The 72,089-nt window shown below is 38.6% G+C and overlaps 1 protein-coding gene across 1 annotated transcript; it reads right to left on the bottom strand.

The window, feature by feature from the left end:
- Positions 1-33,092: 33,092 nt before the first annotated feature.
- Positions 33,093-46,558, bottom strand: DLX3 (distal-less homeobox 3). The gene is made up of 3 exons (XM_039333121.1): positions 46,060-46,558; positions 43,438-43,628; positions 33,093-33,621 (listed from the first exon to the last, which is right to left on the bottom strand). Exons 1-3 carry the CDS (start codon positions 46,388-46,390, stop codon positions 33,274-33,276), a joined length of 870 nt encoding a protein of 289 aa, XP_039189055.1. The 5' UTR covers positions 46,391-46,558; the 3' UTR covers positions 33,093-33,273.
- Between the last annotated feature and the right edge of the window lie 25,531 nt (positions 46,559-72,089).

Genomic DNA, 72,089 nt, shown 5'->3' on the forward strand with positions numbered 1-72,089 from the left:
GGAACCATAGTCAAAAATATATACCTCCCTGTACACTGTCCATGTTTTGACATTATTTGGAGGAAGATATTATTTGGAGCCCACAATTCAAACTGAGCTTATCAGTATCATAATCAGATAATGACAAATGTTCCCACTTACTGGAGAAAATAACCATTTACGATGGTCCAATAGCATAATGTCAAGGAATTAACACATCTAGCACACATCTACCCATTTTTACAGATGGAACCTCCTGAAACTAATGGCCATCCTGCACCTCCACCTAGCAGAGCCTAGTGGATGGTGGGGTGATAACTAAATAGAGTACAAACATATTCTCTCAATATCTTTTTTTAAAAGTGTCCCCATGATGCCATTCCCTCCTTTGAAGGAAAGTTAATTAATTCTAGTGACTAGGAATAGAGGCAACTGAGACATTATAGGCATCAAATCAGTTCAAATATTTATTTTAGTCACTGAATGGCATAAGAGTAGAGAATCTACAACAGGGGACTACAATTTCATGCCAATTCAAGGGTATACGGATTGGTATATGAACTCAACAATGGGGGAAGAAGAGTCATGAGCAAGTGTGGTTTTTGACTCTGCTGCTGAGTAGGGAAAATCTGTGATTTGCCTCCAGAAATGCAAGCAAGCCCCAGACATCTCTACATGCCAAATCTTGCATGTGCACATTATGACCAGGAAATAAAGTTCATGGGAAACAGTGCTCTAACATATCAAATTCAGACTTACAAAAATCAAAATGGGATAACCAGATGAAAAACAAGAGAACTAGATTACATACAGAAACAGTGGACCCACCCCAGCCTGCAGTGGTTGTTCCAGGCTCAGCAGAAGTCTCAGTGTTGCACAAGCGGTTCTTTTACCTGGGCATGTACCTCAAACCGTGTGCTTGGTAAACGTGGGCTGAGAGGCCTGGCCAGGAAGAAAACTCTGGAAATACTTGCTGCCCCAAAGTGCAGGAGCTGCTCCGCCTTGACAATACCTTTGTTTTCTGGAAGCAACAGCACATCTTTTGTCAATGTTATTGTTCTCCTTCCTTCTCCTCTTCTGCAAAGGCAACTTCTTGTAGCTGCTATAAACAATGGTGACAGCCCACATGTGCAGTGGAGGAAGGGAAGAGAGGGAGGGAGGGATGGAGAGACCTACTTACCTGATACCAAGAGTTGAGAGCAGCTATTTAAGTTTTTTTATAATGCCTGGAGCAGAAGAGGCACAGTGGGAAATTAAAATGACAACTTGCAGTCTCAGGCAATGAACTTTGCCTAAGAGCCAGGTGATAATGCTAGAGCTGTATGAAAAATAATGGTAACACCATTCTAATGAAAGAAACAGAATGATATTGATTGAACCACTCAGGGAACTTTCTGGACATGTTATATTCTTTCTATTTAGTTATATTCTCATTTATTTAAGAATATATTACTACATCTTCCTCTGCAAGCTTCCTCAGTAAGGCCCAACTATTGGCCTGCTTAGAAGGATAACAAGAAAAAAAAACAAACAGTTGACTATTGTTTGTGCCAACTACAAGCCAAAAAAAAGAAGTATTGACTGGCAGTTGATTTTTTATTCTTTAGACCTATAAGCACATCACACCTCATTGCTCACAGGGCTTGATGTCCAAATAGTTTGCAAATAGGATTCTTCCTGCCCTCTCTAATAAATGCGTGTTACATTTCAAATTGCGTTGAGAAAGATTCAACTGAGCTGGGAAGGATAAGTCTGATCATTAAAAAACTGTCTGACAAAATCTGAAAATATCTCAGGGTGCAAACAGAGCTTCTTTGCCTCACTCTTAAAGGTGGGAATGATGGTGAAAGATGGGAAGATTGACTCACTGAGGCATCCCAGTTACACACTTCCGGAATCTCATATGATCACTTACGTCTACCGATTGCCTTATCATCTTGCTTTCTCCAGAACTAAATACCAACTGTGTTCATGTAACATACTAAAGTATAAACTATCCAATCTAAATCCAGCTACAAGATTAATTTACTTTTTGGTCATGTTAATGTGTCTTGCAGACTTAGAAATGTAGCTTAATTAAACAAAAATAATGTGTATTGTACAAACACAGGGATTATAAAAGGGGGAATGCACCAAAGAGGACAGATTTCCCTAATTTGGCAATTTCCAGATGTGCTAGACTGGAACTCCCACCATCTCTACTCAGTGTACTGTCTGAGGATGATGAGAGTCATAGTCCAATCTGGAGACATCAAATCGGAAAAGATACTGATGAAATAGACAAGGTTTCATACATTGACTGCATTTGGAAGGAACTTGTTGGCTTTTTCATAATTCACAGGTCAGAGTCAACAAAATTATCTCTGCCATGTAATTAACCCCCATTGAACTCCACTAGGTCACTGGAGCTATTTTTTTCTCTTTCTTTCTAACTAGCCTTCTGGAATAAGTAAAATCTTTATTTTCCCACATGCATTCAGGTTCTTTCTCTTCACCTCCACCTTGGCCTCTATAATTACTCAAATGGGAATATATATTATGTGCAGGGATTTAAAGCTGGTTAGAAAGAAGGGAGACACTTATTTTAATCTGGCTTTTTATTTCATTTGAGCTCTTTCCTTCTCTTTCTTTGATAGTTCAACATTGAAAAGTTAATTACTTCAAGACTGGAGTTGAAAGCAAGCAGACATTCAGACCTAAATAATAACAATAATTGAGGACCAAAGAAAGATTCAACCTATGCCATCATTTCTCCCCAATTCAACTTCAAAGTCATAGAAAAATATCTTCAGCTTTAAAACAACCATTGTAATTCAAGCATTGTGGAAAATGGTGACTTGTTAAGTTAGGATTTGAGTTAGAGAGGATGGATCTCTATCCTTAACATTGATAAGTGCCATGGCCTTTCCCGACATGGACCTAAAACAACAATTCCTTCTTCATTTATTGCATATAATTATGTCCTTCAGGTATAATTATGTCCTTCAGTGATTTTTTTAGGCCTTCATTCAGGAAAAAGCCTGCAAAGTTTAAAGATATTCATTTGAATTTTTGTTTGGTCTCCCATGACAGTGATAATTTAAGGTAGACTGGATAAAGAGTAAATTTACAATTTACAATTGTAATTGCTTTTTTCTTGTAATTGTGAGTTAACCTACGTTCTGGGTTTTTACAATTCCCTGAACTATAATCCAGTCAATTGGTTCTTTATACAATATGCTAAGCCACAAGCAAACTATGGCTAAAGCTTAGTGAATGAAGAACTTTACTCCCCCAACCCTGATTTGTTCAAATGTTTTTTGTGAGCTCAAACTTTGGGATACTAATTTGGGAAATTATGCCATGAGTGGAGATAGCCCAGAATTTGGGTCATTCCCCAGTCCTAATCCAAGTCTTAATTGCTTTGTAAAATAAATTTCAGAAGAAAATAAAGAATTATTGAAATTATTTGTGCAACTGGGAACTGGACAACTGCCTTGTGAACATTCCTCCCACTATAATGAGATGTAATTTGTAATTTTTAATTATTGGTATCTATACATATGAATTGGCATCTCTAAGGCTTTTAAACTATCCTGTTGAATTACAATGCCCCTCTCAAACCACCTTTGTAGTTTACAAGGAATGCGACTGAATTTACTATGTGGTTGCATTAGGAGGAGAGGAACTCTATTTTTCAAGACTTGTTTATTTGCTTTAAGCCAAACAAACAAAAAAGGTTCTATGTATTCATTTAAAAAGTATACATTATGGCATTTTATAGGCTATTTAAAAACGTTAACAGTTGTTTTCACATACAATGTTAAACTTGATTTCTGTTAATTTTGCTTAGTTTCTTGTAATTTAGTATGTTGCATGAATCCACTTAAGGTAGCTTATAGTTAACTGTATTGTGTTCTAGTAAATGGGATATAGTAATTCAGAAACCAGGATAATTTTGTTAATTCAGCTAGAATGTGCAGGATCTTACAAAGAAAAATGACCAAAGAGGAAATAATGTCTTCATAGGTATCCGCACAAGTTATGAATTATATTATTACTTTTCTTCAACATTAAGAGAGAATAGAATTGCCTTACCAAATATGATTTATTCTTATCAGTCATTTCCAAACAAGAAAGGATTAGGATTTGGATTAATCAGAGGAATTATGGATTAAAAAATAGCCCCATTATTGTAAAAATTAAAAAGTGTCCACTCAAATTTTGGACGCCACATTACTTTACAGAAGCATGTATGTATGTATTTATGTAATTTAGCAGGCTATTCTATTCCAAAGGATTTCTCCTAATTTATTTCACTTCAAGTAATTATGCAAAAAATTCCCCAGACTCTTCTATAACTTACGGGAGACTCAAAATAATATTCTGAAGATTGTAAATGTTGAGTGCTAAGCTTTTGTAAAGAAATTTTGACTTCATTTCCACTGAAGTCAGTGGATGTAGAGCAATGGTGCCATCTATTATTCCAATCTCTTCGTGGTTCAAGAGTGTAAACTGAGGGAAAAAAAATAAGCCTCATTGTGTTGACAAAAATGTTCAAACCATTTCTGTGGCATTCACAAAGCTCATAGTAATAACGTTGAGAAAGAACAGAATGAGATTGAAAATTGGATACAAAACACTAAGTGAAGGAGAGTCAAATCATGAGAATGAAGACAATAAAGTAAGGTTCTACATTTATGCAAGAAAAACCAAATGCACAGGTATAGTTTAGGTGGTACCTTGTTCAATAGTAGTAACTGTGAGAGGGATCTCGGAGTCCTAAAGGACAATCACTTAAATATGAGCCAGCAGTGTGCTGCAGCTGCCCAAAAAGCCAACACAGTGCTAGGCTGCATTAACAGAGGGATAGAATCAAGATCATGTGAAATGTTAATACCACACTTAGTATACTGTATACTTAGTATACTGTAAGGCCACACTTGGTATACTGCATCCAGTTTTGGTCACCATGATGTAAAAAGATGTTGAGACTCTAGAAAGAGTACAGAGAAGAGCAACAAAGATGATCAGGAGACTGGAGGCTAAAACATATAAGGAACGGTTGCTGGAATTGGGTATGTCTACTTTAACGAAGAGAAGGACGAGGGAGGACATGATAGCAGTGTTCCAATATCTCAGGGGCTGTCACAAAAAAGAGGGAGTCAAGCTATTTTCCAAAGTGCCTGAAGGCAGGACAAGAAGCAACGGGTGGAAACTAACCAAAGAGAGGAGCAACCTAGAACTAAGGAGAAACTTCCTGACAGTTAGAACAATTAACCAGTGGAACAACCTTCTTCCAGAAGCTGTGAATGCTCCAACACTGGAAGTTTTTAAGAAGAGACTGGACAGCCATTTGTCTGAAATGGTATAGGGTTTCCTGCCTGAGCAGGGGGTTGGACTAAATGACCTTCAAGATCCCTTCCAACCTTATTATTATTATTACTGTTGTTGTTGTTGTTGTTATTATTAGTTGCAATTGAAATTTGTCTAATCCCCCCCAGTCCTCCCCCCCACACCACTCCTAGAACTACCTAAAAAGAGAATATGGGCAACATTGAAGCAAGACCATCGATTGAAATAAATATCCATCTTTCCCTCTTAACTTTTCACAATTCTCCTTACCCATCTACAAAATCAATGATAGACTTACATCAAGATCCACTTTAATTTAAGGACGGACCCAAGAATTACCAAATCAACAATCCCTTCCCTACCATTGCCTTATAAGTGAGTTCTACTTATTTCCCTTCTCCATTCTTTAGACCAGTGATGGTGAACCTTTTAGACACTGAGTGCCCCAAAACCTCTCTGCCCACCCCCACTCTGCCTCCTGCTGCCCCCTGCCCTGCCTGCCCACAGGGCCACCCATCGCCTCCACGGCCTGCCACAGCAGATCAACCAGGTGGCCCTGCAGCACCATGGTGGCCACATCCTCTGCCCGCACTCCGCAGCATTATCTGCATGCGACGGGGCGTGAGGACGGAATCTTGTCCCTGCTGTCCAGCTGCCATGTCCTTGGCTGCACTGCTCCACGTAGGCCGTGCCCAGGGGCAACTCTCCTCCAGGAGGGGCTGCTGGTGAGGAGGGGGCCACAGGAGGAGGCAGGGCTGGGGCAATGGTGCGCAAGCCCATAGAGAGGACTCTGCGTGCCACTTCTGGCATGCGTGCCATAGGTTCACCACCACTGCTTTAGACTGTGATGACACCCCACCCTTTACTGCACTGTAGAATGGCAAAACTATCATTCAGAGGTTGGGCTTTACAAGGGGGTTTGGAACTGGGGATAAAGCAGGTTAAAAAACATCTGTCCTGCCTCAAGTGAGTTATAAGGATTCCAAACTGCTCTACTACAGCCTGAAGTAAAGCTGTATCATGAAATGGAACATTGGCCTAATAAATGTGGTCCTTCCAATGTTAGGAAGCTGGTTTTTATCATCTCTGGAAGACGCAACTTTTTTTTTAAGTGTTGTTAACCAAAACATATCTTGATAACTACATTGCACATGAAATCTTTGTCAATTTTCTTTGCTGTTATTTAATTTCCTCAGCATTTTTAATGATTCCTAATGGTTAATTCTTCAGCTTCTCCCCTCTCTTAAAGACAGTTCACATCTAAAGGGGATTTAGCTTACTTCGTAGTGTACTTTCAAAGTTCAGAAGAACATCTAAAACTGATGATAAATTTCTGAAAGTTGCCTAGAAGAAAGTAGCGGCTTTGCATATTCTAGTAAACGTGGCTATTGCTGCCACTAATACCTATATCTCCACTCATTTTATTTTCATTTTATATACTAATTGGTCAGTTTTCCTCAAACCGCAGGGGAAATTGTCTACAGGATTCTAAGACTTGGTTCTCATGAAACATGGTTTCATTATTTAGTTTTGAATTAGCACAACATGGTTTGTAAAACATAATTTCTGGTTTGAATTGTGATAGAAATGCCTGGAAACATACTAGTGCTCCTGAGCATCATATGAAGAAACTCAATCATCAGTGTTTTTTGTATACCTTTGTTGAAATCACATGAGGATGACCAAAACAGAGACATGCCACCTCTCTGTACTAAACATTGCATGTTTCAGCAATCCTTCTGTGTGATTAAAGGAACAGCCTTTTGTTTCCTTTGTATGACAAGCTATCAAAATATACTTGCAACATTAAAAAAAACCCTCAACTGTCAGTAGTTTATTGTCATATCAATTTGTCTTTTTGTTGGAGGGAATATTACCTGAGATAGAGATCAGTATTTAGCTGTATGTTCTGATGTATCCTATCTCCGACAGGATTATTTAAAAAAGAAAATTATCCAATTGAGTAATTGGGTATCGAATGTAAATTATAATTATATCAGGTGGTGAACTTGAAAATAATTAGCCAGCAGTTGTAGATGCTAAACAGTTATGGCTTTGCCACAGAGATTAATATAGTCCTGTTGCCTGCAAATGAAGTGCAAAGCAGCTGAAAACAGCTAATTCCTTTCAGTTCAGCTATTGTATTGTTCAAGATTGAGGTGATGATCTATTATTATTATTATTATTATTATTATTATTATTATTTTGGCTTGTCACATAGTCAAATGTTTAGGCTGGCTCTGGTATTTTTATCAACCTATTGAATCCTTCCCAAGGAACTGGGATAGTCAGATATTGTTGTTTGATGTGATTTATTATTATTGGAGGGTGTACAGATGTAACTTGTCAGTATCCAAATGGCTGATATAAGAACATTAACACGAAGCAATGGTCTCACTTCTTCCCACTTTATCTCCTCTCTTAGAGTCTCTAGAAGGTCTGGTCACAAAAGTTAGGATGGCAGCTGCAGTGTCATTGACTTGCAAATAAAAATGGATAGAGAGTTTCAGCATGCTATGGTGTCTGTCATCCTGAATTTTTTTGACATATTCTGCAGACACCCCTGCTCTCTTCCCTGCTCTCCTTCCTCTCTCTAACTAGAGGATCATTCCTCAGAAGATGAAGTGATTGCATTCAAAGGGCTTTTGAAATTACAGTGAAGGTTGCATGTTGTTCTGTTGCTTACCCTGCTCACCCATTTAAAAAAAAATAGTGTATGGAGTAGACAGAGCAATCAAAGACATGAGAAGCCATAAAATTTTTATACTTTGTTTTGTCTCATAAATTGGTTTGAAAATCAGTGATCTTTTTAAATCAGTGGTTCTCAACCTTTTTAATGCCACGACCCCAACCGGTCGCAAGTCAAGGACTACCCAACCGGTCGTAAGTCGAGGACTACCCAACTGGTCGTAAGTCAAGGACTACCCAACCGATTGTAAGTCGAGGACTTTCCCTGCCCGGGAGCACCACGCTTGCGTGGTGCCACCCCCTGCGCCGGCCGAGGCGTAGCTGGCAAGGAGCAGTGATGGCGCAGGGCGACTACTGGCTGGGCCACCAGCTGGCCCAGTCCAAGGCACCCACCTGCGCCTGCTGGCCTCCCACCTCCCACCCCTGGCCCTCTTTTACTTACATTTTTAGTTGCTCAGCAGGGAGGGGTGGAAGCTTCCAGACAGCTCACCTTCGCTGCAGATAACTTGCAGCACCGTTTGCAGACTGGGGCTTTTGGCAGGCTCAGCAGGGCAGAGACAGCCTGGACAATTCCTATTGGCTTTTGAAAGCCAATAGAATTAAACTCTATTCAAGAAAGTCTATTCTATTGGCTTTCAAAAGCCAATAGAATAAAAGGGAGTAGCACAACTAAGGAAAAGGGGAAAAAAATGGCAGACTGTGTTGTTTGGCGACCCCCGTGAAATGGTTGTTCGACCCCAAATGGGGTCGTGACCCATAGGTTGAGAACCGCTGTTTTAAATGATCTTGGGGTAGATGGGAGAAAATAATGTAATAAAAGAATTCTACTTGCATCTTAAATATTATATCTGATATGCACAAGATTACATGCTATAGATGTAGCTTGTGTCAAAAACAATTAGCTCATGAATAATGTATATATATATATGTGTGTGTGTGTCTGTGTAAGTGTGTGTGTGTGTGTGTGTGTATGTGTGAATATATATATGTGTGTGTGTGTGTGTGTGTGTGTGTGTGTGTGTGTCATAGTATAGTATAAATACTATCATTTAATGATGGTGTTGTAATTCATTTTTAAGAAAACGGAATTATTGTATAAACTTCATCTAGGTACAGATATATGAGATTTAGGGGATGTTTATGTATGTCTATCTCTATATGTAAAAGGATATAGAGTTTAGATATACTTGTAGATTGGCTTTGGCTTGGTAGATTGATTTCTACTTCCACAACGTTTCAGAAAAAAATAATGCACACTTTCATATGCATATGCACAGAAGTCATTCAGAATATTCAAATCAATCCAGAAGCATCCAATTCAATCTAACTTATTGAATTAACATGTAAGCAAGGCAGTTTGATCCAGGCCAAATCTTTGAATTGAATATTCACAGCCTTCATCCACAGGACTGAAATTATAGTTTCTCTTTTCCCAGTTCATAATAAACACTTTTTAGTTCTGCCCAGAATATGGGCAAGATTTTAGAAACGTTTGTATTTGATTCTTGTTCTTGTTAAATATAGAAGCATGGGGGTGGGGGGAATGTTAAAAACTGTGTTTTCTTTTATATAACAGCAATTATATGGGCTATTAGTTAACAGTTAAAAAGAAATGCTGGTGACCCTACTGGCATCCTTTGAATTTTGATCCACATTTTATTTGGGACAATTCAAACATTGTAAAATAAATAATTTCCATTTCTTCTCTAGGATTATTTGTGTGATTAGAATAGTTAACATCTGCCATATAAATATCAGTACTTATCACTATTGATAAGTAATAATTTTGAAAGACGGTAGTTGAATGTGCAAATATGTGAACATTCCCCTATCAGCTCATTATTAATGAAATATGGAGTTTTACTAAAATTGCGCATTGGGGAAAAATATAAATAAGAATAAAACCAAGGGAAAATGTCCTCCTTTAAGGTCTTAATCTATGTATTTATGGAATAATAAATGATGGGAAAACAAACATACTGAAATTGCTTCTTCATCTTTCTTGATGCTGTTTTCATTCCTTTATTTATTCATGCCAGTGAACTATTCCAGAATTTTGTGCTTGAAATATTTTGTTTTCACTTGCCCATCATATTATTCTCTATAACAGTGAGTGTTTTTAATGCAACATGCTTATTACCAGCTTGTTAAAAATTTAACAATCATTTAATTTTGCTTGGTGTGATCCAGAGATGACCAACTATTGTGAGGAAGAAGAAGGAAATAAACAAATAAATAAACCAGAGAAAGAAGAGGATGAATAGGAGGGGGGAGAGGGAGAGAAAGTGCCTCTTAGCTGAGAATTTGTGAAATATTAGTTACACATACTTGGAGAATATCAAGTTGGGAAAATTGATGTGGAACTACCAAAAATCAATTTGTTATAACATGTGACAGCTCTTTAGATATTTGGAGATGTCATTCCCCTTCATGCTATATATATAAAAATGACAGCATAAACGGGACCCATTAGTGATTCTGAATTTTTCCCTGATTATACCAGCAGCTCATTATTTTTCTTCCTTTATCCCTGCAAGGTTGAAGGAAAATGCAGAAGATAAAGACCAGAAATCTGATGGATTGATGCAACAACAGCCATGGATGACACACAGAAGCTGCGTGAGTGAAGACCAAACACAGTTTGAAATAACTATCCATGGGGCCACCATGAGTAGATATTGGCTTGAACTAATAACAACAGCAACAGCAACTGTAGAAAAGTGTAGGGATCCACTCTCTCATGTTAAGATTTCTTTTATTATATTCAAATATTGGTGTTCCTCTGAACCTGTTTCTTATATATCACCCATTAGATGAGTTTGTTATTGGGAAATGGAATGGTGAAAACTGAAAGGAAAATGGCAATAAGTATCAACTCTCCAGAATACTTCTGAATTCAATAATGCCAATAGCTTTACAGAGTTGAGACAGCTAGATTATTTACTTTTCTGCAAAGAAAGAAATCATTTATATAAATAGAAGATCTGTCTAATTAAAGTGCATATGGGAACCTCTCAAGTCTAGAGTTTAAACCCTAATCTTTTCCCATTTTTCTGCATCAATAGATGTTTTGCCCACCTGTTCAAGGCCAGAAGAAGCAACTGCAGGGATGTTGTCGTAATGATTGTGCCTAGACTCTGAATAATGGATCTCTGTACTGCCAGTTTCAACCTTTCCACAGAACTAGGAGGGGGCCAGAATATCTAAATGACAATCTGTTATCCAAACTAAGACCAACTGTTTTTGTGGAGAAATTTGAGTAGTCATCAAAATCAGGATTACTCAAAAGTTGACAACTTTAAGATATGTGGACTCCCAGAATTCCCCAGTCATCTACGTTGGCTGGGATATTCTGGGAATTGAAGCCCACGTGTTTTAAGATTGCCAAATCTGAGAAGCATTAATTACAATGCTGAGAAAGCATGTGTGAAAGACACTGGATCGAAGCACCTAACAAGAGATAGTTGTACTGGTGAAATTTTACAATGATATAAGTAATCGTATGCAGTATAGAGCTTGAGGCCTCAAGACTGGTGTATTTTCAAAAGTTTGGAGCACATGGTGTCCCAAAGGCAAATATAACCTTCAACTCTATGCCCCTTTAACATATGAATTAAAGCTAGCTTAAATTATTTGTTTCTTGGCCACTGGACTCTAGATCATTAAAAATGGGAATTTTCAAGGTTTAGAATAATTTTATTTATTCATTAAATTTATATGACTTTACTGATTTATATGTTTAACTTGTTAATCAGTGCCACGATAGAGTTGAAGAGTAGAAGGTAAACACTTCCATGCTGACAAGCATCACTCTCAGAGAGCTGGGCCATCTGGGTAGGGACTGTCCCAAATTTTGCTACCACACCCTGGTTGTCTCACTGTCTCCTTGGGCCACCACCCAATCCGCCCCACTGGTTTGGTAAGAAGTTACTGTTCAGCCTAGTTCAGCAAAACAAGTTCGACAACTTTTGTTTGGCACGTGGCTCCTCTTAAGGTAGGGTGAGCTTCGGCTGTCACCCCTGGGCGGAATGCCTCTCCGAATCATCACAGCTTCCTGTCATGACAGGACATTGGGGACATTGAGAAGGAGGACGAATGGCAAACAGGATTAAAAACCAAAGAGTCCCACATCCGAGTCACTTGCTTCCCAAACTGAAGAAGCCCGTGTTTCCCATTTGTTTGCCATGATCCATGCTTCTTCCCTCAAATTACCTTGTTAGAGAAATTCTCTTTATGTCTAGTGCTCTCTGGATAAAAGTATCAGTGGTATTTTTCTCAGCAGTTATACTTATTATGCTATGTCTTTTCAAAAAGGATTTATTATTTGGCTTATTCCACTAATAATAAATAGTGTTGTAAAATAGCTTCACTTGGTCTACAAAAATTTGCACTGAAAATACATTTAGCTTTGTAATAAACTGTTGGAGAGATATAAAGAGTTTCTGTTGGACTTAAGTTAGTTGTCCAGGGAAAATAGTGCGCTCCCTTCAATAAAAAATTGAAAGCAGTATCAAAACAACAAAAAAGACATCCTCAATTCCCAGTCTGAGGTTGCAGTCCATTTATACTTTTTGCCAGCCAAAGGTTTTGTACATTTATTAATTTGTTATCCCTGTAATTGTTTTGATTTTATGTAAGTGAGCAGCTGGTATGTGGTCAACATTTGATGCTATCTTTTTTTTTTTTAAGGCTAACACTGAAAATAACAACACTGAACTCAGCTGATTTGGGAACTGCTTTGTTTATATATTTCTTTATATATATTTTTTAATTTGGATCACTACTATTATGTTTTGTTTTGTTTTTGTCCAAAGATTGTAAGTCTTATTTATTTTTATTAGTTGCTGCTAAGTGTACTGAACATATGCTGTACAACAATTTTACAAAATGTTGTTTAAGCTACCCAAATACAGCACTTCAAATCTTGTTTTTGCTAGCTAGGCACTATGGAGCGGCATATATTTGAAAAGTAGGTACGGAGAGAAATATGAAACAAATTAGTAGTAAATTAATAATTATTATTAAAATTAAAAGTAATCATTTTATTCTTAAAAATGAAGATGGCGAATAGGGGAAGCTAGCAGAAATAATATTTACAATTTTATTTAAAAAATATCATCTTGCACTGTGATTAAGATCTGTAAGCTAGCTTGTTTCCCCAAAACTATTTTTTTTCCTTTGATGACTTAAAAATGTTGCAACTGATGGTATACTACTGAGTATTTTTTTTTGCAGTTAAAAGCATGTGTACTTATTTCACCTTTTTTTTCACATTGTTTTAAGGAAAACTGAAATACCTTAGGGGAAATTATGGGTTCTCAGCCAGGCCACTAACAAAAGTACCTTTAACTGTTGGATCTGTAAGGGGGAAAAGGATAGTCTACCAATGGCATGTTCTGAAAGCCACGGTCCTAAGCCAGAGTTTTCTTAACCAGTTCAGTAATGCAGGTCTGATCAAAATTTGAATACAAATATATCCTACTGCTTGCAGTTGTTTAGTGCAGTAGTTCTTTCATGTGGAATATATACATCTGCACTGTACCATGGTGAAACTTTGAAATAGTCTAGGGGGGCATAAATAAGTCACTAAAATGCTAAATCTTTAAGATGCACCATAAAAGATAAATATGATAATAAAATGCACGCAAACATAGTGATGGACTTTTTGTTTCTATGATGGTAGACCTGGGTTTCGCATGGTGTGATCGGATATGAAAGGTTGGGAACCAGTGGTTTAGAATTTAAGTAAAATGCAGATATCATTTGGAATCATATTTTATGTATTTTAAAATGTTGCTAGTCATTCTAGAATGAAAAACTCACAAGGTGCTTAAAAGAATTTAAAATATCATGGAAGGCGAAAAGACAGAAGCAACTGGGTGTCAACACTCTAAATGTGATGAGTCTTCAGACATGTCCTTTCTTGGATGCATATGGAAATATGCAAATTTAAAGGAAATTAAAAATGCCAGTATTCCTTTTTAGAAAGAACATCTATCAATGAAGTACATCAAAGCAGTTGTAGAGAATCTGAGTAGGAAATCATGCCTGTTGTCATTCTTCTGTGGCTTCTTGCTTTCTGTTGCCACTTATCTAGTTTCTTCTTAAGTGAAAGGACAGGAAGAGACAATGAAGTGAACCAGAGGAAGAGGAAATGCAGAGTCCAACATATCTTGCTATCTAAGGAGTTTAATGTGACATCTTTTTCCCATCACACTTCATTCAAAAGTAACTCACAGAGTGACAACTAAACCTTATTCTATATCCTAGGTCAGCAGACCCCCCACAAACACAGATAACCATGGGTTGCTCTAGGTCCCTCAATATGGGCTAATTGAGGCAACTGCTCACAGAATGAAGGGCATTAGGTATGGGAAGGTAAAATAAGTGACCCAGTGAGGACTGCAAATACTGTGGTTCAAAGCTCTAATCCATGAAGATTGCTGCAAATTCTTAGGCCAGCCACTATACCTCAATACATTCTACCTCATAAGGTTGCTAAGTGGATAAAGTAAGCATAATGAAAAGAAAGACCTGAATGGTACTATGTGGAATGACTTATGAGTTTGGTTTGTAGGAAGACTTTGCATTCTTTCATTAGTGTATCATATTTCACACTTCAATCTAACTTATTTTTCCACCATATGTTTCATTTTAATGAGATAGAACTATGAAACGTCAAACAGAGAAGAAACAAAATTTGGAATCAGATCTCTCTTATTTAAAACTTGGATAATAACTCTTCTTAATGAAGAGTTATATTTAATGATTATGTGCTGACTAATCAGGATCAATTCTTAGTGACTACATAGATTTTATCCATGATGATTTGTCCTAACCTGGTCCTTCAGATCTTTCAACAGTATACCTATCACTGATGTAATTAACTGTATTCCCCCCTGGCTACTGATCATCCTTTTTTTCTTTTTCCTTCTATCTTTCCCAGCATTAGAACCTTCGCCACAGAGCTGGGTCTTCATATTATGTATCCAAAGTAGGACAATTTCAGTCTGATTATTTGTGTCTGAAATGAAAACTTAGCTTGATTTGTTCAAAGATCCATTTGTTTTTTTCACTATACATGAGATTCTGAAAGGTCTTCTCCAATACCAACATTCAAAAGCATAAATACATTTTCTATCCTGCATACATCAAACCCTTATTCTTTACAAATTCCACTTGCATTTTAAAAATAAAACATTTTGAGATGTTTCTTTCCATATTTAACTTTGAAATCTGTTATGCTCACCTTCCAAAGAAACTCTTAGCATCTCAAGATCCCAAATCAAAATATTATACCATGCTAGGGTTTTTAGATGTTCAGCATTGCAATTTGCAGTATCCACAAGTACACACATGTAAAATTCTCAACTTTGACCAATAAATTTTAAAGAAACTCATTTGTTCCCTAAATGAGAGGAGCTGATCCTCTTTTGATTATTCTTCCTAGAGCCAATGGAAAATGCTGTCTTTATACAAGAAAGAGGCTGAGATAGGAATGTTCTCTGCTTATTTAGCATTTGAGAAATGTGTGCATGCTCAGAGACTGTTTTATACCTATCTTTAATGCTAAACTCAGCTAGTCTTTCAGCTGTTGCACATTCAGACATCCATTAAGAAGTTGCTTCACAAACCATTGATTCTTTAGCTCAGTGTGGTCTATTCTTTGACTACCAGCAATTTCCCAATGTTCAGGGCAGAAGTCTCAGCCACACACAGAAGTGTCTGTCTTTGAACTGGGGGTTCGGTTGCAAAATAGAGACTCTCCCCTGATAAAGAATTCTCCCCTGATACAGAGCCTTCAACAATATTGAGAAATAGCGCTCTCTCTCTCTCTCTCTCTCTCTCTCTCTCTCTCTCTCTCGCTCTCTCTCTCTCTCTCCCTCTCTCCCTCTCTCCCTCTCTCTCTCTCTGTGTTTGTGTGTGTGTGTGTATGTATGTATGTGTATGTGTGTGTGTACCTGTATGCATCTGTGTGTGGTGGTGTACTCCCAAACATAGGTTTAAACACGTCAGACAAACACTTTTCTTTCTTGTTCTTTCTTTTTTCTTTAATTTTTATTTGGCAGCTGTAGTAAAATACGTGGCTGTCTCCACATTGTCTGCCCACCCGCCAGGCACAAGGTTCCTGTTTGTACACAGCCCTCAAAGAAGAAAGCCGAACCTTGGGGTGTGTGTCTGTGCAGAATTACTAGTTGGGTTAACTCTTTCCTTGTCCAAGACTAGACATTTTCTTCTTAGAATTAACCCAGGTCTAGATGTTATATTGCTTGAGAGATGCAGCAGCATGTGGAATAATATCCCCATCACCATCTCAGCTAAAGGGATCTGGTACTGTTCAGTGGCAAGTGAAAAAAACCACATTGCTGCATTTGAAAGAAAATCACAAAGTGAAACACGCAAGCACCCAGACTTCTAAGCAACAGAGTGGATGTCACAGGTATTCTCCAGAAGGCAGGAAACATTTCCTTCAAAAAAAATGCTACCAGTTAAGGCTGATGACAAAGTGGAGCGAGTTATCTCTGTCGCAGAAAGCATGATGTCGAGGCAGAGCATAGCTAGTTTACACTCTCCAAGTTCAATAAAGTTATCTTGGTATTGGAAGTAGCAGCCCACTACCAAGGCCATGCCTTTCTATAGCTCCCCACAATTGGTTGCCTTGGTCTAATGATAGGCATCCCTAAAAATGTAAAATAATTTCCCATAATTGGAGGTCTTGAGCCAGGGAAAACCAACAGGGACTCTGTGCAGAGTAGATTGGATAAGTCAAGGACTATCATGGTTGCCCCTAAACATGGATGATTCAAGATGCTTCCCTGGAAGTCTAGATTATTTTCCAATACACTGTATTGCACACACATGGGTTTGTGTGTGTTTGAAATACATTGTATAATATTACGTTTCAGCTATGTCTTGTTATACAATATATTCAATTACTATCCATGTAAACTACTAAAAAGAAGTGAGAGAGGCTGCGTTCTTGCATCAGGCTAAGCCATCAAATGTTCTCTTTGGGATTGGCTTGTAGTGTTACAAGAACCCAAGCCACTCATGGTTCATGAATCATGATAAGTACAATTGTTTATCAGGAGCCCACAAATCTAAGAGAACAGGTCGGCATCCATTATCTTTTAAGTAATTGTTAAACATTTGCTTTTTAGGCTGAGTTTTGGGTAGATGAAGATTCAAAATGAATTTCTCATGGATAAGGTCACAATGGTCCCAGGCTTGACCTACTCTGTCAAACCTGAAGCAAGGTCAAGCAAGTAGGTGGAGAATACAACATTACGATTGCACATAGCATTAATTTATTTGTCTGGGTTTGAATTCAAAGCTGGCCTATACATTTTAAACCTGTCCTGGATTTCAGATAAGATTGTTTAGGCTCTGCAGCCTTTCCACCCATTGCACAGAATGAAGGTGATCTGGTATCTTTCTTCGATCAATATGAAAGTTATGAAGACAAACTATCATTCTTGAAACCAGATACTCCCACACAGCACAGCACAATAGATGCTTTCAGTTCCTCTTCCATGATGTCTTCTGAGCTTGAGATATCAAGAGTATAACTGCCAATCTACATTGGCAAGCCATGCAGGCAGGTACCATCATGTTAGTCAAGTAAGCAAATCTGACAAGTCAGTTGCAGTGGTAGGTTGATATCACGAATCGCCTACAAAAGAGTGAGGATTATGGAGAAAGTCATCTTTACCATGATGTGAAAAACTGGACTGTCATCAGAAAAGTAAGCAGAGCTGTCTGAACTCCAGGCAAGACTCCCACCAAAGGAGAACCAAGCCAAACACTACTGAATGTGGGTAAGGGAAATTAAAAAGAAAGCTTTCTCTGGGTTGCAAAAATCCAGATGGCCACTAGATGTCAGCAAAGATATATAAAGACTTCTAATTCTTTCCCACTGGTCCAGAGGTTTTTTTTTTCCCTCTCTTTTCTCAAGCAGGAAAGAGAAGGAGAACAAGAACTGATAGAATTGAGCATGGAAAAGCAATGGCTTCTCAGGGTGTGCAGCAAATGAGGAGAGGGATTCTCCTATCTTCCTCCCTCTTTCTTCGCTCTGTCCTTTCCCTATGCCTTCATTTGAAGCCCTAAGTTTAATATATATGAGAAACCATTTGACCTTGCAGGAAAGAGTTGATAAGCCCCCAATGTTAGGAGGCCTAAGATGGCCACCCCCTCCCCATTTTGTAATGTTTATGTTACCAGCTGGAATAGACTTCCTGGTGTGTATAATCTCCATCACTAGAACTCAAGTTCGTTCATTCATTCATTCATTCATCCATTCATTCATTCATTCATTTTCCTATTATTCTATCCCAGATACATGATGTAATTTATATTAAAAAAACTGAACAATTCTATCTTCACTTACAATCTCTCTAAATAGAAACATAGAAAACTGCTCCATGAGTCTACCATTATTATTAATTTTTTGTTGGAAGATGGGCATGTGTTTACCTCAAACATGTTTAAACTCAGTTACTGATGATTAGCCCACTACTTCCACTTGATAAGAAGTTAAGGACTCAATAAGGTGATAAGGACTTGTTGAACTGCAACTCCTGGCATCTCTCACCAATGGCCATACTAACTCAGAATACTCTGAGTTGTAGTTCAACTATATCTTAAAGAACTAGAGAGAACCCATTTCTCTTGTAAGGAAATCAAATGTTTTAGAAGATAGAAACTGAACTACAACTGATTGCAGAATTTTAACAGATATTTCAGCCATTGTTGTCACCTGCTCATTTCTCATCTCCCAGAAAGTTGATATCCTTTTTTAAAAAAAGAAAAAAAGAAAGGAAACAGAAAGAAGTTGTAAAAAACAGAAATCTGATTTCTTTTACATCCCAGACAAAATGGCAAAAGAATTGCACTGCCCAGACTAGATGGGAAGGAGGAAATGCAGATGGTCACAGAAGCTGGATGGGTTGCTATTCATGACCTTGTCATCCCCAGGTTTGTCATGGAGGCCCTGTAGCCTGGTCATTGTCAGGATAAGAGGGAAAGAGACCACTAATTGCAGAATGCTTAAAACCGACTTCAGTCTGTCTGTGGACTGGGGATTAAACAGGGGTGACATCATGAGAATGTCTCCCTTAACAATGTTAGTCTTTTCATGCTGTGGAAGGGGAGTGTGTGTGAATATGTACTTAACTCAGCTGCTTAGCTAGCCCCTTTTCTGGGTTACATATTATACTGACTCCTTAATTAACAAAATGGCTGGGTTTAGCCAATCTTAAAAGTTACCAACCTTAACATGTTGTATATGCCTATAACTGATCTAGTGTGTTGCATAAACACAAACTTAGAATCAAAAGTGATCTTTGAGACTTTCATGTCTAGCCCTTAACTTTATGCAAGAATCCAAATTAAAATATCCACAAGAGATATTTATTGAATGGGAGCTCATGGTTCTCAGTAATTAGTTGTACATATAGTCCTTGTTTAACTACCGTGTTTAGTATCCATTCCGTTAAAATCGTGATGAAAAAGTAACTTTGTGACCAATCCTCACATTTATAACATTCAGAGATCTGTAAAGCAAAGGAAAACTGAAATATGATCACATGTACAGTTCTACTTTCATCTAGCAACTGCTGTGCTTAATGACCAAGTTGTCAGTTCTTAATTTTGATAGATAAATGGGGACTACTTATACTTTCAAACTGTTATTACTCTTAGGAGGTTTTCCCTAAGATTCACTTGGCATCTAACTTTATTTTAATTTAGTGTTGCTTGTCCTGATTTCTAAATATTCTTTCTTTTCCTTCTGCTACTCTGTTATTACATCATCAGCATGCCCAGCATTATAGAACATCAACATCTAAGATCAAAGTATTTGCCATCTGAAATTTGATACGGAAGAAAAATGGCAGGGGAGGAATAAACAATGAGGAAAAGTTTTTTTAAAAATTGTATCTATTCAACTGAGTTACATGATGAGTAACAGCAAGATATGAAAACTAAGTAAATGCAGCAGAAGCTTGATGGAAAAGGTGGCTTTTGAGGGGCATTTTGAAAGCAATAAAAAAGGAAGTGAGATCATGAATGCACATGTTCATAAACAACATGCCCAAAGAGCTACACAGCCATCTATAAAGTTCATGTTTAAAGAAGTGTAGCTCAATGGGCTAGGTTTGAGGGGGAGGACAGTTCAGTTTGAGGTGCAGCGGTGATGGCATTTTCTGAGTCCTGCCCACTGATAGATAGGTGGGAGTTTCACACCCAACACCTTTGCTTACTTGTAGTTAGGTCACTTTAGATCAGTGTTTCTCAATCTTAACCAGTTTAAGATGTATGGACTTCAACTCCCAGAATTCCTCAATCAGTGTGGGAGCTGAAGTCCACAGGTCTTAAAATGGCTAGAAAGAGAAGCACTGCTTTAAATTCCAGCCTTAATCCCCTTGCTAAAGACTGCCTTGTTCTTGAGATTATGTGTCTTGCAAAAAGTATATATTTCATTGTGTCAAACAGGATCATGGGCACGTGCCCTAAAGTCCTACTCTGCCGACGCCTCAGTGAGGTAAGAGATGCCTCCTTCTGTGCAACTGAGTAGGAGGACAACAGCAATGCTCTGGTGCAATCTCCCAAGAATAAGCTTGAATATTTATAATCTGCCTTTCTTCCAAGGAGTTTGTTGTCTCTCTCCCTTTGGGTGCTTAATTTCAGATTTAAAACATCTCTGCACACCTTCCTTCTGTGGCTTCAAAGTCTTGTTCCTGACTAGCTCTCTGGCAAGGATTCAGTGGAGAAGATTGTTCAATTTTATCACTCATTTTCAATAGCTATCAATTAAGCTTAACAGCAACCACCACAACAATAGTTGCAATCATAAATATATTTGTGGCAAAAGTGGAAAACCCATTTCACTTATATACCCCTTGAAGCACCTTAAGTTTGCATTCCCAACATTTTGCACTAAACCACCAATATACAGGTACACAATTTTCACCTTAGAAGAGTATTAAAATAAGTGTACTATTCCCTTTTATTTTACTAAGCTCTCCAACCTGAAGAAGTTGAACGTGGGACAAATTATACAGTGCATCAGTTCAATCCTACCAGTGGCCTTCAGGAGGTGAAACAAATATTTTTAAAGAATGGATCTTGGCAGCAAAAAAAGCACTCAGGGAAAACATTGCAGATCAGTGGTTCTCAACCTGTGGGTCAGGACCTCATTTGGGGTCGAATGACCATTTCACGGGGGTCACCAAACAAGGCTGTCTGCCATTTTTTCCCCCTTTTCTTTGGCCACGCCCCTGGCACCTGGTGATGTATAAGTGGTTGGGGGTCACCAAAACATGGGGAACTGTATTATGGGGTCGCGGCATTAGAAAGGTTGAGAATCACTGTTGTAGATGATCAGTACAGCTCTGAAAAATGAGTCCTTTAGCCAGTGGTGGGATTCAGCCAGTTGCCACCACTTCAGCAGAATCAGTAACTAATTTTTATGTTGCCCAGGCCCAGAATGGACTTCTGGAAGTGGCATCTACACAGAGAACCGGTTGTTCACATATTTGAATCCCACCACTGCCTTTAGCCCTTCACTCTGAAGATTGGAGGGCAGTTTAAAACATTTAATAAATTTGTTGCAGGTGCAACATTGATATCAGGGCTTTCCTTTTTATAGCAGCACAGTCTGTTATCCTGATTGTGGCACACATTTAAAATATCAAGCTTAGATTTTCTTATTAAATATTCCAAAGCTTTAACCATGCCTCATAAGGTCAGTTCAGTTTAAATCAATGTTTGGGGGGGTCTGAGAGACACACTGGGCATTTGAATAGTACGCTAGGGAACACACTCCCAAAAGCAATAAGCCAAAATCTTCATTTCAGATCCTTCCAGTTTAATTAAACAATTAGTATAATTACTGATCAGTCTTGAATATAATCATTTTCTCCTTCTGTCAGGGTAGAAATTACAATTTGATATCAATGATCAAAGCTTTCAAGAAGGAACATGAAGGTCTTCGCTTCAGGTTATGAATGTAGTGGCACCTAATGTTGGGGCAGAGTAAAAATGGGGTCTCACACAGCAGAAGCAGTTTGAATTTTTTTCAGTTGTGTGGTCAGGAAGGCCACTGAACCTCAGCCTAAGCTCTATACTTTTACATTTGAATTTCCTCACATGTCAGGGCTCGGAAAAAGCCAACAAATCCAGCTAAGCTAGGAGGCCTGTCTCCTGAGCTGTCCCAATGCCCGAATGGTTTCTCATCTTCAGAACAAATTTCAACACCGCCTTTTAATTCCCCTGCCCTATTCCCAATCCAGGTCTGCCCAAGCAGGCTCCAAAGTGGATAAACAACCCTTGGGCTGTGACAGACTTCAGCAAGGAGCTTCCACAGCAGATGTCAGCAGCTCTTCCACAGGGCATGGATGGAGTGCCTCAACAATGATTCACAAGCTCTCGGCCTCCCCCTCAGGTGCAGGAGGACAAACAGGAGGTGCTTGCCACCCCCAGAATGTTTGCCTCTTTGTTTATGTTGTGTCAGCTGTAAAACACCCTTTCTTCTGGCAAGACCTCAAGGGCTTTGATTGACTCAGAGTCGTGCAATAAGACTTCATCCTGTATTCAGGGCAACTAGGAAGACTGTGTGCAAATATTGCTGGGTGGAAGAATCAAATCCAGTGCTTTTAATTTATTAATTACATTTTTATCCCCTTTGTCCTCCCAGAAGTTTCAAGGTAGCTCATTGGTTTTTCTTACTTCACTTTTCTACACTTATATTTCTTTTAGGTAAGCTGAGAGGTGGTAACTTGTGCAAAGTTAGTCAGTGAGGTGCCTAGAAAAATGGGATACAGTCTAGATATCCTTCAATTTAATACAGGACTATGTGTATTGTTAAGGTTGCATTGTTCTTAAAGGGGCTTTGAGGACTTTAGAGGGATATGGACAGTTTGATCAGCATACATGAGAGCAAATGGAGTTACTTACAGTTATAGATCTAATTCCCTTAAAATGAGTATTCAGCATCCTACTGTGGGATGTTCTAACAGCTATAAAAAGGGTGCTAGGCCTTTAGAATAAAGGATGCTCACCACTCATTTAGCTAAGATCTGTAAAGTAATACAATCTGCATTTCCTTATTTTTACAATCTCTTTGATCTATATTCTAAAATAAGTCTGCTCAGAATCTTAAGTAGACAGAATTATTATTTTTGCCCTTGTTCAGGGCAGGCATTTCTTGTGCAAGGTTATCTCCATCTCTCTTATATTCGGGAAAATAGAGGAGAGGTGTATAAATAATATACTCAAGTGAAAAGGCAAAATTTGGTTTGAGAAAAGAGATGTAGGTTGGAGAGGCAAGACATGGCCCAGAGAGAATCTAGCTAGAGGTCAGCCTTCCTGGAGACCCAAATATGGAATATAAATCATAAGAATAAAATAGATCAGAAGGGGGGGATTTCCAATCATGGTCTATCTACTGCATTCATTCTATTAATGAATCATTTTATGTTGACACTAAATATGCTGTCATCTTTTACATTGTGTGTGTGGCAGATGCTTGTCATTTACATTTTTAAGACGCTTAGGGGAGTTATTCTTGGGAATGAAGATGATGCTGGAACTGGAGCTTTGTTTGGTATTGCTTTGCAACTGCTAGATCTTCCTTCCTTCCTTCCTTCCTTCCTTCCTTCCTTCCTTCCTTCCTTCCTTCCTTCCTTCCTTCCTTCCTTCCTTCCTTCCTTCCTTCCTTCCTTCCATAAGGTGGGGGAGAGAATCTGGCAGGAGCCAAAGAAAATCTCCACAAATTTACTAGGGTCTCTTCATGGGGACTACAGATCTACATAATTATTGATATCAAGTAAATATATAAATCTTGGGGGGGGGAAGTGTAATCATCTGAATCCTGGCTTTCTTACAAGTCACTGACAGCAACATAATTTAGTCCCATTTCTTACCACTCTGGCAATTTTCAAATGTTCTGTATTAGAATTCATTATCCCAAGCTATATTGATTGTTGTGGTGTTAGGAATTATAACCTATTATTTCTGAAAGATGAAATGACTGCAGATTGACATCTTAGGCACCTGTGAATTGAAATTGGGCTGGGCCTGGACACTTTCAACCAGGAGATCAAATTGTTAAATACTAAGGACATGAAAAAGAAGGAACAGCACTGCTTTTATACTTAGAAAGGGTATAGTGACAGTACTTGGCTACAATTCAGTCAGTGACTAAATAATATCAATTAGATTTGTGGACAACCCTTTAATATTATAATCATCCAAGTTTATGTTCCATCTAACAACACAGAAGAACAAAAAGTTGAAGACTTTTATGATCAAGTTCAATTTGAAATTGACAAAACAAGTAAGCAGGATGTGCTTATGATTGGAGACTGAAATGTCAAAACTGGAAACATTAAAAAGGAAAATGTAAATGGATTGTATGCTTAGGAAACAGAAATAAATCAAAAGTCTGATTTACCAATTTCTGCCATTTCAATGATTTACTTCTAACTAACACCGTTTAGTTCAGCTGTAGCCAGATGTTGACTATGAAATAGACCACAGACTACTCATATGCAAATTCCAAATTAAGATCTTGAGAATATAGTCATCATTTCAGGAGAACATCAGGAATCACTTTGAAACCTTATTGATGGAAAACCATAAGAATTATGAAATAAACTTAAAGAAAATGTTAAGGATGAAGATGAAAAGAGGCTGCCAAATATGAAGAAACAGGAAAACAAGCTGGATGTCAGAACAAACCATAGAATTGCCAAGAAGACAAGAGAAGCTAAAGACAAAAAAGACAAAAATATCTCCAGTAAATGTGGAGAATAACAGTGGCCAATAAACTGGAAAAGGCAAACCTACATTCCAATACCCAAAAGGAGACATAGCAGAATATGTAAACTATAATGCAATATCCTTAACTCCACATGCTAGCAAAATAATGCTTAGGATCATCCAATATGGATTAGAGCTCAATATAGAAAAAGAGAGGCCAGAGATTCAAGCAGTCTTTTGAAAAGACTGAAGAACATAAGATATTATTTCTGGATAATTGATGCTGGATAATTGAGAAAGACAAAGAATATCCAGAAGAAATCAATATGTGTTTCATTGATTATAGAAAGGCATTTTATTTTATCAAACATATCAAACAGTGGAATGTCCTTAGAAAAATAGGAATTCAAGAACATCTCATCATCCTTATGTAAAACCTATAAACAAGTCAGGAAGCCACAGTATGGAAGAACATGGATAATAGAGAGGTTCCCAGTTAGGAAAGAAATGAGGCAGGATTGCATACTCTCCCTTACTTATTCACTCTAAATGCAATTTTAGAATTTATAATGAAAATATCAAAGTAGTAGGCAAGTTCTTCCTTTCAGGATCAATCATCAACAGTAAAGGGACAAGTGTTCAATTTTTTTAAGACTATCAGTAAAGGGACAAGTAATCTAGAAATAAAATGCAAATAACGTTTTGTACACTAGCCATGAAGGCCTTAGAAAAGATATTTGAATGTTGTGATGTGTCTATAGCTAAAAGGATTGGAGACGTGCAGACTAACGTATTTCCTGTGACACTGTATTGAAGTAAAGTTAGGTTTTGAAGAAGCAAGATAGTATTGACATTTTTGAATTTTGTTGTTGGGGAAGATTCCTGAGAATGCCATGGAGATACAACAAATAAACAAATCATCAAACAAATCAATCCACAGTTCTCACTCAAGGCACAAATGACCAGGTATAAATTATCTTAGTTCAGATACATTGTGTGAAGACTTAGCTCTCTGGAGAAGGCTCTAATACTGGGAAAGTGGAAGGAAAGAGAAGAGTATGACCAGCAACAAGGGAGATAGACTCAATTACAGCAACAGTGAGTGTATTGTTGGAAGACCTGAACAACCATGTTAGAAACAAATCATCATGGAGAAGAACTATCTTATAAATTGCTAGTGGCATATAATCAATCTATCATTTATTTTAGAATATCAGATTATGAAATTATTTGAAACTATAGGCAGAATCCTGGCTTCCCATTTGCAGTATTCCAATTAGAAGTAGTGCTATAAAAGTGTTTCAAGACATCATGTCAACCTAGCTATGGGAAAAGTCATACATGATACATATCTCTCCTCATCACATTGATGTGAAGGCACAGGGCAACTACTAGGAGCAAAGAGATATAGTTACAGAGGAAAATTCTAAGCAAAGGAGTTATTGGACGCTGGATCTATTATAGCTGAACCCTACAGTATCTTGTCTCCATTGACTCAATGTAGCCCTTCAACCACATATTTCTGTTCATGTCTGCCATTATTATGTACTTAATATGAATTTGGCATTTCTTATCTCATTAGTTCAGAGTGAATGATAGTTTGTGAAAGCACTCCAAGTAGATTCATAAGATATGAAGAAAGTAACCTTTCTTTGCCTTTTCTGATTCAAAGTGGGACTCCATAATGTTTCCCAACTATACCATGCACCCTACCCAATCAAAACTATGCCAGATCTGGAAAGATCTGTTAGATTCTATGAGACTGGTTTAGCTTTGTTTTTGTCTGTTAAGATTTCTTTCTTAAATTTCTGTATGTGTTGTTACAGTAGATACCGATATATAGAAATGCCACTGAGTTACTGGTTCATATGTTTCCAATGTATAGTGCATGAACTCGTGGACACCCATGTGCAGGGATTGCATGCTTCACTTAATGACCGTGGCAAAAAAGACCATAAAATTGGATGTGGTTCACTTAACAACCATCTCACTTAGTAATGGAAGTTCCAGTCCCAATTGTAGTCACACGTTGAGAACTACATGTATATACAATGGGGGAAAAAGAAATCTGAGTTTTACAAGTAGTTGGCAAAATAGGCTTGAGCGATTCTAAAGACAAACAATATTGCTTTGATGACTAGCATTATCTACCTGGATATGTAGTGGCTTTCCCTCATGTAATGAGTCTAGTTTTGTCTGTGTGTGTGTGTGTGTGTGTGTGTGTGTGTGTGTGTGATCATCATCCTTATCTTCACCTATCTCACCTCATATGGAATCTAAGCTATAGACATTTCTTCCTTAAGCTTTCAGCTACTTCAACTCTGAGATACTATCCACGCAGCTAAAATTTTCAAAATCAAACAAAACAGAAAATATGCCTAAATGTGCAGTCTTTCTTAAAGACTTCTGCTATGAGCTTGACTTCAGGCAGAAAAGACCTTATTCTAGCATCTGAAGAAGCAAGGTTTTCACTGGAATATCATTCTTGTTCATTTGTTAATGTTACATGTATTGGAGAGGAATCTGAATTTCCTCTTGCATCAGCTTACCAAACTCTTGCTCTCTAGTAAATCAATTTGATACTGGAAACATCTCTAGAAGACCCACACCCTCTCTACAATGGTGGTTCCAAGTTTTCAGCTGAAGCAACACCAAAACTGACTCAGAGTCCTCTCAGGACCTGCAAGTTATGGTAACATTATCTGTTGCCTACTCCACATAACTTGATTACAATTTATTCACAGTCAAAAATTGGTATTTGACCCATCTACTTAAAATGTATATATTCCAGTAATTCCAACAAAAAAGCAAATGACTATCAGCCTCCCTGCTAAACATCTTTAAAGCATTCTTTTCTGGGTATTTGTCTATCAGTTTCAAAGATAACTGCTGGATAGAAAAGGTTCCCCGCAATTTCAACATATGTTTGACTCTTGGCAATAGTCTTTAACTAGTTTTTCTGGTCACTCTGGACTTACTTGCTGCTACCATATCTACTAGTTGGGTGACCACTGGGGTGTCTATTATGTGAACAGTGAAAGATATGCTCAGAGCTTGCATCCCCCAAATAATATCTCAGGTAGCCATGTTTTTACAGCATGATAGCTTCTTCTGCATTTTAAAAAAATGGGTAAAGTAAGAGAGCTTGAAGATATGAACTTTTGTGCTATTCAGTTTCTTCTATCTTATCTATTTTTAAAGATTGTTTTTAATTTCATAATCAAAGGGAAGCTATCATGCTGCAAAAAGAAAATCCAGTTTTAAACAAATATAATGCCCAATAGTGTCTTTACATTCCACATTGTTTTGGTTTCTGCAGCATCTTGCTTTTTTCTTGTTATCATATCAATGTTTTGTGATTGAAACAACTCATCATGGCAAACGTTTTATGAGAATGTTCATAAAATATTTCAAAATTCTAAATATGGTTCTATATCCACAAATAAAGGGGGATTTGTATGCCCTGGGAATTGTGAACAGTTAGTTATATCTATTTCTACAAACATACATTGTTGGTGCTTCTCAAAGTTTCAAGTCATAGTTGCACAGTCTGCTCCAATTTTTTTTTAACCATTCTTCAAGTTCATTCACTGTAGTTTCCCACAGCATTGAGGAACCTGATATGTCTCTCTTTCTTTATGATAACAATTGCTCAACCAAAGTTCATGAGGAGCCCTGAAGAGCTTACTCAAGAACTTCCATGGAAGCCTGGCCAGGGCCTTCAGTAAAACAAGTCAGTTTCCTATTGAGTCCCATCAATGCTCATTTTTGATATTCACAATGTTGTATTCCTGAAGTTCTCTAGCTAAATAATAATAATTTTTAAAAAAATGAAGATCCAGGGAAAGCAGCAGGCTCTCTTAGATTGTAGGAACCCCAACAATAGCCATGGATATGTTTCTGTGCTACCTGTCTTACTGGATTTGTCTACTTCATTTGAAATATTTTTATCCTCTTTAACTCCTACAAGTTCTAGAAGGCTGCAAAAAATATGTAGTAAATCTGGTCTTAAAGAATTGGATTTAGCCTATCTTTCTATCCTTTCAGGAAATCTTTTGGATTAGGCAGTTCAGGCTGACTTTTCTCCATTCTTATTGTTTCCCCAAATGTATCTTAAAAGAAGAATGGTTGAGATCCAATTTTCATTATCCCTCTTGAACACTACTGCCTACACAAGGCAGAATGAATTTCATAAAGTTAACTAAGCACTTGATTTCTTAAGCCTAGAATCTTCTGCCCATGGCATTTGGAATATGCTCCCACACCACCTCTGTCACAATTGCTGAGATGTCCCTGCAAGTAAAAGATTATGATTACATTTCTGATGTTGCTAGGATGAATAGAAAAGCCATGCTTCCAAATAATTAGTTTCCAGATGTGCCAACATATGGTGGCGAACCAATGGCACATGTGCCAGAGGTGGCACTCAGAGCCCCCTCTGTGGGCATGCATGCTGTTGTCCCAGCCCTGTCTTCCCCACAACCCCCTCACCAGCAGCCTGCCTGGAGGAGAGGCTCCCCCAGGCACAGCCCACACAGAGCAGAGCAGCCAAGCACATGGAAGCTGGGCAGCAGGGGCAAGACTCCGCCCTCACACCCCATCATGTGCAGATGATGCTGCAGGGTGCAGGTGGAAGGTGTGGCCGCCATGGCGCTGCAAGGCTGCCTGGGCGATCTGTGGTGAGTGGTCCTGTGGGTGGGTGGAGCGGGGCAGAGCGGGGGGTAGAGCAAGGGTGGGCCAGGGAGCGGGCTGGTTTTTGGGCCCTCGGTCTCTAAAAGGTTCGCCATCACTGTGCTAACACCTCAAATTCTATTTGGAAGTTCTGGGATTTGTAGACCAATAGATCTATATAGCATCAGGTTAAGGACATCAAGTGCATGATTATTCAAATCACCATGCTACCATATCTTTTTTCATAGATTCCACTGTAGACCTCCATATACTGTATGGCATATGCTAAAATATTTTATGCGGAGTCTGAAAAATATTTTATGATCACAGTATCCTGGAATGATAACTTTGAGGAAGAAAAGAATGTTTCTGGATCTACATTTACAAAATCCATAGTCCTCAACCATAGCTGCTTAAGCAAAAAAGAAAATCTTATTTGGTGAAGTTCAAAAAGATATTTTATTAATATTATACAGAAAGGTTCTGTTTGCTACCAAAGCAAAAAGGAATCTCAAGCAAAGTTTCCATCTCTATGAAATGATTTTTTTAAAATTTCCCTAAGATCTAAAAAAAGAAAAAAGTTTTTTTTAATTTAAAATAAGTTTCATACAAAGCCATGTATACATTCCCCTCACCCTACTCTCCTTATTTATTATACCAGGCAACAGAAATATGAACCCTGACACAATACAGCATAAACAGTGGTGGCGAACCTATGGCACGTGTGCCAGAGGCGGCACTCAGAGCCCTCTCTGTGGGCATGTGTGCCGTGCCCTGGAGATGGCGAGCGACTGGCCCCTGCCACCCTGGCCCCACCCACCCAGTCTGCCATGACCACCGCAGCCATGCCCACCTGGCACCCCATGATAAATAAGTGGGTTTTGGGTTGCAGTTTGGGCACTGGGTCTCTAAAAGTTTTGCCATCTCTGGCATAAGAGATTACTTATTCAAATTGTAGATTCTTCTTCTTTTTCTTTTTAAAAAACCCCACACAGCTTTATTTAAAAACTATCAAAGATGGATTTGTTCTGGCATTTGCTTTAAAAAAACAAACTTTCCTCTTTGGTAATATCTTAAAATGACTTTAGAGCAACACACAACTTTTACTTTATTTTTAAAAAATAACTTAAATTATTCTGAATTATTTTAAATATCTCCCTAACTTTTAAATAAAATATTTCTCCTGCATCATTAAAAAAAAAACCCTAAATGAAGGTCAGTTTTTCAACTGAAATCCAACGCGTGTCTTATTTTTATTCTTTGGGATATTTCTAAATTCCAACCTGAAGTAACTCTTGTTTGAAGCTGGAATAAGCAGAGACCAAGACAGCAAAGCTTTGGTGATATTCTCTCCCCCCCCCCCACCCCAGCATCATGTTGTCAGATTTTTGCATTTGACCAAAGCAAAAATCAGGATTCTTTCAGTGCACTCCTCATACTTACATGAAAACAAATTCCATTGTATCAGTGGGCTCAAATTCAAGAAATGAAGTAATGAATATGTGTTGTTGTTGTTGTTGTTAATTGCGAAGTCGTGTCCGACCCATCGCGACCCCATGGACAACGTTCCTCCAGGTCTTCCTGTCCTCTACCATCTTCTGGAGTCCATTTAAGTTCTCACCTACTGCTTCAGTGACTCCATCCAGCCATCTCATTCTCTGTCATCCCCTTCTTCTATTGCCCTCAATCTTTCCTAGCATTAATGAATATGTAGCCTTACTCTATTGTATACCTGAAGTTACCTATGATGACAACACTTCCCCCCCCCCTTCATGGCCTTTCCATTCCTTAATATCTTTGTCAACCTATACTTGGCCTGGGGCAGAGAATCCATATCTTTGATGTCCCAATTCTATGTATAATTAGCACTTCCACAATGTAACTTATCAGTTGAATGAAGAGCATCAAACATGGTTCACACATTAGCCTAAGTCGTATTTACACAATTGTGCTAAGGTTTATGCTTTGGTTGATTTTAACTTAGATTGCCATACAAACCCAGCTCTAGTAGTTTGTTATTTACTATTATTTTCTATTTTGTATGAATCCATGATGGTTAATTGGGCAAAGCATGGTTACACCATGTATTTTACCTTGTGTGACCCCATACAGGTAGTTCTCAACTTATAACCTTTTGTTTAGCGATTGTACAAAGTTACAACGGCATAGAAAAAAGGGACTTATGACTGTTTTTCACACAATCATCGCATTGGTTGTAATCAGCAGCCATTTGGCAGCTGAGTCATATTGATGATATGAGTGTCCTTGGGTCATGTGATCACTTTTTGCGACCTTCTGAAAAAAAAAAAATCAATGAGGACTTTTTCACCTTACAACTGTGTTAGATGTTACTAACTAAATAGGTGCAGTAATTCACTTAACAGCTGTGGCAAGAAAGTTCTTAAAATGGGGCAAAACTCACTTAAAAACTGTTACTTAGTAACAGAAATTTTGTGCTCAGTTGTGCTGAAGGACTATCTGCACTGTAATAGTCTGTATTAGCTGGCTCAGGAATTCTGGGAGTTGAAGTCCACGAGTCATAAAAGAGCCAAGGTTGCCTGCCCCTGGCCTAGGCTCTGGTTTAACATGTTGAATGAAGCCAGGAATTCTGGTTTGTTAACCATTGATTGTGATTTAATGTTAAGTAAATCAGGCTACTAGAGTTTATTAAAAAAGAACAATCGTCAAAAAAAAACGTTGGTTTAACAGTACGTGTTGAGAATTATAAAGCAGATCGGTTTTTTTTTTGTTGTTGTTCTCTTGTGTATTAGAATTCTTCATTTGTTTTTATGGTATGAGACTATTAACTAGGGCTAGTATATAACTGAGATCACTTTTTTCTTTTCCATCACCAGATGAAAAAACAGTACAAAAGTTTTTTCTTTTTCTTTTTAATCTGCAATAAATCCCATAGAGTGCATTCAGTATAAATCCAAAATAAACATTGATAAGGCCAATATAGCTTTTTTCTGGGTTCCTTCACCCTTTTTCTGTGCTAGCCAGTAGCACTACTGTAAATTAACACTACATACTGACCAGTTTTGTATAACATCTACCTGACTATGAAGTGACTTTAATCCTAAAGTGATTACAAAATCTATCACATTAATAGTTGTTGACATCTACCTCTCCCGTTCATTATGTAGAACATTGCTATAATTTCTAGTAGGTCAGTATTTCCAAGGTGGTGTGTAAAAATGAGAAAGAGTTGGATATCTTACATTGTTCCCATTCCCAACTGCATGGGTAACTAATAACTCAAGCCTATTCCTGTCATAAGTATCAATAATTGATTGGTATTTGCAGGCATACCAATCTTTCAAAAGACACATGAAATTGATACCTCTCAAAACCACTCTGCTTGGGGAGGTCATCAACAAATAAAACAAAACAAAACCAAAGGAAAAGAAGGATTTTTTTTCTCCTTTGCCATGCAGCTTTTTGCTCTTCTCTAACCATGCTGAGAGCCATCCAACCATGTCTTGTAAACAAAGCTGATGGTGGAGATTGGGAACAATTAGCCCAGAGATAAATCATCCAGGAAGTGGGTAACAGAGTCTTTGATGAAACCGATTTGATTGAGATACAACATGGGCTGCAAGATGTTTCTCTCCCTTTCACATTTCTTTAACCCCCCCCACCCCACCCCATGGTCTCCCCTAATGTCTTAGCCCTGCTGCAGTTCATTTGTTCCTGAGATGAGATGGAACGTGTGCATGCCCTGTGAAACATATCAAAGAGTTTTAACTGGTTGCCTTCTGTTTGCTTCTCCCTCTCTGTCTCCCTCTCCCTCATTCCTTTTTTCCTGCTCCACCTGTTTCATTGAGGAGGGAAAGGAGGTTAATAAACTGCTCCAGGATTGGGAGGAGGCCCTGGAGATGGGTGATGCATAGAGCCAGAAGTGGGCGGAGGTCCCTGTTGTTGTATGTGAGGCCCGTTCAGATTCTGATGATGGAACCAAGAATTGTGATCTTCCAGGTAGCTTGGGGGAGAGTTATAAGAGAGTGGCTGGGGGATTTGGCTCCTGCTGGCTGGGTTATTATGAGTGTTACTGTCCCAGAGGGCAGGAGATGGTGGAGAATTGCAAGCCATGGAGTCACTGTTATTTGGGCTGTGTTCCAAGGGGACCTCTCCATTTTTGTACAATTTCTTAAATTTAGATCTTCGATTCTGGAACCAAATTTTCACCTGAAAGAGAGAAAATTATTATTATTATCTACAAATTATTTTAATTTGTAGAATAGACTGCATTTATTCTATCCTATTCTAAACCAGTCCTTTCTCACCAAAGATAAACCTCTGCATTTCCTCCATCAGCACAAGGAAAAGTGTTGTTTGTTCAGTTCAAGAAGAGCTCTATAGACTTTTCATGAAACAGGTAACAGGCTCAAATTCTGGTATTTTCAGATATGACAACAACAACAACGATGATGATGATGATGATGTTGGAAGGGACCTTGGAGGTCATCTAATCCTCTGGCAGGAAACCTTATACCATTTCAGACAAATGGCTGTCCAGTCTCTTCTTAAAAACTTCCAGTGTTGGAGCATTCACAGCTTCTGGAGGCAGGTTGTTCCACTGATTAATTGTTTTAATTGTCAGGAAGTTTCTCCTTAGTTCTAGTTCTTAGTTCTAGGAAAGACTGGATTAGATAGTTCATAGATTGGATTCAGAATATGGATTCACAGATTGCACTAAACCATGAACTACAATTATCCCTGACTGTAGAGAGCATGCTGGCAACACTTTGTTTTGTTTAGTTTTGACCTAGCATAAATAGAGAATCTAATTACTATTCCTCAATCTAACCCTAAAATGCAGAAAGTTTGTGAGATTAAATCACAACCATTAGCTGATCTCTGCTCTAAACCCCTTCCAGGAATGTGTAGAAGAAAATAAGCATATCCCTGATTCCTTTTGAAAAGTGAAACTCCATGTTAATTTCTAAAATGGTCTACCAACTGATGTATTAAAAGAAGCAGGGAATTGTGGGTCATTGCAAAAAAGTCAGGTGATAAAAGCTTGCTCAAAAGGTTTTACAAGTCTTTCAAGGATGCTAAACATTGGGATTGGGAAGACTGTTATGATGAAACTTAGGGCAGGGCTGGAATAATGGCCTAGCTGGCTGGAAATCTTCCCAATACCATTGTAAAAATGAATGGCTCCATCTACACACCACTCTAGAGAAAGAGTATATGTAAAACAAAGGAAAGTGGGTGGCGGGTAGGAAGAAAGAATAAAGGATCAAAGATAGTAGAGACAGAAACTCTTCCTAATCAGAACAAGGAAGCAGGAAGACTTGGAAACAAAGTCTGTTTTGTTTAACGAGAAACACCCATATTTTTTCTGGAGACACGGGAAATCTCTCCGCAGTTGGTAATCAATGGAAGAACCTGACTGGCTCAAGATTGACTCAGCCTTCCATCCTTCCAAGGTCGGTAAAATGAGGACCCAAACAGTTGGGGGCAATATGCTGACTCTATAGCTGCTTAGAGAGGGCTGTAAAAGCACTGTGAAGTGGCATATAAGTGCTATTACTATTACTATTACTATTACTATGGAATTGGCAAGTTTTTATTCTGAGCAGTCAATTAAATTGCAGCTATACTGACTGGTTGATAATTCCTTAACCTGCAACAGGATAGGATTGTGAACTCACAAGAACAGATCAGATGATTTAATCTGAAATAAACCAAAATCCTCACAAATTGTTGATAACTGAGGAACAATCTCCAGTCTCATACTTTTTATATGTGTGGACTTCAACTATCAAAACCCAAACAAAAGGAAAAATGCCTATATGGACCTTTTTAGTTCAAGTAAAGTGCATCAAGTCTACTTCTGCTCAAACTGGAAAGGTACAATGTGTCAGAATATTTTTCTAGTAAAAGAACTGCAATTAATACATGATTCTTCCACTAGTGTTCCATTTTAGAGGGTGAAAAATATACAAAAGGAGGAACTACGCTAAACCATATGAGTGTATGCAAGCATGCATGCATGCATGTGAGATAATAAAAAGAACAACAGAAGGGAAAATACTAAATCAGAAGTGGAAGGACAACTGATAGACTCAGAGAGATCATTGAAATTTATAAGATTAAAGAAAGAGCTCCCCCTCATGTCCAAAGACAACTACATTCTGGGTATTTCTTTCATTTTCTAAAATGTGACCTTAGAAAAGTTCCTACCAAATTAGGATGGAAGTGATGAGACTTCCATAATATATATTGATATATTTTAATTAAGACACGTCAAAAACTCGCAGCCTGTGCATCTTGACAATAGTTGCAGAAAAACACTACTGACAGTATAAAATTTGGGCAGGGAAAACAAGAAATATTTGGCCAGTGAACTACATATTAATTTGCAAAATATGAAATTAATGCACTCTTCACTGTAGGTCTACATTATGATTTAGAATGTACACATTCATGGGACTTTTGTTTTTATTGGAAAAAAAGCCAATCTATTGGGCGAGGGTCAGTTCAATGACAAAAATTTCTAATTCCCAATAATTTAACAATAGAAGTAATAAAATGTCTACCATAAATTTAATACAGAAATGAAAATTTAAAGTAACTAAAATTGGGGGGGTGGGGGTGGAAAATATATGAAATTTAATTATGAGTATTTGTTGCTAGCAAAAACTCTGACTGATGGGGTTAGGGGAGTTCTGTTAAAATGAATCCTTTGGTGCCTTTCCAAAAGTCAGCTGGACTTTCTTGGTTTATTCGCTTCTCATCCAGAACTGAAGAAGTGTCTTGGATGAGAAGTGAAACATTTTCAAGGAATAAATCAAGGAAGTCCAGTTGTCTTTTGGAAAAGCATCTTTGGGACAACCATGACCTGCATGATTGAGAATCTCTATAAATATTAAAATGAATATTCCACAAGATTAAAGCTGACTTTTTTTTTTACTCCAAGTTCAGCAAATCACTAGAGAAGCTTATGACACCAAAGTGAGGGACTATATCTCATTTGTCATAGATGGCTGTAAGTATATTTTAATACCTCTGGAGGAGGTTGGGTTATGAAATTCACACTAGACAATGTATTTAGGCAAATAGTAGGATCAGAGCAGGAAATGCAAGCCAGCATGGACAATTCGCAGCCGCTTGTGACAACTTTGGCCTCTTCATCAACACGAAGAAAACTGAAGTGATATATCAGCCAGTTCCAAAAACCCAATATCAAGAGCCTACCATCATAGTAAAGGGACAAAAGCTGCAAGCAGTGGACCAATTTACGTATTTTGGTAGTACCCTCTCCCGTGCAGTGACAATTGACAACGAGGTCAACTTAGAATTGCCAAGGCAAGTTCTGCATTTGGCAGATTGCGGACTAACGTGTGGAACCGCCATGGAATAAGCCTTGCTACTAAGCTTAAAGTTTACCAGGAAGCAGTGCTAACTACCCTGATGTATGCTAGTGAGACCTGGACAGTGTGCAGGAGGCATGTTAGGCAACTGAACTACTTCCACATGCCTTCGTATAATTCTGAGGATCCGGTGGCAGGATAAGATACCAGACACAGATGTCCTCTCTAGAGCAGGCTTATTATCAATTTACACTCTGTTGATGAAAGCCCAGATGCACTGGGCAGGCCATGTTGTAAGGATGCCAAATCATCACATCCCTAAACAGCTCTTCTATGGTGAGCTGTTTTAAGGAAAACGATCGCACGGGGGACAAGAGAAGCGATACAAAGACATGCTGAAAGCCTCTCTCAAGTCCCTGGATAGTAACACCATCTCTTGGGAACTTCTGGCGCATGATCGACCGACATGGCGCACCTTGGTGTACCAGGGTTGCCAGACATATGAACACAGAAAGACAATCTCGGCACAAGAGAAGCGAGCACTCCGCAAAGCCAGAGCTGTAAATGCTGAAGTAACAGTGTCTACATTTCTTTGTTCAGTATGTGGTAGAACATTCCGTGCTAACATCGGTCTTATCAGCCATCTACGGACACATCGTTGATGGCCCATAATCTACAAGATGTCAAGGTCCTCATCGAAATCGATGGACGAACAACAGATATAGTACATTTAATTCAGCATTGTGTAAGATGATTCAAGCAAGCTAAACATGGAAAAAATGCAAGAGAAGAAAAAATTCTTGCTTTGATAATCACATGGCTATCTCATATTCAACAGGAACAAAACCAGTCCCGTATGGGAAAAACTTCAGATGATTCAGACAAATGAGCAAAGCATCAGGCCACCTCCTGCCTCCCCCCCAAAAAAAGTCTAGAAAAAAAACTTGGGTCAGTGACCATGGTGACCCTCGGGGAAAATTCCTTCCTGACTGTCATGGGGCAGTTTGTGTTTGTAGGAACAAAAACTCATCTGTACACCCCGAGAGTATTTTGTTGGGTGCAATTTTCGATGTGTCAGGTTGCCACCACAATGCTATGCTCTTGACCTATCAGAATCCGGAAGCACGCCAACTTGCTCCCTTAATTTAGATCAAAGCAATTAAGCAGCCTTGTTGTCCTCAGGGTGCTTGGGTGGCTCCACATTCCAGTCCAGCTTCTTAACCAGCCCCTCATGACCTGCTTAGGAGGGAAGGCTTGTGGGAGAGGATGACACACAAGACAGCTTCATGTGTGAATGTGGGAGCTGAAACAGAGGAAGCTAACTCTGTTGGGTGTGTGCGTATATGTATCACCAATCACACATGATGTTTGGTTTACAGCTGTTTAAGAATATTGTGTTGAGCATAGTGAGTGAGCATTTGACAAAAGGCTGGAATATTTTAATAGGAGTCCAAAGACTTTAGTTTTCCTCACATTCATTAAGCAATAACTTCTCCACAGAATTAAAGCTAGGTTTGCCTAAAATACAAGCTTATGATAAATGATACCTTTTTACTTTGGGAACTACCCTCACGTTTTCTGAATTGTGATTGAGAAAAGAAAAACTCATTCTCACAAATGGATTTACCTGCTGACACCTTCAACCTGCTGAGGTCTCATTAACACAATTTATGTGCAATTAATTAGTTAAATTTGTCTAATATGAAACAGATCCCAGTCTCATTCTTTCTCCGTTGCTTTTCTCCTCCTATTCTGGAAATTGTTTGAAAAGCAAGTTATATCAGGATAAAGGTAGTACATTTCTCACATTTTACACCCTCTGTAACCTATTTATCAAAGAATGTACTCAGGACAATGAAAAAAAAACCCTGCTTTGACTCTGGCTATATTTGTAGGAGAGAGGGGGAGGAGGGAGGGAGGGGGGAAATCAGAAAAGAAACAGTCATTTGCACTATCCTATTAACATAGCCTAAATATCTTGTGGTCTTTCAATCAATCTTCTGCAAATGCCAACCACTGACAAATTAAACTATATCAGCAGGAACTTCTGTAGGAGAGAGAATTCCTTCGGTTTATATAAGGGTCATTCAGAAGACTTCAGTTTTTTTTCTTTTTGGTGGACTACCTACCAGTTTATCAATACTGTGTCTTAAAATGGTACCCTGAGCATTTCTTATGTCATTCTATGATTCCAACTAACCCTGATGTTGACCATGGTGGCTACTACTAATGTGAGAAAGTCAAATGAGTAGTACAAAAACCCTGATCTCTGAACTAAAAGGAACTTTCCATTATTTAAAATGAAACACTAAATCTTTTTTTCTAATCCTCTATTTAAGTTGATGTTTTTTAACTTGGCAACTTTTAAGATGTGCAGACTTTGCTGGCTGGGGGATTTTGTTTGGCTGCAGACCATGTTGGCTAGAAATTCTAGGAATTGAAGTCCACACATCTGAAAATTGCCAAGGTTAAGAAACACTGGCTTAAAAGAGTGCTTTGGGCACTTATAAAATGATAGAAATGTATTGTGGGTATTTTTCCCAAAAGGGAAGTTGCAATCTTAAAGTTTGAGAAACATTGATTTAAAGGAAGGCTATGGTCCTCTTCATACTTACTTGGGAACAAGGCAGTGGTGGGATTCAGCCAGTTCCCACCACTTCAGCAGAACCAGTAGCTAATTTTTTGTTGCCCAGGCCCAGAATGGACTTCCGGAAGCGGCATCCACACAGAGAACCGATTGTTCACATATTTGAATCCCACCACTGGAACAAGGCTCACTGAACATAGTGAATGAGATCCAGATCAAATCATGTTTAAAATAGATCCATTATAATAAATGGACTTCAAATAAGTTGTGATTAACCTAAGTCCTATTCCATTCAAAAGATGCGTTGTTCATGATTATGTCCAGATCCAGCTAATTATTATTTCAATCCAATAAGGCAATGCAAAGTACATTATTATCTAATGTAATTCTAAGCATCCAGGACTCAGAAAGAGACAGAGATCTAATATTTTACTTTGAGGATATTTGCTAGATAGCTATGGAATTAAATATAAATACACACATTACTAATATGGATTTCTTTTTATAGAAGTGTGTTAAATATTTAAAATCTAAGATGACCATCTAATTCAAATTATTTGAGAACAATCTGCAAAAAATGAATGGTGAAAAGGGCATTCTTGAGATAGGTGATACTTTTCATATAATTTTATAGATTCTAAGACTCGGCTCTAAAGAATCTAGTAAAGATAGGCTCAGATTAGGTTTTTTTTAAAAAAAATATTTTAATTGTATTATAACTTTTATGTTATTATTGAATGACATTCTGATTAAAAGTTAAACCCTGACAATCAAAAAGTATATTTTACCTTGATTTCATCCCTGCCTAAGGAGTCACTCTTTGGCAATCCAGCGTTGTGTATTATTTTTCTATTTCTTTCATTTAGACATATCTAGGCAGCATTAAACTGGATGACTACTAGATGGCAGTAAAGCTTCTTATATCTCGTTGCTGCTCTCTTATGGTTGCCTGAATTTTTGCAGGCAAGATATGGTATAGCCCAGGGGTAGGCAACCTTGGCTCTTTTATGACTCGTGGACTTCAACTCCCAGAATTCCTGAGCCAACCATGCTGAGGGAAAGAGGAAAGGTTTCCAAGCTGAGCCATGCTGGCTCAGGAATTCTGGGAGTTGAAGTCCACGAGTCATAAAAGAGCCAAGGTTGCCTACCCCTGGTCTAACCTCATATATATTTATTCATTTATTAAAGGGAATTTTCAGAACCATTTAGTTTTAGCCTTGTACTTACTAAGCTCCTAAACTTGTGATCCTGTTTCACTTTGGGGCCATATAACTTCATTTACAGCATCAAGGGCTACAGATGAAAATATAAGAGTTTGTTAGGGGATGGAGTATGTTTGTTGTTCCTTCTGTTTTTCCTGTTTTTGTTTCGTATTGTTTTTGCTTCATCTTGAATTAGTTGACTGAATACTAGGATAAATGAGAGGGGACCATTAATTTTCTCTAGATTGCAAATTGCCTATATAGTAGAGACAAGTAGCTTGGGCTCTTACAACATGTCAGGCTAAAATAAAATTGTCAATGTAGTCGTGTAAAATTAATCAGTACCATTAGTTCATAGTTCAGTGTATCCTTGAATAAAGCCAAAGGGAACAGTGAAAGATGCATCTTGCTTTATTATCCATTGGATGTAGCAAGAAGGTATTTATGTATTTTAAAAACATTTATAATTATAGTGAAAAGTTGGGTGCCTACTGGCTAGGTTTATGTATGCTTCAGTATTCAATTAATCCATTTTCTGAGTTCTCACAATACACTGGCATATAAATTAACCAAATGAATACACAGCTAAGTCACCAATTAAAACTTATTTTAAAAAAACAAAAAAAACCCCATCCTCAGGTTAAGCCAGTCACTGTTTAGTATGTGGGAACCCAGCCCCTGAGGTCTTGCTTTGGAAAATCTGATAAAAAATGCTATTCTCAATTCTACCTACATTCTCCAAATAGAGATATCACTGAAAGTAAGAATTACTTATTTTTAGGTTTATTCCTGGGCAATGTCTATAGAATCACAAATGAAGTTAGTATTCCTTTCTGAATGGTTTCACGTAGTATGAAAAGTAGTATTTCTATTTTGGCTTTAGGACTGTTTTACTTTAGTGCGACTATTAAGATTTTTTCTAACGAAAAGATGAATACTGAATGTTACTTTAAAAAGGCAGCGTTCCCTTCTATATATATTATCTCATTGTTTTAGCTGTTATCAAGCAAAATGAAAAACTTTAGAAATAGTTTCAGTCTGACAGATCTTATCCATGCTTGTTTGGAAATACATCCCACTGACTTTGAGTAGGTAGGCTCCAAAGTAAATGTACTAAGACTGCAGACTCATGTATCTATTCATGATTTCCCAGAACTTTTCTGCATCTTAATTGCTCCCAAGTAATTTTGCAAAAGATTGTAACTTTGCTCCGAGGCAATAAAAAATGAAATATCATTCAAATCTGTAAATTTAATACAGTGGTACAATAACTCTTCGGCTTCTATTTTTTTAAAAAAAAAATAGGACAATGTCTGTACCAGTGAGACCTGCTAGAGAAACTGGGAACTGAAGTCCAGAAGATCCAGAGGGATCCTGAGTGAGACACTCCTGGATGAGAATCCAGAGTTCCATTCTCAGCTTAACCTGCACTATGGCTGACCCCAGGTGAGTTGTTATTTCCCAGGCAGAGAGGTGGCAAAGAAGCCATGTCTTCTTACCATTAACAGCTCTTGACACAGCTAAGCAAGAAGAGGGACATTCAACAAGTGGAGCTTGCATAGAAATAGGGTCTTCCTAAGATTCCCTCTTCAACTCAACTCTGGAAAGTGAAGTCATCTTTTTCTGCATCTTAACTGTCTTTCAAATGTAGTTCCTGTGTTGCAGAATGGGAGTTTGAGACCCTTTTCAAGGTGCAAAGGACTTTTCTTTTTTTAAAAAAAAATGTATACACAATAAATAAAAACATAGTACATAGAATATCATTCCTTCTGTTAATTGGCAACTAGCAGCCCTTAGACTCACCAAGGCCTACAATAACCAGTTGGCTTACTGATGTTCATCTAAAGACTAACAATGAATTCTTTTTCCACTCAAGCCAACTTCCTTCTCACAGTCATCAATTCTCTTGGCCTAAGCTCAGTTAGCTTCAGGAGGAAAAAAGGGAGAACCTGCCAAAACACATACTGTAGGTTGCCTTGCCCCACCCACATGTTTCCTGCAGCAATGCTTCTTCGCCTCTCTGGCTAGTCAGCATACCATTCTGGATCTTTGGGTCTCAGCCAGATGCAAGTAGGCTACAGGGCTAAAAGGACAGAGAAAAATGACTTCACTCCTTCCCATCTTTGTTCTGTCCCAGCTTGCTTACTGTGGTTCTATTATTACATTTTGTATCTATGACAGCTCATGCTTCTCTAATTAGAATTATTGTCATTGTAAAAGACATCGTGTTTGTCTTCCATATAACAACAGAGGAACTCACCACCTCATTTCTGTGATCCCCTTCATCCTAAGTCATTATTGTGTTATCATAAAATTCACACATTTTTACTTCTCAGTGTGCAAAGAGTTATCTGTTGTAAATGGTTAACAGTCCTGAAAAAGAATATACTCTTTTGTTTTAAAACCACATGTACACATAAAGTAACATATTTAAATAAGTGAGAAGACAAATATGGAAAAATCATTTTCAAAATGTAATGAAAAGAGAATGAATATATTGGATTAACTTTAATAACTAGAAGAAGGTGAACCAATTTGAATTCAGTTCAACCAGTCCGTAAACCCCAAAAGATTATGAAATAATAGTAATAGTAATAATAGTAATAGTAATAATGATGATGATGATGTTAGGCAGAGTATCTGAAACTAATTATGTTATCCTTGGCTTTTATTTAACTTGGCCTTTTACTTTTTCAAAAAACACTGGATTTTTTCCTAATTTTCAAGATCTAAAGCATTGCATTTTGCAGCACTCTAAAATTTTGTTGGAGTTTCAAGGATCTACATTTCTTTACACTCGTGTTTCCAAAACAAAAATGAAAGGCTAAACAAAACTGCACGCGCACTTTTTCTGTCTTGTGATGAGCCTTCTTTCCTGTTTCTAAAGTTTTACCTGAGTCTGGGTCAGTCCAAGTTGTGCAGCCAACTCTGCCCTCTCTGGTAACGCCAGGTACTGCGCCTTTTGGAATCGCCTTTGCAAAGCAGCCAGCTGGTAACTAGAGTAAATTGTGCGGGGCTTTCGGATTTTTTTGGGTTTTCCATTGACCATCCGCACTTCAGGTTCGGGTTCTTCCTTCACTGAAACTGCAAAAGTGAGACAAAAGAAATACGCTGGGAGAAAGAGCCCAAATAGCAGAAAGAAGCGTTGCAATGACGCTCAAAAAGAAAGTACTGCTGGTTTCTAAACCTTTGCTTTGATAAAATAACATCATATGTTCCATCTGCAGAAAACAGGCTTTGTTTCAGGAAATACCAATTCTCAGCCACTGAATTGCTGGATATGACAATGAAAGATAATTTGATTTATATGACAAAAGAACATCCCTTTAAGAAAAGCAATTTACCACAACTCTCCTATAATTGTAAACTTTTGCTCTTTTCAAGGAGACATCTATTACCCCTATTAATTGCTAACAATATCACACAGAACAATCTGTCCTTCCAATAATTTCAAGGACTTGCTGTCCATCTCCCTATTGTCTGTTTTTTTTCTCTGCACTTGTGGAATACAAACAAGATGCTGAAAGAAGCGTTCAGCATCTGCCTCTGCCTTATCACTTCTACCTCCACATTCCTATCTAACAAGGACAATTCTCTCTTCTACGAAAAGTCAGACTAAGGATGAAAGAGGGTCTTAAAGGACTGTGCAAAGGATTCTGGAGATGTGCTGAGCAAATATATTAAAACTAAGCCTTCTTCCCTCAATGGAATTTACTCATATGTAACTCTTATCAAAGGGCAGCTGTATGTAGTTTGTATGAACCTAGTTTGAATCAATCATTGCTTGCTTGTTGATATATATCAGAATAAACTCCTAAATTTCAGAGGCTTTCTACTATGCAATTTACTGAACAATTAGGACAAGATGGAACTTTTATTTAGCTCTCCTTCCTTCTTTTGCTAAATATCTCTCCCCCACCCTTGTTTTTTATTATTTTTCCTCTGATTCTTTTTTCTTTCTTTCAGGCTTTCCTTTCTCTCCTCCCTACCCCTTTCAGTTTTCTTTTTTGTTCCCTTGATATTTCTTAAAAGGACCAAGTTACAGTTCAACAGATGTACATTGCAGTCTAGCTGCTTTGCTCTATCTTAATCTTTCTCCCTCAGAAATGGACTTCTCCATTCTTCTGTTTTGACCTCGCTTTTTTAAAAAAATATTTTCTGTCTCACTAGATGTATTAGATGTATTTTTTTTCCTCCCTGGCAGGAAGCATTGTCCAGTTACATTGGGACAGTTGGAACCACACAACCCCGTATTCCCTTCCTGAAATATTTGTGGGGAATGAGGGCGTAAGTTACAGGCCTCAAACAGTTGTAGCCAAAATCTACATGCTAGTTCTGTTTAAAGATAGAATTCATCATCTTCATCTTTACACCATTATTTTCAAAGTTCTGTATTTTGTCTTTCACTTTTCCAACTTTTATGTTATTCCTTTCCCTGTTTTTTAATTCATAAAAATAAGCAGATGCCCTCACAAACATCAAATTGTGGATGTTGGTATCAAGATTTAAAGCAGCAAAATAACAAGTTTAGCACACATCACAGGTTTCTGTGTGGAAGAGAAACAAGCTACTAAAAATTTAGCACATTTGGCAAAATACTGTTTTAGAAAAAATATGGGTTTTTTTAAAAGGAGGGGAAATTAGATTTTTTTTTTTTGCCTCAGGAAAAAAAGTTTCAGGCTTAGCACTATTTTTTCTTCAAGAAAAAAAATTCAATTCTCACATCCTTAAAAAAAAGATGGAATTTAAGGTATTGTTGCAAAGAGCATTTGTACTTTGTAAATTAAAAAGTAAGCCATGAAATAACACACAAAATTGGAAAAAAATGTGCAGACCTTTTCTCACCTAGGAACGCAGAAGAAATAGTTAAAGGGAAAAGGGGAGAAAGGCTGTTTGATTCTTTCCTATGCTCAGCTTGGAAGGAAAAAAAACACAAATCTTGATCCACAATGGATCAATCAGTTTTCAGTTCTTCAGAGAAACTTCATACCAGAAGGAAAAGCCCCCAACTTTCTATTGTGAATTTCACAATTCCACAAAATCAAGTTTTCAATTGTAAGAGTCCTTTTTATGGCAGAATATGATTTGGGCAAGGGAAAAAGGATGAAAATTGATTTCAGTTATCCCTCAATTGCCTTTTACAGATGGATGGTGGATTGTGCATATGTTTTTACAAAACTCTGAAGGAAGACCTGGGGGAGGAAGGACAGAATCCCATCTAAGGGTTTAATGGTCAATACCAGAAAAGTTTGGATGTCATATGTTACAGCACAAAGGGACTCTGTTCAATTCATTTGTTTGCACTAGGACAATATTTTCTGGCAAGGCAATATCTCTCTCATACACGCTCAATTGCTTATTCACACCCCATTGCTTAAAATATCCCCAACGGGGGGGGGGACAGATTTCATATTCCAAGAGATTACAAGCCATTTAATCTCCCTGAACCCCAAAATAGGGACAGCCATCCACTCAAACTCATACACTCTAGACTTTGATTCAAAAACTTCCTTACCTGTTTCTTGGCTGGGCAACTGCGGATCCCGGAAAGGTCCATATTGTCTATATGAAGTGCTGTAAGGATAGTCAGATTTGGGGGAGTATGTCCCCGTTGCCCCCATCCCATTGAAGTTAAATTGGGGGTGGTATGCATAGTGATTCATAGGTTGAGTATAAGGCTGGGTGGGGTAATATTCATGTTGAGTATGTGGGGTGCTGTAGTATCCCAGGTCCGTGATAGACGATTCAGGAAGCGTAGGGGAGTCTTTGGTGCCTGCATGGCAGCTGATTGAGCTGGAAATGTCAGTCAAAATGCTGCTAATCTTCTTATCAAAGGATCCACTCATGATGAGAAGAGCTCACCAATGGAAGGTCCACCACTTAACCTAGAAAAGAATTAACTAACTGGAGCAAATCCTTTCCACCTTTACCTCCTGTTGAGTAGTCTTACTCAGCCATGGTTCCAGGAATTGTTGCAGTTGTTGCTACCGCTGCTGCTGCTGCTCTTGCCACTGCCTTCCTCTAGAGAAAATGTGTAAGAAATCCAACCGAGCCAGCTTGCTTAAACCCTCTAATTAAGGAGCAGAGAAGGGTGGATGCTACATTCCGATTGGCTCCAGAAATATTGCCTTCAAGGCAAAACATGTTCTTCCCCTCCCTCCCTCTGTCTCTTTCTATCTCTCTATAGTTTTTTTTTTTAAAGAATGGATTAGAAAATAAGTGTGCTCCCCCCCCCCCCCGCAAGCATCTCTTTTTTGTCCTTCTCCTGAGATCGTGAAACTCCTTGAAGGAGCCAGATGCCAGAAGTAGGGGAGTCTCTTCATCTCCCCTCCTTACATGAGGAAAAGGATTTTAGCAGGATGGCAGGGGGAACTATATATTGAAAAGGGAAAAGAAATGGGGAAATTTGCTTGTGGGTGTGCTGAAAAGCATATTTTGTTCAGCTGCTACATTAAGGTGCATTTCAGAGTTAGGAACTGACAAATATTTTCTACTTGTGGGTGGCCTACTTCCAGAAGACCTGCCTGTTCTGTTTCAGCTAGGGTTTCTAAAATTACACACACATACACACACATAGAGAGAGAGACACACACAAATAGGGCATTATTTCTTTAAAAACATGTAAAATAGCTGTTTCTTGTTTAAACTGTATACTGCATGTTCCTTTGCATCTCCTTAATACTTGAATTGTGCAATAATTATTCATTTGTGAAGTGCTTTATAAATCTTCATAACCCTCTACCCCAACAAAAGCAAATAGATTAAAAAAAAGTTAAAATTATCATTCACTACATTCTATTAAGAGCAGTGGGATGTAATTTAGTTGTTTGCTGAGTTCTATAGGACTTCCATCATAATAAACTTTTTAAATTGGGTCTTGGAAAACATATTTCCCCATCTCTTAATCACCTCCTTAGATAGACCATAGAGTTACAGATAACGAACAAAATCAAGATATAACACAATCAGGGAATTCTTAGCTGAGATTGGGTCTGATCTGATTTTTGTGTTGTTGTGACCACTGCATCACCTTGATATAATACAAATGGAAGATCCCTTATATAAATCTTAGATGACAGACAGACAACAGGCAGACAGATTATAAGGATTTGAGCTACTTGAGCAATTTTTCATTAGTATTTATGTATTTCAGATAGTTCTGGATACAGTGAGAAACAGCCTAGGGAAGTCTCTTCCAAATTCAAAATGTAACAAAAGTTTGGATTTGAAGATTGTTCACATTCAGCTTTTAAGACCAAGTGTATTTTTTTAATTGGAGTTTCTTTCAAATAGACATTATATATTTTCAAGAGGACATGATGGGTCTCACAACTACGTTTCACTACAGTGGCATGAAAGAGGCAATGTTGGGAAGTCCTTGGCTTTGTGAAAAACTATTCCAAGTGCTGGGCTCCCCACAGACTTACATTTTTCTAGGCATAGAGACATGAAATCTAATTGAAAAGCCAAACCTCCAGGCTTAACCTGGATTGATAGTCACATTCATTTAGCAAATGAGTAACCATTTGCAGAATTGATTTCAGTGCTATTTGGAATTTCTTTTTGAAAGTGCAAAGAGCAGCTTCTACAGTAACATACCTATATGCAACCATCTAATTCTTTACTCCCTCTGTCCTTGAAGATATTTTTGAAATTAGCCTGTGTGATTTCTCCTTAAAGAAACAAATACATGAGAATCATGAAACACGCCTGAAAATGTGGAAGTATAAACACTTTTCCAATTAAAGAAATGCTAAGTACACCTGCTTCTTCAAGGACAAATCACACACGCATAACACCTGTGGCTTTTTATCTGTTTGTTCTTAAAAGCAAATGTCTCCTGTATTATGTTCTTATTATCATTGTTAGTTTTAAAGGGGAAAAATATACAAAAGTTTACAAAGAAAACCTTCATGCGGTAAATAGTCACCCTTTTTTGTGTAAGTCACAACTTTCAGCTTTCTAAGCTCCCCAATATTTTTTTTTGTTCATTTAAACAGGCAAAAATATAGAAGATAGCATTGACATTTACTTATTATTTATTTAGGAGATGTCTAGAAATTTATAGTTGGGCTGCTAAATGTAGAAATTGGAGTGTGAGGTTGTTTTTGTAGCAATATTCCCGGGATGTAGGCAGTTTACGATTACAGATGATCACAGTAAGCCAGTTGCTAAGAATTTGAAAAGAAGATTTGTGTGGGTGATTACGTTTGGCAAGTTGATGGGTGTGTACATGTATGTGAGCAGGCATGTAAATATGTGTGAAAGCAAAAAATTCACTAATAACCTGACAGAGATATATGTTTGTATATAGGTCTGAGCACAAGGGAGAGGGATACGTACAAGCACATTTATGTGCGCATATGTTCATGTTTAGAGATAGAAAGGACATAGAACATGCCAGATTTGATAGTTACTTCATTTTCAACATTTCTTACATAGAATTGACAAATTACATTTAAAAATTTTTTTGACATGTGACCCTGTCCTCCCAAAACCCTTTTTCAAAGCTCACTGTTAAATCTTATATGAAAATCTAAAACATTAAAAATTCTATACATTAAATTCTCTTTTCTAAAATTCTCCAATCTTGTAATATATATGAATATCTTACATTTATATAGATATGCATAAACTGATGAAATAAGGGCAATTATTCACACACACACACACACACACACACACACACATATATTTGTGTGTGTGTGTGAATAATTGCCCTTATTTCATCAGTTTATGCATATCTATATAAATATAAGATATTCAAAAAAATGAATACTTATTTCAACAAAGATAATTTTTGAGATCATCTTATTTGATCTAATTAGCACTTTCTATATTGGTATTGTTCAAAAGACTGGATAGTCTTCTTTAAGGTACAATCTCATGGCAACTCCTGAATCTAAGACCTTTTCAGTGAACCAGTCCCAAAACAACACAAAATATGTTTATAATTCAATGGTAGAATACTGTTTTGCAGATAGAAGGTTAAAATAGTCCTTGACTTATGATCACAATTGAGTCCCAAATTTCCATTGCTAAGCAAAACAGTTGTTAAGTGAATTTTGCCCCATTTTACAACCTTTCTTGCCTCATTTGTTAAGTGAATCACTGCAGTTGTTAAGTTAGTAACATGATTGTTAAGAGAATCTGCCTTCCCCATTGACTTTGCTTGTCAGAAGGTGATTATAATATGTTCCCAGGATACTGTCACCATCATAAATACATGCCACTTACCAAGTGTCTGAATTTTAATCACATGACATGGGGATGCTGAAAAGATTGTAAGTGTGAAAAATGATCATAGCTCACATTTTTCAGTGCTATTATAACTTTGAATGAATGATTGTAAGTCAAGACTATTTGTACATTTTCTTGTACCTCCAAGTAACACTGGAAAAATGAGGATTCCCTCCCCAAAAAAATCCCGTAAAACCATTGTCCTAATCAGCTAGAAATCTTGAATTACAATAGAATATACATAATTCAGGGTTGAACTATGGAGTATTAATGATATTTACCTAGTTGCGTAATGAAACATCTGCAAGCAAGCCACCATGCTCAGCAAAGCACTGAGGACTCCACAATTTAGAATTAGTTGAGCCAATAGTTTAACTCATTATAATGTAGCTTCCATTCTTTCCATATGTTTTTAAATATGCCTTATTCCCTAGAAAAAAATGTCATTTTTCCCCCCAAAATTGTTTTATTTGTTGCATTTATGCCAACTTTTTTTGAGAGAAAGAGAAAAGTAATGCACAGAGAAAATTTTATTCATCTCATTTTATCCATATCAAATCTTATTTTTTTAGATGTGGTTGATAACACCTATCATCAAACCAGCAGTTTTTGTGTTTTTAAGAAAGGCAGCGTGGAGCTTCCAGTGAGACAAAGTGGAGAAGTCAGCAAAGAAGAAATAATATTAGGGCTGCTAACTTTCAGCTTTATCTACTTAACAGAATAACAGAGTTGGAAGGAGAATGAAAGAGAAAAAAAGCTGAAACAGAGGATGAAATGGTTAGGGAAAGGAGAACACAGATAACTCTCAACTTACAACCATATGTGAGCCCAAAAATTCAGTTGCTAAGCAAGACAGTTGTTAAGTGAGTTTTGCTCCATTTTATGAACTTTCATGCCACAGTTAAGTTAATCACTGCAGCTGTTAAGTTAATAAGGTGAATCTGGCTTCTCCATTGATTTTGTTTGTCAGAAAATCACAACATGTGATCACACGACCCTGTCATAAATACCATGCCAGTTGTGAAGCATCCGAATTTTGAGCCCATGACCATGGAGACACTACAAAGGTTACAAAGTGCCACTGTAACTTCAAATGAATGGCGTTAGTCAAAGACTACCTGTAATTGTCCTGAGTTCTTTGGAGAAAGGGTTATACGTATTATAACTATAATATGTAAAAGTATGGTGAATTTAAGATAATATTTGGAACTCTCAAACTCAGCCTTTCAGCATGTGTAAAGTAGATTTTGCTAATTAGCACTGCCTCCCAATAAATTTCAAATTAATAGAGGTTCCTGAGCAGAAGTCATAAAATCCAGAAAGGCACTGAAATCCAAGAATGTCCTATTTGAGTCTCTTTGTTCTTGGCTCTGAGCTGATATCTTAATAATAGTAGTAGTAAAGTTGGAAGGGACCTTGGAGGTCATCTAGTCCAACCCCCTGCTCAGGCAGGAAACCCTACACCATTTCGGACAAATGACTGTCCAGTCTCTTCTTTAAAAAAAGAGATTTTTGCAAACAGATTTTTTTTTAAAAGGACATGAATCACACATTGCCTGGGCCACAGGTTCCTCATTCCTAATAAAATCAATGCAACATTTCTGCATAGCCATGAAACTTTTCAGAAATTGAACCATGTTTCAAATTTTATAATCTACAGGGAAGAACTAATGTTACATTTTTTTTTTAAAAAAAAATAAAGAACAATATAATACCCTTTCTGGGTATACCCTTTCTTGATACAATTTGTCAGTTTGATTTACTTTCTTAGCAAGTTCTGCATTCATTTAAAAGCTGCTCTCAAAGACGATGCAGCTTATGATATTTAACATACCGATTTATCTAGTCCAGGATCACTTATTTTGGCCTCCGTTTGTGGCCATCGTATTGGGATCCCAGTATCTGGAGATCCAGATTTGAAATTGCAGTTTTGGAGTGAAAGACAGGTTTTTTTTCACTCTAGCTGACAAAACTTATTATCACTAAGCAGAGGTTTCTCCAAAGATAATGAACAAAACCGAACAAAAATAAACAAAGGCTTTTATTTCAATGTGCTTGCATTTTTGGATTTCCTAATAATAATTCCACATAGAAAGATTTGGGGCCCAGTACAAATCAAGAGCCTATCACAGTACAAACATCTTGCTTCTGCGAGGCATCAGATTAAATATCACATTTTGAATTAAATTTTAAATTCACCTTCTAAGGATATCCCACCCAACTGGATCATTTAGACCACGGGTGGGCGCGGCCTCAGTGGTGGGATTCAAATATGTGAACAATCGGTTCTCTGTATGGATGCCACTTCCGGAAGTCCATTCTGGGCTTGGGCAACAAAAAATTAGCTACCAGTTCTGCTGAAGTGGTGCGAACCAGCTGAATCCTACCACTGCGTGGCCTCCATATGATTTAGATCTTAGATTTAATCATGTAACTATACCACTTTTCCATGTACCTAAAGCCAATCCTCCAAAGACATTTTTTTGCCTGGAAAAAAAAAAATCCCACCTCTTGTCCTAAAGTCAAAGGATATAGTTTGATCAAATGATCTTAATATCTGAAACAATATACAGTACATTATGTGAGTAAAAACATATTTCTCCTAAACTGATTATCAATGTTTGCTACCATTTTGCAATCCACAAAATCAGTTGCCTAAAACAAATGGCTCAGTTATAATGTAACTGTAGGATCAGCTGTAATGCCTGCATCTCATGTTTAGCCCTTCTTGAGATTTGTTGCGTTAACACTAATCCATAAATGATTCCCCATCTAGACTCAAAACAGACAGCATGCAAGTTTCTTTCAGGCATATACGTTAGAAAGGCACATTAGAGAATTTTTTAAATGAATAGGTTATGTGATTGAATGACAATTAATTTTATGTTAAGGAAGCTCTTGTTTTCCTATAGGATCATACAAGTCATTGAATAATTTGTTGAAAGGAAAATGAAGTGTACACTCATCACTCTTAATAGAAGGGTGCACTGTTAAATTATTTTAATTGAGTAATGATAGATGACATTTATTTTTTTATTATATAAGTTGAACGTAATAAAAATCCAGCAATATTTGTTTAGATTGGTTTTTTTCTTCATGGAATGTTTTAAAGAAATGTATGTCTACAGAAGTCGCCAAACCCCTCCCCTTTCAGAAATATAGTAAAATATTGATTACTGCTATCTTGATAGCTTGATCCTAATGTGAGTAGAGAAGATAAACAAAGATTATATGTAAATGTATATTATGTATGAGATATCTTTATTTTATTAAGTGACATGCACACTATTTTTATGATATCGTCAAATCTACATAACATTTTAAGAAACCATTAAACAAAGTATGATGAATGTTTGCCATCTTCTGGGCAATACCTGATATTACAATATTGCCCATTGTCTGTAAAGCTGGTTTCTGCTGGTGCCCTCCATATATGCTGAGACTAGGGAATTCCAGGAGCTGAAGTCCACCCATTTTAAGATTGCCAAAGTTGAGAAACACTGCCCTTAAGCAGGGGTTCTCAACCTTGGCAACTTTAAGACTTGTGGACTTCAATTCCCAGAATTCCTCAGCCAGCAAAGTTGCCAAGGTTGAGAACCCCTGCCTTAGAGGCTGGCAAAGCCTCAGAATACTGAAAACTATTCCATTCTAAACCCACCCTTTTCCTGGTCACATGACCCAGGGAAGAGTTGCTGCTCCTGATTCTTAAGCAGTTGCCATTGTGTGTCATTGTCACATGTTGTTGTTGTTGTTGTTGTTGTTGTTGTTGTTATTATTATTATTATTATTATTATTATTATTATTATTATTATTATGGATCATCGCACAGTCAGCCAGATGTTCAGACTGGATTTGGCATTTTGTCTACCTATCGAGTCCTTACCTAGGACCTGGGATAGGCAGATGTGGATGTTTGATGGTATTACAGATATTGTCGCAGGATGGAAGTAGTTCCTCGTAAGGCCGCCTTTTCCAATTGACTAATAGTGAATTTGTCAATGCCAATGGTGTTCAAGTGGTGCTCCAGTTGTTTTGAGATTGCACCCAAGGCGCCTATGACTATTGGTGCTACCCTTGCTTGCTTTTGCCACAGTCTTTCTATTTCTATTTGTAGGTCTTTGTATTTTGTTATCTTCTCCAGCTCTATTCTGCTATCTCCAGGCATTGCCACATCCACTATCCAGACTTTTTTGTCTTTCTTATCGACAATTGTTAAGTCTGGGGTGTTATGTTGCAGGTGCTTGTCTGTTTGAATTCTGAAGTCCCAGAGCAGTTTAATTTTATCATTTTCTATGACTTTCTCTATTTGATGATCCCACCAGTTTTGGCTTACAGGCAAATGATATTTTTTGCAGATCTTCCAATGCACCATTGTTGCTACTTTGTCATGCCGCTGCTTGTAATCAGTCTGTGCAATCCTCTTGCAACAGCTTACCAAGTGGTCCACTGTTTCTTCAGCTTCTTTGCATAGGCGGCACTTACTGTCTGTTGCTGTCTTCTCAATTTTGACTTTGTATGCATTTGTCCTTAAGGCTTGGTCTTGTGCAGCCAGAATTAGTCCCTCGGTCTCTTTCTTCAATTTTCCTGCTCTTAGCCATTGCCAGGTCTTGTTATTATCTGCTTTCCCAACTATTTTTTTAACGTATTGGCCATGTAGTGCTTTGTCTTCCCATGCCTCTATTCTGTTCTTCATTTGGTCTTTCTTGTAGGCCAGTTTGGTCTCTCCAGTAGTTAGTAAGCCTTCCTGATATACTAATTTCAGTGCATCTTCATCATTGTTCTTCAGATATTCTTCCAAAGCCATTTTTTCTTCTTCAACCATCTGATGTACTTGTAGCATTCCACGCCCACCTATTTGCCTTGGTAGATAAAGTCTGTCAATGTCACTGCGTGGATGAAGGGCATGATTCATTGTCATTATTTTTCTGGTCTTCCTATCCATTGCTTTTAGTTCTGCTTGAGTCCAGTCCACTATTATTATTATTATTATTATTATTATTATTATTATTATTATTATTATTATTATTATTATTATTATTATTATTGGAGGTCATCGAGTCCAACCCCCTGCTCAGGCAGAAAACCCTATACCATTTCAGACAAATGGCTGTACAGTCTTTTCTTAAAGACTTCCAGTGTTGGAGCATTCACAGCTTCTGGAGGCAGGTTGTTCCACTGGTTAATTGTTCTAACTGTCAGGAATTTCTCCTTAGTTCTAGGTTGCTTCTCTCTTTGGTTAGTTTCCATCCGTTCCTTCTTGTCTTGCCTTCAGGTGCTTTGCAGAATAGCTTGACTCCCTCTTTTTTGTGGCAGCCCCTGAGATATTGGAACACTGCTATCATCTCCCCCCCTCGTCCTTCTCTTCATTAAACTAGACATACCCAATTCCAGCAGCCGTTCCTTATATGCTTTAGCCTCCAGTCCCCTAATCTTTGTTGCTCTTCTCTGTACTCTTTCTAGAGTCTCAACATCTTTTTTACATTGTGGTGGCCAAAACCCTAGGCAGTATTCCAAGTGTGGCCTTACCAAGGCATTGTAAAGTGGTATTAACACTTCACGTGATCTTGATTGTATCCCTCTATTAATGCAGCCTAGCACATTTACTTCAGTCTTTCTTTTTCTTTTACTATTCAGTGCCTTTTTTATTCTATGTGAGCCTTATTTTAACAGCAGCAGACAGTGTTTCTTTTTTAGCTATCCAAGGATCTTCTATTTTTTCTCTCATGCCATGCCATGCTATCTTCAGGCTGTTTTCTCTCAAGTGATTTATAGCATCATCCAAATATCTTTATGCCAAGATAAGAATAATGGAGATAAGCTTTATATTGCTACAGCAATGGACAGGCAATAGTAGAAAATGCTATCACCCATTAGTAAATGGCCCTGGCAGTCACCAGCATTTCCAAACTAGTGCCTTGCACTAGTGCCTTGCATTTCCAAACTAGTGCCAGTATAGTTGGATGGGTGATGAAAGTTGAAGTTTGAAATATCTGCTGGATTCTATCTAGGATACATGTATCTTAGTACATATATGTCATGTATACAATTACACAGAGAAAATTCTTCATTCCTGTAAGCTTTCTCTTATGGTTGGTGAAGGAGCACCATCTAGTGGTTTTGGCAGTGATAACTGCAATCCTTTATTGCTTTACTGAAAATGGAGGAATATTTTATAGTATTTCATTACATTCATTGAGGTTTATGTAGACAAGAATCTTACTCTCAGTAAGATCAGTGTTTCTCAATTCTGGCAACTATAAGATATGTGGAGCCATTTGAGGAATTCTAGAAGAGTCCACGCATCTTAGAGTTGCCAAGGTTGAGAAACACTGCCCTAGATCAGTGGTTCTCAACCTTTTTAATGCCGTGACCCCCAACCGGTCGTAAGTCGAGGACTACTCAACCGGTCGTAAGTTGAGGACTACTCAACTGGTGCAGCACCGTTTGCAGAATGGGACTTTTGGAGGGCTCAGCAGGGCAGAGACAGCCTGGACAATTCCTATTGGCTTTTGAGAGAGAGTCTATTCTATTGGCTTTCAAAAGCCAATAGAATAAAAGGGAGTAGCACAGCTAAGGAAAAGGGGGAAAAAATGGCGGACTGCGTTGTTTGGCAACCCCCGTGAAATGGTCGTTCGACCCCAAATGGGGTCCCGACCCACAGGTTGAGAACCACTGCCCTAGATGGACTTTGCCTTAGAATCATAGACTCATAGGGCTGGAAGGGACTTTGGAGGTCTTCTGCCCAGGACAGGAGTTCATATTCATCTTATTGGTTGGCCAATCTTTTCTTGAAAACCTCCAGCAATGGAGCACCCACTACTTTGGAAATTGAGCTGTTCCATTGATTAGTTGTTCTCACTGTCAGGAAATTTCTCCTTAATTCCAGTTTGGATTTTCCACTGACTAGGTTCCACCAACTGCTTCTTGTCCTGCCCTTAAGTGTGCTAGAGAATAAAATAACCCCTCTTCTCTGTGATAGTCCTTCAAGTATTGGAAGATGGATATCATGTCACTAACCCTTCCTTTAACAGACCAAACATACCTACTTCCCCTTAGCCCTTCATCATACGGCTTATCTTTGAAACCCCTTATCACAGTGGTGAGATTCAAATATGTGAACAACCGGTTCTCTATGTGGCTGTCGCTTCCGGAAGTCCATTCTGGGCCTGGGCAACAAAAAAATTAGTTACTGGTTCTGCTGAACTGGTGTGAACTGGCTGAATCCCACCACTGCCTTGTCATCTTTGTCACTCTTTTCTCTAATCTTTCTAGGGCCTCGGTGTTGTGTCCTGGGCCTGATGAGGAAACTCAGCAGGCCCAGAATTGTTGTAAATGGTCCCGGACAATCTAAAAGCTGCCCAGGACCAGACAGAGCAGCGCCAGCCTTGTGCGCATGTGCAAGGCGCGAAGAAAGAAGAACTCTTATTGGTTTACTCTGTCCGGGGTTCAAGCCCTATAAAAAGGCCTGCATGCCTTTTGCTTTTTGCTTGGAGTTGGAGTAGGAGAATAAAGCATTGTTAGTTGTCACCATGTGTCTTCATCATTCGCACATGAACGAAGGATTTAACACTGGCGACAAAGGTGGGATCCTTTGCAAGCTATAACAAAAGATTTAAGGACTTACCCTGGAAGTCCTGAAGAGGGGAAGACGGTGTCTGAATCAGCATCCCAGCCTGCCAGTATAGCGTCGCTGGAGGGTGAGCTCGGCTAAAGGACCCTTTCCCCAAACAGCAGCTTGCAGAGGAAGCGAGTGGTGAAGGTCGTAACTTACGATGTTGAAGATTGGCTGCTTGACTGATTTTGATGTCCCCCACCCAGAGAGATGGAATTCCTACATAGCATGGGTGGAGAACTACTTCAGAGTAAATCAGATAAGAGAAGACGGCCTGAAGGCAGCAACTCTTTTGTGTGCCTGTGGACAAGAAGCTTTTGATATTGCAGAAAATCTGGTGGCCCCTGCACCTCTTGAGTCAGTAACATGCTGACTTGAAGAAAATGTTGAAGAAACACTTCCAGCCGAAGTTATCCATCATTGCTTGGAGGCACGTGTTCAAGCAGAGAGACCAGAGGCTGGGTGAATCTGCTGAGGACTTTATTGCGGCCTTAAGGCAAGCAGCCAGATCTTGTGAGTTCAAGGATCTGGAAGAGAGGCTGTGAGATCACTTTGTCTGCAGCTTAAGGAGCAGAGAATTACAACAAAAGATTTTTGCAAAAGAAGATGTTTCCTTCCAAGATGCATTGTGAGAGGTGGCAGCTGAGGAAGCAGCAGGCAGGACTGTGAAGGCCTTGCACCTCGCCAGGAATCCTCCAGACACAGCTACCATCCATCAAGAGGACACTCAAGAAGGATCAGAAGTGGATCCTGAAGAGGAGATTGACAGACTTCACCAGCCAGCTGAGAGGAGGCAGAAGGGACATCCAGTCAAGGCCCCAGCATCTCTTCAATGCTTCGGGTGCGGAGGATGCCACAAACAAGCTGATTGCTGGTTCCATTCCGCCATTTGCCGGGCGTGTGGCAGGCAAGGCCACATTACATCCATCTGTTTGGGTTGCCAGAAGATTCAACCTCGGGAAGAATTGCTTCAGAAAGGTAACAGGGTCCCCAGCCAACACAGGGTGGGTTTCTGCGCATCGCACAGGAACATTCTGAGAACAGGGACACACAAGCCCCTTAAGAAGAAACTTTCCATTAACGTAAGGTTGCAAGGGTTTCCCTTACTGATGGAGTTGGACACTGGGTCTGCTCTTTCCATTATTTCAATTAATACCTTCAAAAGGATTTGCAGCAGTAGTGGCCTTCGACTTAAACTTAGGCCATCGAATCTAATACTCACTGATTTTCAAAATTCTATGGTGTGTGTTAAGGGGGAGGCCACCCTTAAGATACAGTATAAGGATTTTGAAGGTTCCCTAGATGTGGTTGTTGGGGGTGAACATACAAGTCTTATTGGACTCAATTGGTTTGAGGTTCTGGGAATCCAAGTTACTGAGCTGCACAGCTTGCAAACTGCGGAGGTTTGCAAGGAGTTTGCAGATGTGTTTAGTTCAGAACTGGGATCCTACAAGGGGCCTCTCATTTCGCTACGGTTAGACCCAACCATCACACCCATCAGGGTTAAGCCTAGGAGCATACCTTTTGCCCTCAAGGGTAAGATGAGCTGGACAAATTGCTCCAGCAGGGCATTTTAGAAACTGTGGATTCTAGTCCATGAGAAACCCCCCCACAGTAATGCCTCTAAAGGCTAATGGGGAATTATGTATATATGCAGACTACAATATACTGTATACTGAATAAGGCGTTGCAACAGCATGCTTATCCAGTCCCTGTTGTAAGCCACATTCTGGCCTCCCTCAAGGGGGAGCGCATTTTTGCGAAACTTGATCTGGAACAGGCCTATCAACAGTTGATGAGGCAGCTGCAGAGGCCCAGACTATTGTAACTCACAGGGGGGCCTTCAAGGTCAAGAGACTGCAATTTGAGGTCAATGTAGCCCCTGGCATATTCCAAAGTGTCATGGAGAGCACATTTTGAGGTATTCCTGGGGTCTGTCCCTACTTCGATGACATCCTCATTGCTGGGGAGTCATCTCAAAATTTAGCAGAAAGATTAAGGGCTGTCTTGCTTCATTTTCGAAAAGCAGATCTTAAGCTAAAGCAGGATAAATGCAAGATAGGAGTCACTTCCACTGACTTCTTAGGTTTCAGAATTGATGTCCAAGGCATTCACCTTGCTGAAGCTAAACTACAAGCTATTCAACAGGCCCCAAGCCCCAAGTCCAAGAGTGAGCTGCAAGCCTTCTTGGGGCTCTTAAACTTTTACCATGCATTTCTCCCACACAAAGCTGCAGTGGCAGAGCTGTTACATAGGCTCTTAGACAAGCAGGCTCCTTGGCAGTGGACTAAAGTCCATGACAAGAGCTTAAATGAGTTTAAGGCCTTGCTCACTTCTAATGCTGTTTTAGCGTATTTCAATGAGCAACTGCCTGTTTGCATCGCATGCGATGCATCTCTTTATGGGGTGGGAGCAGTACTTAGCCATCTGAAGGCTGATGGGACACAAGTCCCTGTGACCTATTATTCAAGGACTCTGTCATCTGCAGAGCAGAATTACGCTCAGATTGACAGAGAAGCCTTGGCCATAGCGGCTGGCATAAAGAAATTTCATGATTCTTATATGGCCGCCACTTCACGGTCTATTCAGACCATAAGCCCCTGTTTGTTTACTACTAACAAACAGACACAACATATCATTTCTCCTTGTATGCTGAGATGGTCCATTTTCCTGTCAGCATATGACTACACTCTAGTTCACAAACCTGGAAAAGAAATGGGCCATGCAGATGGCCTAAGCAGATTGCCTTTAACTCAGGTAGAAGCAGACCCTGCTCCTGCCATAAATATTCTTTTCATTCAGGAGTTGCCTGAATCTCCTCTCAATGCTAGGGACGTGGCTGCTGAAACTGTCACTGATCTCACGCTTACACGCGTGCTGACATGGGTGTTGTCAGGATGGCCTGACACATGTCCAGATGCAACATTTCAAAGTTTTTGGCAAAGGAGACATGCTCTGTCTACCTTTAAGGGTGCCTTTTATGGGGTAGCAGGGTAGTCATCCCAGCCTCACTGAGGTCTTGATCTCTCTGCATGAGGACATCCTGGGATAGTCAGGATGAAAGCGCTTGCGCGCAGTCATCTTTGGTTGCCTGGGCTTGATAAAGCTATCGAGGCTCAGGTGCATGGGTGCCAAGTGTGTCAACAATCATGGCCTGAAATGCTTCAGGCCCCTGTCCACAAGTGGGAGGAGACACACACTCTTTGGTCAAGGGTACATTTAGATTATGCTGGGCCCTTCCAGGGGCAATTCTTCCTTATCCTTGTGGATAGCCATTCCAAGTGGCTAAAGGTTGTTCCTGTTTCCTCCACTACTACTGCCAGGACTATCCAGATGTTGAGAGGTATTTTTGCATCTCATGGACTTCCAGATGTCCTGGTTTCAGACAATGGCCCTCAATTTACCTCTTCTGAGTTCCAGGTTTTTCTTCAGGCCAACCTGATCCGGCATGCAATATCAGCTCCCTTCCACCCTTCCAACGGGCAAGCTGAAAGGATGGTGCGCAACACCAAGGATGCACTCAAAAGACTCACGTTCGGTAGCTGGCATCACAGGTTAGCTGACTTTCTTCTTGCACACTGCACCACACCTTGCACGACCACTGGGAAGAACCCAGCTGAACTCCGCTGGGGTTGCAGACTCATTACTAAATTGGACAGGTTGCACCCAGACTGGGTGGCTTCATAGGTGTCACAACCGCGGGCACCCAGGAAACTACAGTTGGGTGATCCGGTCTGGGCTAGGAACTATGCTCCTGGTCATCTGTGGGTTCCTGCTGTCGCCGGTAAGATCTCTGGACCTCTATCATACAAAGTGACCTTGGGAGATGGCCGCGTCCTGCGGCGTCACATTGATCAACTGCGCTGGCGGTTGTCCCCGCCAGGACTATCCAGATGGGGATAGTCCTGGTGGGGGACAATCTTGCCCGGCCCCCACAGGTAGCTTCATGTAAGTGCCTTCATCTGGACTATTCCTGGATGTCCCTCATGCAGGCTTCAAGACCTTAGTCCTCAGTGAGTTCGGGACTATAACCCAGCTACCCCACAAGATGCACCCCTGTGAGCTGATAATTCATCCTTCCCCCTACTGAAATTTTGGAAGTTGGCCCCCGGACTAGTTTCTGGCCACCCTGTGAGAACCTAGTTCAACACGCACCTTAGTGTCAAGTCTGAAGCTGTCTCTGCAGCCACATCCCCTGTGTTAAGGGGAGACTCAGGCAGATCCTGGATAGCCAGGATGCGTATGGAGCAGAGTCGGGTTCTAAATGCGGCAATGGCAATCTGCTAAGGCCGTCTGCATGGCCCATTTCCCTACCTGATTTATGAATCAAACTGAAATTATATGCTGACAGGAATATTGACCATCTCAACATCCTAGGACAGTGATGATGAACCTTTTAGAGACCGAGTGCCCAAACTTCAACCCAAAACCCACTTATTTATTGCTGGGTGCCAGGTGGGCGTGGCCCACTGGATGGGCATGGCTGTGGTGGTCATGGAAGACTGGGTGGGTGTGGCCAAGATGGGCATGGTCACCCTCAATGTTGCTCATGAGAAGGGATCCTGTGGGGGCCGGGCAAGATTGGGGAGATCCAGGGAGTCTCTGGCAGGTGGGGTGGTGGGTATGAGGCTCATCCTGCGGGGTGAGGCGAGGCAGAGTGGGGGTGCCATTATCTCAGGGCAAGGCAAGGCAGGGGCCAGGGCAGCTGCTGCCTGACACCATCGGCCCCTGCACACAGAGGCCAGTGAGCGCATGGGGGCTGAGAGTATCTATCAGCAGCTACAGCCTGCCAGCCCCTCCACCAGTGCACTCTAGGGGTCCGCAGCCTGCCACCAGCAGTTCAGAGAAGTGCCCACAGAGAGGGCTCTGAGTGCCACCTCTGGCATGCATGTCGTAGGAGATATGATCTGGGGTGTTTGCTTGTTCGTTATGAACAACCCCAGGAGTGGCTTGTAGTCTGTGAAGACTGTGAAGGGCCTACCATATAGATAGTCATGAAATTTCTTGATCCCTGCCATTATGGCCAAGGCCTCTTTATCTATTTGAGCGTAATTACGCTCTGCAAAGGACAAAATCCTTGAGTAATAGGCTATTGGAATCTGCCTTCCATCAGCCATTAAATGATTCAGCACAGCACCAACCCCATATGGTGACGCATCACAAGCGATGCAGATAGGCAGCTTTTCATTAAAATGCATCAAAACGGAGTTTGAAGACAGTGATTTGACTGCTGAGAAGCTCCTATCGTGAACGCTGGTCCACTTCCACTGTGCATGTTTGTCCAAGAGCCGGCGTAATGACTCTGCCACTGTGGCCTTGTGAGGTAGGAAGATATGATAAAAATTGAGTAGTCCTAGAAATGCTTGACACTCCCCCTTTGATTTTGGACTAGAGCCTGCTGAATTGCTTTGAGCTTGGATTCAGCAGGATGAATGCCTTGGGCATCTATACAGAAACCAAAGAACTCAGTTGAAGCTACCCCAATCTTACATTTCTCCCGCTTCAGCCCTGCTTCGCAGAAGCGCTGAAGGACGGCCTTGAGTCGTTCTGCCAATTTTTCAACTGATTCCCCAGCTATGAGGACATCATCAAAATATGGGCACACTCCTGGAATACCCTTGAGCGTGCACTCCATCACTTCCTGGAAGAGGCCTGACCCTGAATTGTGGGTGCTTAACCTTGAAAGCTCCCCTATGAGTAACTATGGTTTGAGCTTCCGCCATGGCATTATTCACTAGCAGTTGCTGATAGGCTTGAGCCAAATCTAACTTAGCAAAGATGCAATGATTTTCAGTGATTTCGAACGTCATCTGGCCACAAACGCACAAGAGCATTGTGGCCTTCAAGCTGTCCTCATGAACTTGGTTGACTCTTAAGTAGTTCTCGATTCTTGCGACGTACAAGCTCCACCTCTCTGGATGTGCGACATCAAATTCTGAGAGTTTACCGAGTTTGGCCATGGTGAGTTGTTTTCGTTGTCTTCGGCCTCGCAATGCCTTGGGCTGCCAAGGCTTCTTTTAATCTCCCTGGAATGGTTTCTTGGGAACGCTCTTCCTCCAGCGTTTTCATTTGATTCCCCTCTCTTCCTTTTCCAAAGGCCTGCATTAGAGCCAATACTTGACTCTTGTTGCAAGACAGGGGGTGAGATTAATGGTAAAAACTGGAATACAAAACATTCTTGGGGGCTGAGCAACAGATAAGCAACTGCAATTAAGCCAACTATTGCTTCTCGAAGTCTGTCTAGGTCTCCCTAAGGGGAGCAAACACTTTTTCCTAACAATAATAGCTATAGGAAAAGATACTTACAAAATTAACTTAAAATTCAGATGATATTCTGATAAAGGCCTTAAAGTCTAGTCAATTACTACAGTCATTTTTTAGGTTAAAGTTCAAAGCAAGCCTATCCTCACCCCTCCAAGTTTACTGGATTAAACCAATTCTTTAGGATTCTTGTTCTGTTATTTCCAGGGAACTAAAACCCCCAGAGCCATCAATATAACATAGGGATTCCTAAAATCGTATATGTCTGCACTCAGTTTCTGTGTCCACATTATTTTTGTATGCTTTTGTTTATCCAATAAATTGCTAATTTAGAATAGAATAGAATAGAATAGAATAGAATAGAATAGAATGGAATGGAATGGAATGGAATGGAACGGAATGGAATGGAATGGAACGGAACGGAATGGAACTGGAGTGGAGTGGAGTGGAATGGAGCGGTGTGGAGCGGAGTGGAGTAGAACAGAACAGAATAGAATAACAGAGTTGGAAGAGACCTTGGAAGTCTCCTGCTCAGGCAAGAAACCCAATAACATTTCAGACAAATGGTTGTCCAATCTCTTCTTAAATCTTCCAGTGTTGGACCATTCACAACACTGAAGGCAAGTTGTTCCACTGATTAATTGTTCTAATTGTCAGGAATTTTCTTCTTAGTTCTAGGTTGCTTCTCTCCTTGATTAGTTTCCATCCATTTCTTTTTGTCCTCTCCCTGGGATTATAGCCCACTTTTTGTCTCCTCAGGTGAACTTTGATTACTCCTTCCATAATTTTTGCAAAAATACATCGCTTTGCTTCTGTTTTGGTTGTGGTTATAGCTAAAAGGTCCTGTGATATTTACAAACAATTTACATCAAACACACCAAGATCAACAAGGAAGAAATTATGGTCTCCTTCGACATCATCACCCTCTTCACCTTGGTTGACATCAACCTGGCTAAACAAACCATACACCACCTACTCACTAAACACCATACCCACAAAAATGATGGCACTATAGAACACTCCATGTCCACAGAAACCATCATGAAACTCCTGGATCTATGCCCCAAAACATATTTCAAGTTCAACAGAAAAATGTACAAGCAAGTACAAGATCCCAAGGGGATCACCCAAATCAGGCCTAATAACAGAAGCAGTCATGCTCTACACACAATTCAACCAAACTTGTGGACACGCTATGTTGATGATACCTTTGTCATCATCAAATACTCTCAAAGTGAAGAAACAAACCACCTATTTAATAACATATTCCCTGGGATCAAATTTATGTGCGAAGAAACAGATAACAGACTCCCATTCCTCAACACCAACACTGGACAATGAAGAACTGGAAACCCGTGTCTATTGCAAACTCACACACATGGACCAGATCCTCAGCTTTGTAATCAACTACCCCAACCACACACAAAAGAAGCTGTGTCCAGACTCTCTTCAGAAGGACCAGGGTACACTGTAGCACCACAACACTAAGAAAAGCAAAAGAGAAATGGCTGCTTAACTATCTTTCTCCATAATGGCTATCCCAAAAACTTTGTATTCTGACACACAGCATCCAAGCCACAACACACCACACAATTGACCACCATGCAAAAACTAACCCTACCACACACAAAAGAGGTGTGGGAAATGATAGTCAGAATTCTCCAACCCCTAGGAACAGCAATAGCCCACAAACCCATAGCCACATTCCATCTGGAATTATTCAAAACCAAAGACATAGAAGCATAAAAGTAACAATGTAATCTACAAAATCAACTGTGACAATTGCAACCAATTGCAAATTGCAATTCTATATGGGACAAACATCACGCCAATTAAAAATCAGGATCCACAAACACCGGCTGATAGTCAAATGCTACAATCCCAAATCCTTAATCTCTACCCACAATGACAAAAAAAGAATACCAGTTTGATTGGAGCAACACCTAAATCATTGACCATGCTACCACCCACCACACTTGTGAGTTCATCGAAGCCTGGCATTCCACAAGCAATTCCATCAATAGACACATTAACCTATAACCCGCTTACGAACTCCTCAGAATCCAAATCAACCCCACAGCCAACCAGAGACAGTACCGACCCTCAACCAACCCATGCAAGACCCCCTCCTACCCACCAGCAGTTCATCTCCCAATGACCCTGACCTGATGTAACATCCCCATCACAAGACTCATCACAAGACCCTCTCTCTTTTTTAAAAAAAGTGTTTTATTAATTTTCTATTATTACAATTCGTTAGTGCTTAATGAACAACGTGTTTCTGGGTTGATTTTTTGCTTAGATATAAAAGTTAAGTTCTTACTTTCTATCTCATTTTTCCAGCCATTGATAAAACAAGTTCCATGTTTGGAAGTTTTCTTTTTCTTTGATTCTCAATGTGAGTCTATTCATTTCAGCACAGCCCAGTATTTTCTTGATTATCGCTTCATCCAATGGTGTTATCTCATTTTTCCAGTGCTGCGCAAATAGAATCCTTGCTGCTGTTAATACATGTAATGTTAAGTATGCATTTTGTTTATCGATTTTTTCTGGAATTATATCTATACAAAATTTTCAGGTTTAAAGTCTACGTGTTTCCCTAACATCTTTTCTAACCAATTATGTATTTTTGTCCAAAGGTTTTTGTTTTGTTTTGTTTTGTTTTTGCTTTAACACATGTCCACCACAAGTGATAATATGTACCAGGATTTTGATTACAATTCCAACATTTACTAGACATATTTTAAAACTTCCTTGCTAATCTAACAGATAGAAGATGCCATCTATAGAACATTTTATATAAGTTTTCTTTATACAAACCCTATACACACCTGAAGCCCTTATAAAAAGAACATTGATACTGACATATCCTAAACTCCACTGAAGAAGTTATTTAACCTGGTAACAAACGTTCAGAAACCAACACACAAGCTTGGAGGATGAACCTTTACCCTCAAAAAATTTACTTTCATAAATTCTCAGTAAACTATTCAAATTCAGATACATGCAGATTTTAATAATTTCCCACTTTAATATTTAAATATCTGGCCCCCAGATACTTATGCTGGGACACCCAGGGATATAATTATGGTCACTATCACTATCATCTTGCCTAGCAGATTTTCTTTCCCAGAACCAGGACATTATCACTAGATCCCCCTTTTGTTACCAATTATGCTTTACTAAATGTCAGGCAGTGATCAGGTGCTCAAGCAAATGGTTATTTTGGATCCAGAAACAATAAGGACAACAGTGAACAAAGAGATTTTAAGCTATATTATTAGCTCAAACAAACAAATTGAAAAGCATAATCTATAAAGCACACATACCAAGCAAGATGATCCCAAATCTTTTACAGGTTACCAAGAGCTCCTTAATAATGACAGCAGAAATACCCCATGGGCAGCCAGTTTCTGCCATACCTAATGTTAGTTTCTGTGCAGAAGCTCCCTGATAAAAACAATCCTGCCTTTTTTAAAACAAAATTGGCATCATGACTTCATAATTCTGCTATGGTCAGGAGACTGCAAAACCTGACCTATAACTCTGGGTGGGGAATAAAAATCTGAGACTTTCTGAGTTAACCCTGGGTGTCATGGCGACATGGATGAAAGAAACTGGAGCTCCAGCTTCCTAGTCTGATTTCGCTTCATCTGGAGACCCAGAGAGGTCGGAAAGTCACCCTGGAGAGGCAACGAGGAGGAAGGGAAACCTTGGGAGGTCGGAGCCAATGGCAATTGGCCCATACGGACCAAGGAAACTCTTTAAACAGGCAGGAGAAAGGCTGCCAGCAAATATGCAGAGAGCCCAAGCCATAGACAGCCAGGGAAGAAGTGAAGAGCCACAGCAGTACCGCCAAACAGCTGACTGTCAACAAGTGTTTGATCTGAGTGAGATTTTTCTTTATTTCTCTTCCCTATGCACTTTTAAAATATAATTCCCTGAATTGGATAATTTTTAAAAGTAATTTTTTACTTTGTTGTGAAAGAACATTTTAAAGAAAAGTTTTATTACTGGATAGAGACACTACAATTAATGAGGACATCTAGTGGTGAAGGAAGATACTACAATAATACAAAAAGAATCAGAAGAGTGATGACCTTGAAATAAAACCTGTACTAAACAAAGAACATTCTGTGGTTCTACAAAAGAAAAAAAACAAAGATTTTTTTAACTACATTTTTAAAGTATAGACATAGCTATTATAGAAACTATTTAGAGACAGTTTTTTTGTTTTTTAAAAATATCTTTGAATTGACAGAAATATCTGGATTAGATTTATGCAGTTGGTGTTTTGTTGTTGTATTTTTTTGCTGGATTACAGTTTAAAGCAGTTGGCTTTTTTTACAATCTGGATTATAGCCTAAAACAGTTGGCTCTTTTTAAAGTTGGATTATAGCCTAAAGTAGTTGGCTCTTTTTAAACTTGGATTATAGACTAAAACAGTTGGCTCCTTTTTAAAGTTGGATTATAGCCTAAAGTACTGGAATTTTCTTTTTTTAAAATTGGATTATAGCCTAAAACAGTTGGCTCTTTTTTAAAGTTGGATTATAGCCTAAAACAGTTGGTTCTTTTTAAAGTTGGATTATAGCCTAAAGTAGTGGGATTTTCTTTTTTTAAAAGCTGGTTTATAGCCTAAAACAGTTGGCTGCTTTTTAAAGTTGGATTATAGCCTAAAGCAGTTGGTTCTTTTTAAACTTGGATTACAGCCTAAAGCAGTTGGCTCCTTTTAAACTTGGATTATATTTTAAAGCAGTTGGCTCCTTTTTAAACTTGGATTATAGCCTAAAACAGTTGGCTCCTTTTTAAAGTTGGATTATAGCCTAAAACAGTTGGCTCTTTTTAAAGCTGAATTATAGCCTAAAGTAGTGGGATTTTCTTTTTTTTTTAAGTTGGATTATAGCCTAAAACAGTTGGCTCCTTTTTAAAGTTGGATTATAGCCTAAAACAGTTGGCTCTTTTTAAAATTGGATTATAGCCTAAAAGAGTTGGCTCCTTTTTAAAGTTGGATTATATCCTAAAACAGTTGACTCTTTTTAACATTGGATTAAAGCCTAAAGGAGTGGGATTTTCTTTTTTTAAAAATTGGATTATAGCCTAAAACAGTTGGCTCCTTTTTAAACTTGGATTATAGTCTAAAACAGTTGGCTCCTTTTTAAAGTTGGATTGTAGCCTAAAACAGTGGGATTTTATTTTTTTAAAAGCTGGATTATAGCCTAAAACAGTTGGCTCTTTTTAAAGTTGGATTATAGCCTAAAGTAGTGGGATTTCCTTTTTTAAAAAGCTGGATTATAGCCTAAAACAGTTGGCTCTTTTTAAAGCTGGATTATAGCCTAAATTAGTGGGATTTTCTTTTTTTTTTAAATTGGATTATAGCCTAAAACGGTTGGCTCCTTTTAAAAGTTGGATTATATCCTAAAACAGTTGGCCCCTTTTAAAACTTGAATTATAGCCTAAAACAGTTGGCCCCTTTTAAAACTTGGATTATAGCCTAAAACGGTTGGCTCCTTTTTAAAGTTGGATTATAGTCTAAAGTAGTGAGATTTTCTTTTTTTAAAAGATGGATTGTAGCCTAAAACGGTTGGCTCCTTTTTAAAGTTGGATTATAGCCTAAAGTAGTGGGATTTTCTTTTTTTAAAGTTGGAGTATAATCTAAAACAGTTGCTCCTTTTTAAAGTTGGATTATAGCCTAAAAGAGTTGGCTCCTTTTTAAAGTTGGATTATATCCTAAAACAGTTGACTCTTTTTAACATTGGATTAAAGCCTAAAGGAGTGGGATTTTCTTTTTTTAAAAATTGCATTATAGCCTAAAACAGTTGGCTCCTTTTTAAACTTGGATTATAGTCTAAAACAGTTGCTGTTTTTTAAAATTGGATTATAGCCTAAAACAGTTGGCTCTTTTTAAAGCTGGATTATAGCCTAAATTAGTGGGATTTTCTTTTTTTAAATTGGATTATAGCCTAAAACAGTTGGCTTTTTTTAAAGTTGGATTATAGCCTAAAGTAGTGGGATTTTCTTTTTTTAAAAGATGGATTATAGCCTAAAACAGTTGGCTCTTTTTAAAGTTGGATTATAGCCTAAAGTAGTGGGATTTCCTTTTTTTAAAAGCTGGATTATAGCCTAAAACAGTTGCTGTTTTTTAAAATTGGATTATAGCCTAAAACAGTTGGCTCTTTTTAAAGCTGGATTATAGCCTAAATTAGTGGGATTTTCTTTTTTTTTAAATTGGATTATAGCCTAAAACAGTTGGCTCCTTTTTAAAGTTGGATTATATCCTAAAACAGTTGGCCCCTTTTAAAACTTGGATTATAGCCTAAAACAGTTGGCCCCTTTTAAAACTTGGATTATAGCCTAAAACAGTTGGCTCTTTTTAAAGTTGGATTATAGCCTAAAGTAGTGGGATTTTCTTTTTTTAAAGTTGGAGTATAATCTAAAACAATTGCTCCTTTTTAAAGTTGGATTATAGCCTAAAACAGTTGGCTCCTTTTTAAAGTTGGATTGTAGCCTAAAGTAGTGAGATTTTCTTTTTTTTAATTGGATTATAACCTAAAACAGTTGGCTCCTTTTTTAAAGTTGGATTATAGCCTAAAATAGTTGGCTCTTTTTAAAAGTTGGATTATAGCCTAAAACAGTTGGCTCTTTTTAAAGTTGGATTATAGCCTAAAACAGTTCGCTCCTTTTTAAAGTTGGATTATAGCCTAAAGTAGTGGGATTTTCTTTTTTTAAAGTTGGAGTATAATCTAAAACAGTTGCTCCTTTTTAAAGTTGGATTATAGCCTAAAACAGTTGGCTCTTTTTAAAGTTGGATTATAACCTAAAACAGTTCGTTCCTTTTTAAAGTTGGATTATAGCCTAAAGTACTGGGATTTTCTTTTTTTTTAATTGGATTATAGTTTTGTTGTTGTATTTTTTTGCTGGATTACAGTTTAAAGCAGTTGGCTTTTTTTACAATCTGGATTATAGTCTAAAGCAGTTGGCTCTTTTTAAACTTGGATTATAACCTAAAGTCATTGGCTCCTTTTTAAAGTTGGATTATAGCCTAAAACAATTGGCTCTTTTTAAAGTTGGATTATAGCCTAAAGTAGTGGGATTTTTTAAAAGTTGGATTATAGCCTAAAGCAGTTGGCTCTTTTGAAACTTGGATTATAGACTAAAACAGTTGGCTCCTTTTTAAAGTTGGATTATAGCCTAAAGTAGTGGGATTTTCTTTTTTTAAAGTTGGAGTATAATCTAAAACAGTTGCTCCTTTTTAAAGTTGGATTCTAGCCTAAAACAGTTGGCTCTTTTTAAAGTTGGATTATAGCCTAAAACAGTTGGCTCCTTTTAAAACTTGGATTATAGCCTAAAACAGTTGGCTCTTTTTAAAGTTGGATTATAGCCTAAAGTAGTGGGATTTTCTTTTTTTTTAAATTGGATTATAGCCTAGAGCAGTTGGCTTGTTTTTCCCTATGGATTTACAAATTTTGCCTGATTGAACAATGAGTGCACCAAACCTCACTAAAATTACAAAAAAAACCCTGCTTCTGCACCCTTTTCTGGAACATCTAGTCCAGCAAGTCAGAGATCTATTGAAGGAATGTTACAACGAGAGAAGGCAAACAATCTCCAAAAAGAGATGCATGTGACTTTACAATTAATGCAAGAAATGATGCAGAAGAATCACCAAGAAACGAAAAGCAATCTTGATAAGCTAAACAAACAATTGCTTGACATAAAGATACAATTTGACTTCACCAACAAATGATTCTTAAAAATGAACAAAGAATTCAGAAGGTGGAAGATCAATCAGAAGATCCTGGGGAAAAAATTGAAGGAGTAATGACAGAGAATGAAAGATCAGAACAAGCAAATCAAAATTGAGAAGAAACGGACTTCCAGTTGGCCAACATGGCCGCTGCAAATGCTTAGAAGATGACTATGTCTTCCACATCCGATTTTCCTTCACTGGAAGACCCTGGAAAGGGTCAAAAGTCGCCCTGTCGGGGTGACGAGCATGGAGGGGACCACTGCTTGATTGCAGGGGGGACAGCCCTTCTGCTCGATCCATGGCAGCCCTCTAAACTGGCAAAGACCGGCCATAGCAATATGGCTCGTCATTAGGCTGCAGACAGCAAAAGTCAAATCTACTGTCAAGCACTTTGAAAGCAACGTGGATGAAACTGGGTGAGATCTGATCGTCTCTTTACCCCAAATACCTTCTTTTCCTGTAAAAGCTGTTTGAAGTATCTTCCCCCTTGTGAGGAGAGAGGGAAGATAATTTCTATCTCTAAGAATAGCAGTATCTGACTACCTAGAGGAATCAAAGCATTAAAAAGAACAGGAATTTTTCTTCAAAGAAAGTAGAAAAAGAAGATACAACATTACAAAATGTATGGGATACAGCCAAAGCATATTTTTGAAGCATAGTGATAACATACATGGCGGCGGGGGGG

Source organism: Crotalus tigris, unplaced genomic scaffold, assembly GCF_016545835.1.
Source record: "Crotalus tigris isolate CLP2741 ecotype Arizona unplaced genomic scaffold, ASM1654583v1 scf7180000024472.5447098, whole genome shotgun sequence".
In the NCBI taxonomy this organism is placed as follows: Eukaryota; Metazoa; Chordata; class Lepidosauria; order Squamata; family Viperidae; genus Crotalus; species Crotalus tigris.

Coding starts and splice junctions, on each gene's coding strand:
- DLX3 (XM_039333121.1), bottom strand. CDS start 46,390: ATGAGTGGATCCTTTGATAAGAAGATTAGCAGCATTTTGACTGACATT. Junction 43,629..46,059: donor GTTGCCCAGCCAAGAAACAG/GTAAGGAAGTTT, acceptor TCACTTTTGCAG/TTTCAGTGAAGGAAGAACCC. Junction 33,622..43,437: donor TTGGACTGACCCAGACTCAG/GTAAAACTTTAG, acceptor TCTCTCTTTCAG/GTGAAAATTTGGTTCCAGAA.